The sequence below is a fragment of the Colletotrichum chrysophilum genome (genome assembly GCF_026319265.1).
Source record: "Colletotrichum chrysophilum strain AFK26 chromosome Unknown scaffold_1, whole genome shotgun sequence".
In the NCBI taxonomy this organism is placed as follows: domain Eukaryota; kingdom Fungi; phylum Ascomycota; class Sordariomycetes; order Glomerellales; family Glomerellaceae; genus Colletotrichum; species Colletotrichum chrysophilum.
Genome location: NW_026517288.1, coordinates 569,674 through 620,301, shown reverse-complemented (window position 1 = coordinate 620,301; position 50,628 = coordinate 569,674). Strand labels below are relative to the sequence as shown.

Here is a 50,628-nt window from a genome sequence, read left to right as displayed (position 1 = left end):
GAGATCTGAGGTGGGACGGGCGCTCTCACTGGCCTTTAGGACGTCCAGAGATGACCGGGGTGCCTGGACGCTCTGCCTGGGATTTCGGAATTGGCCCTGGTACTTGCAGCGTTCAACCCATGCTGCGCAGCTGGCCCAGCGATCCAGCTTGGTCTCGGTTAGGAAAAGTGCGTAGATCACACTGCCTGCCGGGTGGGGTGCGACGTGCGAGAAGAGGCGGGTTGAGATATCCCATCGTCGTGCTTGGGAATGAAACATTCCCATCTGCGCGACTGGGCGAGGCTGGTCCACCTCCCCAAAGACCTAATCACCGCAGATGTCGTCCAAGGCCCGTCCATGTCGTCAATTTGATCCGGGGGACCACTCGATACAAGGTCATCCCTTCGTTATCGGGCAATCGACAGCGGCTAACACATCGGACGAGACCTCCGGACCTCCCACTGACTTTGCGCTCACCTTTCAGCAAGCCAGTCGCAGATGGGGAACAGAGAGAACAGAAAGATCTCATATGTCAGATGCCTTGGTGGATGCTCAGACACCGCTCGATACTCTGTCAGGGATACCCTCACCTCCGTGTCTCACGCCCTCTCTCAACAAAAGTACACATCACTTCTCATCCACGGCTTCGTGAAAATGAACATGAGTCGGGCGTTTTGTCCACTCGCGGATGGCCGGCCGCAAGACGGCGACGACGCCTGTGAGCGGTGCTAATGCCCGTGGACGATATCGTGATCATGCCCGACATTCGACTGAAGTAAATGTCGCCCGGACACAGGTTGCGCGGCTTTCGCGGCGACATCAAGCGCAATACCATAAAGCGATTAAGACGTCGATCAGATCTAGTAATGTGGAAGCTCCGACCAGGTCCAGTCCTGTTCCCATTGGGTGCATCTGGCAACCCGGCCAGTTCGAAGCCTCAATTCAGATCCTCGGTGCCACGATCTCACCAAGTAGAGAAGAAAAGAGCCGGTGTGGGTTGCCGCTCCCCTGGGACTCGCAACCTCGAAGCAGCTGACCGCAAGTGGGCGAGGAAATCGCCACAGGACTGGGTGTTTTGACGAGAGCAAGCCTCTGGCGTATCCTTTATGGCTTAGACCTCAAGTCAAGGCACTTGAGTCGAGACTCCCGTGATCTGCCTCAGCCCCTCCCTCCCTGTCCACCGGGACTGCTACCATCGATCTGCGGAGAGGTTGGAAGAAGAAAGGATGGTCTCGTCTGCGAATGACTGAGTGGCCAAGTCAAGCCCTAATGCGCCCCTTGCAGTCGTGGCTAAGGAATGGGCGAGTCTCGGTACGTGCGGATGCACCCAGATCAGGTCAGCCCAGTGCCCACAGAGGCCCGTCTCAAGCCCCTGGACCCTGAGCAAGTCCCAGTCGATGCCCAGCGCGCTGCCTCTTTACCTCAATCAATAGGCGCGTCTTCTCCAGCTTGCTAGCCCAGCTGTCATTCATCGGAACATTTGCTGGGGACGTTCTTGCAAAATGTCAGCTAATATAATGCTGGGCGTCAACAAACGGAGGTTGCCGACTGTCCCAACGGCCGAGAAGGTCTGCCCGGGAGGCAGTGCCGGTATTGCCATGTTTCAAGCAGCCTGAAATAGACGGATGTCATGAGATGCAGGCGCCATGGGAAATGGCTTGTTGAGGTGGTTTGCCCATCTCGATCGGTCGACAACTCCATTCTTCTCATTATCAGATCTGCTCGCCAGCAATCGCATGGGCTCGGGGAAGTTCATTGCGCGAGAGTGTTTCTGGGTGGGTTCAATACTTATCGCCTGAAGCTCAGGCCGGCAAGTGATAAGTGACGACAGACCAGGCCGAGTTGTACTTGCGAAAGTAAGGAGGACCTCGCCAGTGAGGAGCCTTGCAAGTGTCAACTGAAGAAGGGGAGGCTTGGTCTAGGTCAGTAATGACGCGCCTCTTGGCTGTTTACTGAACTTACCAGGTCACGCTGACTCTCTTGCAGTGAGGACAACCACGTTGCCTGCGAAAGCCGAAGGGACCATGTCCTGGTTAGCGGGTCGAGCACCCTGCTTCCCCGGTGCCTAACAAGCCCATTCTGTCACCCTTGCGACGTGACCACGCTTCCCCCAACCAAGTTAGGTAGTCAACTTGGGAAATACATAATGCTTCAAAAAGTTGAGATGTGATGGCAAAGGTTGAAAATTTGCAATGATTCCACAGAGACGCAGAGGCATCCACAGTGATCTTAGAAGCGCACAAAGGGGCCAGCGCGATTGCCGATGAGAGAATGGGCGGTGGCCGTGAGCGATCGGAAAGCGGGCGAAGAGTTGGATCGGGGCCTCTTCAGCTTTGTCGTGTTCGTGGAACCAAGTTGCCGCGCGGCAACCGGGGGAAAATGCCCCATTTCGAGCATTCCCATCGCAATCCAACGTGACGTATTTGGGTATCACAGAGCGTGGCAGGATCCCATGTGATGGTCGTCACTGTGCTGCTGTAAGGTTGCCGGTCGGTCGTCGGTTGGACAGTAGATGTCGGGGTCCGACGGTCGCGACTCAATCGTTGTAAGGCTGAACAAAGGATACGTCCGGATCAGGTGCGCCGTTTCGTTCCAGTTGGGAAAGTTCCAGCTTCTGGTTGTTTTACCTGGGCTGATTTCTGGAATGACCATTGTTCAGTGGCCCCAGATTTACCCGTCAGACAGAACATGGAAGCGCTGCTGGCCCAAAAGGGCCCCGCGATAAAGGCCATTGGAATGAATCCAGGCCCAGTGGAGTGGATGAGGATCCATCATCCATGTGCCTTGGAATGATGAAATAGTTCTGGAGAAGATGGACGATTGTGGTCATGGCCGCGAGTACGAGCTTGAAGTCGAGCGGTTACAAAAGTTACGCCCGTAGGCTCCTCCGGCACTCTTGCGAGACTGCCCCTGTCCTGTACTTGCTGCAGCAGCAGCAGGCAGTAGGTGTGACAGCCGAAAAAAAGATTTTCTTCGGCTGGGAGATGACAGGACTGATTGCAGACATTGACAGCGCATGGAAGCCGGTTTGATAAGCTTTTCGGATGCATGGAATCATTCCATTTGGCAGAACTGGCCAGGCACAGGGCTTCCACGTTTGGCTTTGGCGTCGGCCTTGGTTCATCGTTAGACGTGTGTCGTCGCTGAGGCTGTTGCCACTCGTTTCGGGACGGCTCGTTGTTAGGGCCACGATGCTTTTCTGCCGATGGCATTCTTAGATTGGCAGCGACGCGAACCAGAAGTTTAAACTCTTGGTTGAAGTTTAATTTCTCTGCGGTCCCGTTGGAATCCAAGTAGCAATACCGCTAAACTGAGCCACCATCCGGCGTCCTTGGTTTGAGAGCCTGTGCCGCACCAAGCCCGTAATCGCACCGCGCTCGTAGGACACGAGTGAGGTGGGTTCAGAGAAAAGGGGTTCTTGTTTGTGGATATGGGCTATTCGTAAGAGCTGTTGGTGATTGGTGTGCCCTGGCAAAACCATTGGTAGTGGTAGCCGTCATTTGCCAATTGTGCATCGTGCCCTGGTTTTTGATGGTCACCAATAAGTGAATGAGAGATGACGACGTCCCATTGACATCAATATCATCTCCTCCTCAGGGGTGAAAGCCCTGCTTGAGTTTCCGGCTAGGCAGCAGAAGCGAAGAAAGACTGAAGCAGACATTGAAACATCCTACACCCGACTGCAGAATTAAATTTGCCTTGTCATTGGCGGAAGGCTGTCTCGGCCACTCTGAGCACCAGCTTGGCTTGCAAAAATGGCTGGTCTCCAATTCCTTGTCGTTAATTTAGCTCTTCAGTTAGATGTGCCGTCCGCTAGTTGGACTGAAATGGCGCCTCAGCGGCGACATTTTGACGTGGTGCTGTTCGTCCGTGTACTCCGACCGGGCCGGTGGTGGTATACAACCGCCTAGTGCGGGATGACGCTCCCGCCTTTAGTGTCAACGGATTCCCGCCTCCCGTGGGCTCATTGCCCAGTAACCATCGGGAAGCTGGAAACGACCTGCCTTGGCGAGGGTGAGCTTGGTAGTGGTGGTGGTGACGGCAGTCTTTCAGTATGCGCTCGAATGAAGTCTGTTCAAAGTCCGTCATCCTGATCTCGCCCGCGGGTTGGTTCCAAGTTGTCACCTACGGCGGTCCCTTGCTGGCTGCCACACTGCTTTCCTCCCTCTCGGAGACGGTGCCTGATTCCGTTTGACATGGAGCGGCACCCAATAGCATAAATAAATTCAACCCGGGGGATCGCCCTTCAACCGCAGTTCTGGGACGTGTGCACGGATCACGGGAGTGCACGCCTGCAGCCTGGCTAAACCAGTTCTGGCTGGCGTGCTGTCTGGGCCACTTCAGCTCGTCGTGATGCTTGTTAGCTTGCGCTGTTGACGCGCCTGCCGTGGCCTAGATTGAACAGCGCCCCTTTCCCGACAGCATGGATCGCGATGAACTCGTCCGGGGTCTCGCAGCCACTAAGTTGGAATGTAGCCACGAGCACACTGGATTTAGGGTCGAGGCGTGAGGCAGCCTTCAGTCTGTCATCAAAGGCCTCTGGTTTGATGGAACGCAGCCCCAGCCTGCTGCTTTGACCCCAAACAGAAGGGATGGCTGTCATCTAATCCATCTCCTTGAAAAAAAGCCTGATCGACTTGAAGCCCAACTCCTGGCAGACTGGCCGGGGTTGACTTTTTTCGGGGGACCCGATCGGAATTCGCTGGCCTCCGTACTCTGTAGTCTGTCACTTTCTTCAGGTTGGCGTAGATGACAGACGAGCCATTCAATCCATAGCGTCCTGCAGTGCTGTTCAGTAATCCGTGGATCCCTGGAGTTAGTGGGGAACTAATTCCTCATCAACAAGACGTGAGGTCCGTGGTACCTTGATGCTGAGCATGTCGAAACGTTGCCGACTGGCGGATGGTTACGGATGAGCGTAGGCTGCCAGCATTATGTGCCAAATGTATCCTTCGTAAATTTCGAACTCGACATGCCTTAGGGACTGGATCTCCCTGCTCTTGGTCTGGCACCTTCTCCAGCCCAGGTTGCCGGGTGCCCGGCTGGATGCGGCAGAGGCGACGTCGTTGCTTGTCATAGGCCGAACAAGCGATTAAGGAGCCTGCTAACACCAGTAGGAGTCATTTGGAATCGCGCGCTCCAATCATGTCAGTTGATTCTGTCGCTTTTTTTTACTGTGAAGTGACATAGTGTATTAAAGTGTACTTTTTGGAAACTCTGCTAGTATGCGGGCTACCCTTGTAACTACCCCCCTTCCCTTCTCCCTTCCTTTCTCCCTTCCCTTCCCCATTTACTTTTTTTTAGCTTTAATAGTTAAGGAGGATTATAGTAATTACTATAATTACTTTATTTTTATATTTTTTATATTTATCTAGCTTATTAAACTTATCTTAAACCTCTTCTATTTTTTTATTATATTTAAGCTTTTTATAGAGATTTTTCTAGTCCTATTTATAAGTATTAATACTTTTAATATTACTAAATTTAGAGAAAAAGTATATAGTAATTTAGTAAATAAATATTTAGTAGTAATATTTATTCTTAGATTTATCTAAAAACTTAATATTAAAGTTTATATTATTAATATTATTTTAAAGCTCCTATTTATAATTTTTTATAAGAATAATAAATTTAACGTTCTATTTTATTTTCTAGTTTATTAATTTAGTAATAAATATTTTAATAAGTTTAATTATAATAAGTTAATCTTATTAGGGATAGTTAATAAATAGAGGAAGAATAAACCTATATATAAAGGTATTTAGAGGCTATAAGCTATAGTTAGGTTAAACTAATAAAAGAAGTACCTAAAAAGTAAGTATAATATTATTATACTATTTTTACTTACTTCTTTTAAGTTCTTTTTTTTAGTTTTTAGTAAGTATTTACTAAGTCCTTATTATAAAAGGTTTTATACTTTAGACTTATAAGCTTTTTTATTTATTTAACTTCTATTAGCTAAACTATGTTTAGACCTTTTAAGCTAAATATTTAGTCCTTTATAATTATTCCCCTTTTAAATATAACGTGGTTGATAAGCGAGTCGATCAGACAAGCGAGTCGATCACCTTAGCAAAATTATAGTAGGTTGCAGGCGGAAATCCGCTAAGAAAATGTTTAGATGTACTAACAATTTCTTACCAAATTTTCGCGTGCAGCCTACTATAATTTTGCCAAGGTGATCGACTCGCTTATCAACCACGTTATATTATATTAATATTTAAATTTTTTAGTATAAAATCTTTATTAAGCTTATAGTATTTAGATATTTAATTATTACTAAAAATTAAGTTATTTTAGTTATTTAATATATAACTATTAAGATTATATTATATATGATTTTATTATCTTAATAACTCTTTAGTAAATTAATTAAGAAGTCTAAAGAAATTTATTAAAATAAGTATATTAGTAGTTCTAATATTTATAGTAACCTATATAATTTATATTACAATATATATACTTCTTAATAATATAAATACTTAGTAACATACTACTATATATCCTCTATTAAATATAGTTAGTAAAACTTTTATAAAATTAGTTCTATTATTTTATTTATTTTTATATATTGTAATTTAAATATATTATAGTAGTGTTTTAGGATTTTATAATAAAGAGATCTCTTTTCTAAAATAATTAATCTTCTTTAAACTAAAAGATATTATTCTTATTAAGTTAGTATTTTTAGTATTCTTTGGTATTTTAATAAACTTTAGTTATAAGTTCTCTATAGAAGTAGTTTTTAATTTATAATCTTTTAACTATCTACTTAAGATTTATACTTAATTATAATATATATACTATTTTATGCTAAATAAACTTCTTTATCATAGTATATACAATATATTACTTTAGTATAGTAATTTTAACTTTTTTTAAGTTTTCTAATATGTTACTATCCTCTTATAAAATAGTTAATATAATACTTATATATAATGTTTAATAAATAGAAATACTAATATATATATTTTAATATAGTAAATTATTAATATTTTTATAAAGTAATATTAACTTAAAAATAAGGATTCTTTAATTTTAGAATTGATTTTCTAATAAAGTTCTTAAATATTTTACTAAATAACTTAAATATAAGTTTATATAATAGCTATAATCTTTTTAAATTTAGTAATATATTAGTAATTTATTACTAAAAACTAGCTAATAAGTTTTAGCTTCTTTTTAAAAATAAAAAGTATATTATTTATTTTAGAGTTTTTTATTATATAGTTAAATCTTATAATAATCTATTTATTAGATTAATAACTTCTAATTTATATTAGATTTTAAAGTTAAATATAAATAAATAGTAAACTTACTAAGTAAACATTCTATAAATATTCTATATAAATATAATAAATACTCTTTTTAATACTATATAGTTTATAAATATTAAGGATTTTTTTAAAAAGCTTTTATAGATATTATATTTAGTAATTTAAATCTTTTATAATGATAAGAAGTTTTTATTACTTTATAGCTTAATACTTTTTTATATTTGAAGGCTTTTTTTTAACTAAAAAGCCATTGAATATTAAATAATATTATATCTCTATAAGAATATATTAGATATTACTTAAATAGATATATTAATTTTAACTTCAATCTTTAGTATTAAGTTGTAATATTCTAGTATTAAAGCTTTAATAAATACTCTCTAAAGTCTTTTAAATATAGTTTATATCTCTTTTATCTAAATAAAAACTTCTAACTTTATATTATTTTAGCCTCTCTTAAGTATACTATTTATAGAAATATAATATAAGAATATCTTATAATAAGTTTATAATAGAAATTATAAAAATTATAAAAATTATAAAAATTAAAAAAAACTTAAATATCTTAAAAGGATTTTAATATTAACTATTTAGTAACTATTTAAACTTAATTTAAGTTTATCTTAATATTATTTTAAATAATATAAAACTTAAGGAAATTTATTTCTATTTAATAGAAGTTATAGTTTTTTAGTTTTATAAATAGTTTAATAGCTTTTAAGTAGCATAAAATTATATGTAAGTTTTTTTATGTATTATTTTTTAATATCTAAATAAATTAAGATATTATTTAAGTATATAATATAATGAGTATTTAGAAAGTTAGTAAATATTTAGTAAATAAATATTTAGAAAGTTATTAAAGTATTAATAAGCTTAAATAGTATTATTATGTACTTAAAATACTTGTATTAAGTTTTAAATATAGTTTTTTATCTATTTACTTTATTGATTATAATTCTATAATAAGTTTTACTTAAATTAATTTTTAAAATAAACTTTATATTAATAAGCTTATTTAAAAACTTATTAATTAGTAATAAAAATATTAACTCTTTACTATAATTGCATTTAGTTCTTTATAATCTATATATAGCTATAAATTATTATCTTTTTTAAATATAAATAAGATTAATACTTCTATAAAGCTAGTTAAATAATAGATATATCTAATTACTTTTATTTCCTAAATATACTTAATACAAGTTTATAGTTATTCTATTAATACAAGATATGTTAACTTATATAGAAGTTTCTTATTAAGTTTTACCTTAATATAATATATTACTCTTTTTAGTTTAAAGATCTTTTTTATATTTTCTTTATTAAAAATATTAATAAAAACTTGAAGTTTTTTAAAGATTTTCTTTTTATATTTATTCTCTAATAAGCTTTTATTTAAAATATTAAAAATTTTTTTATTTAAAACTAAAGCTCCTATTGAGTATATTATATAAACTTTTTAGCTATGTTTTATAATTTCTCATATTATTACTTCTAGCTTAATAAGTAAAATATAGTTATATAATTAAGTATAAATATAAGTATTTACATAAAAACTTTCTTTATTTATTAAGTTATTAAATAAAAAGATATTTCTTACTTTTTTAAGATATAAACTAATTATGAATACTTAGTAAATTCTTTATAAATAGTTTTAGTTATTCATCAAGAAAAATATAAGTTAGTAAACTTTATTAATAAGTATAAATCTTTTTTTAGAAGTCTATTAATTTTAAAGTTATAATATCAATAGCTTCTTTTAATAAACGTTCTTTAATAAAGTTTTTTATATAAAGTTAACTATGATATAAATATCTATATTAATTACTAATTTAACTTTATTATATACTTAAAATATTATTACTTAACTTTTAATAATTTAGTTTATGAAAACTAAAGTAATTTCTAATATAATACTTTTTAAAATTACTTCTATATTTATTTATTTCTTAAGTTTTTAGTATGAATTATATAAAAAACTATAATAATATTAATTGTATTCCTTTTTAAGTTTAAGTCTTAATTATTACTTATAAACTATATATAATATTGAATATAATTAAAAGAAATATACTTATATTTCTTATAATTATAATATTAACTTCTTTCAAGATTAAATAGCTTATTATTAAAGTTAAATATTATATAGAAGTTTATCAAATACTTATTTTAAAATAAGGTTTTTAAATAATACTTTTTTAAGTTTATTAATTAAAAAAGTTATAAACTATTTTTATAAAAATAATCTAAAAAGCTTAAATATAGTTATTTATATAACTTAGAATAGTTAATAAGCTTTCTTATATATTTCTTTTTTATAATTTCTTATGATCTCAATATATATAAAGTAATAATATATATATTAACATATTTAATATCTTATTTAAAAAGTTTATTTTTTAAAATTCTAATAAAGCTTTAAAAATATATAAGCTTTTATATTACTTATATTTAGTTTATTAAAAGTTTAGTTCATAAACTCTTAATAAGCTTAATGTATAATAAGCTTTTTATTATTTTTCTAATAATACTATTTTAAAGTATTATAGTAGTTTTATTCTTAAAACTTAAGTATTATATACTACTTTCTTATAAAGATCTTAAAATCTTTCTATATAAAGTTAACTTACTTCTTTAATATATCTATAGGTATTTATTAATAAGTTTATTATTCTATTTATAAAGTATATTTTATTATACTTAAAACTTATTAAATATATTGGCTATTAGAGTAGCTAAAATAATACTTATAAACCTCTTTTATTATAATAAGCTAATCTTCTCTTTATATTGATAGATTTACTAATAAAATAAACTATATTATAGTTTAAAAGCTTTTTATAAACTTTAAGCAATTATTTAGTAAGTACTTAGTTACTTACTATAATAATAATTAGCTTATTTTAGTTAGCTATTATAGTTATAATCTATCATATTAACGCTTAGCTAGTTATTTTATTTAGCTTTTTAGTTTAAGCTAGCTTATTAGCTATAGCTATAAATATTTAGCTTTATAACCTATTTAATCTATAAAGAGGGGTTTTATATTCTTTATTCTCTTATATATACTTATTACTGAGTTAGTAAGTATTTAGTATAAATAGCTTATTTTCTTTAAAGTTTTTAGCTTTACTTAAAATATAGTTTCTTATTTCTCTTTATTAACTTATATTATCCTCTAATTATTTATTAAAGTTCTTTTCTTTATATAAACTTATATAAACTATCTTACTTAGTATTTAATAAGTATTAAGTATAAATTCTTTAGCTTAATTAGTAAGTATTACTTAGGTATATAATATTATTATTATTACTAATCTTTTTAAAGTAGAATAAAAATAAAAGAATTATAAAAGTATTTAAGAGCTATAAGCTATAGTTAAGTTAAACTAATAAAAAAAGTATCTAAAAAGTAAATATAATATTACTATATTACTTTTACTTACTTCTTCTAAGTTCCTTATTTTTAGCTTTTAGTAAGTAATTACTAAGTCCTTACTATAGAGGGTTTTATACCTTAGATTTATAAGCCTTTCTATCTATTTAGCCTCTACTAGTTAAGCTATCCTTAGGCCCTTTAAGCTAGGTATCTAGTCCTTTATACTATATTCTTGCTCTTATATAATCTTATATAGCAAGTTATTTATAGGTTATTAAGGTTATTAATAATATTCTTATAAACCTAGATCAAAGCTTTCTTAGTTATTATAAATAGTATTATAATATATAGTAGGCATCTATTAAAGTATAAACAGAATTTTTATAGTATAGCGTAAACCTCTATAATTGGATGTGGCTGGGCTTAAAGGGTAGAAGATAATTCTGTGGCTTTTTCAGCCACCAACTGGGAGTCGCATTGGCCGTGGCTGAACCCATTCCGGCCGTTCAGTGATTTTTCCGCGCCAAAAGACTGGACGCCTAAGTTGACAACACCGTCTAGAGCGTTCCATTCGTATGCGTTTCGTAAGACGCAGTAACCCTGGTGGGCCAATCCGAGTATCAATTCGTGCGGCGACTGATTATAATATGGCGTACGAGGCTTGCGAGGGTAGTTTCCAGGAAGATGGAGTGTTTGAGATTGAAGACTGGGTATGGAGGTTGTAGTGCAGCAAAAACATGCCCGCCAAGACCGCGGAAGTCTTCCCAAGGTCGACTGGACTGTGACCAATGTGATATGTGACCAAAATGCATGCGAGTGATGATACACGGGCATTTTCAGCAGAGCAGTTCTGCGACGGATAGCGCTCGCTGACTATGCAGGCCAGTGATGGAAACCAGATGGTCCAGTCCATTAGCGTTGCCCGTGATCGATATCTCCCGATATGGAAATGCCGAATAGTAGCGGGTGTCCTGTTAGAAACAACGATCCATAGCTTCGGAACAGTTGTGGGCGACATAATGGGAAGCAAAGCGGACGGCAAGCATGCTCGAACTCGACGTTGAATGAGAGTGCGCAGCTTCGAGTCGGCGAGAAGAGGTATGCGGCTCCGTAACTCAAAAATTTTAAACGTCCACAAGTCCATAACGGTTTAAGCATGGGAAAGTGGTGTTGCTCGTGAATGCCATGTCTTTGCGTTGCTTGCTTTTGCTGTGGTACTGCCAACGGGTGTGGAATCATTCCTGAGGGGTAACCGCGAACCAGTGTGATTAGTATCGCCGATCCCACCCTGAATATATCTGCATAGGCTGCATAACCCGTCATATCTGGTCAAGTCGTTATGTATCGCCTGTAACGAGCTGTTCTCGAGTACTGGTGTGGTGTTGTGAGCTGAGAAAGTCCTACCCAGTTGACGATATGGTTACGTTGCCAACAACCAGACAACTTGGAGCTGTACTTGCTTGACTTGTCGCAGATCAGATTCCTGGTAAAAGAAAATGATCATCGCGGATAGTTGCAGACACAGGAGGCCAGTAAGCGAGCTTGATTTGTCTGCAACTCAATAGCAGTAAGGCCGAAGGGTGGAACGCGCAATGGCGCGGCAGTAGGGTGGCCATCCGGCGATGGGTCTCTGCCATGTAAACGAGACCCCTTGCGTGCACATTAATCCATTCCAGCCATAGTGTCTGAATAATAGCCACGCACAATACATATGCCAAACCGAACCGCGAATGAAGGCGTTGACAATCATACACTGTCACCGTTTGAAACATTGGCGAAGTGCGCCTCGGAATATCGCCGAGGCGAAAATAATATGAAAAGAGGACGATTGGGACGTTGATTTCGCCTGCAGTTGCCCACATTGATGACGGTGGGACGACGTCCCATGGGATTCATTGACCCAATGTCGAGAAAATTTTCGACGATAAACCCGATGCGCGGCGTCAGATTGCATTGTTATCGTCGTGCAGCTATGGGCCGGATCAGACCGCGTATATTTGCAGTTTGTAGGAGACTGTTATTCCCTCTTTGCAACGTAAAGGGCAGCGTCGGGCAACCGAAGCTGCGATTCTTATGGAGGTAAACAACAGAGCCAATCTGAGATCCATGGTCGAACAGAGGCCCCGACAGATCGCAAGGCCAGGTGGAGGAGAGGGGCCACCGGGGACCACCGGAGACGGCACACCCCTGGATTCCGATTACGATGTGAGTTGCGAAAGCGCTGCAGGCTGCACTCTGCCTTCTTTTCCCCCTGCTTTTGCAGCAGCTCGGAGGTTTTGATGCAGAAGGACTTTTCCAAGGTGCCATCAGTCGACTCCGGCCGCCGTTCCCACCCGCCGTGGATCCCGTGTAGCGCAAGGTGAATCCAGCCTTGGACGGCCAACACCGTAACCGTAAGCGATCCATTGGTCCGTCCGGTGAGGAAAAAGAGACTTTGCAGTGCCAACTGGTGGTGGTAAACGTAGGTGCAGCCGGACATCCAAGAGACGGAATGCCATATGAGGTCCCCAACTCTGGCTGCTATATATTCCAAGAACCGCACGGGTCCATTGAGGTTGTTGAAAGGCGAAGAAATGGGCATGGAATCATTCGCTCTCAGTGCCCTTCTCTGCCGAGCTGTTGCCGGGGTTTACGGACGGACGACAGGAAGGGACCCCGGGTAGGTGGCCGGCTCTGTAGTGATGCCAAGTAGGAGGGTGGTATAGTGACAGTTCGGTTGAGGAGGCAGAGGTCGAGACTCCAAAACGGACAGGCAAAAAGGGCATTGTTGCGAGCTGTCAAACACCAATGGCGCCGGGGTGGGTGCGAGGGTGAGGTGACAGTGACAGACGGGTTTGACGGGCACGGTTGACGGGCAGTGGGGAATACGCCACGCAGCCTCGTGGTGGTGACGGGAGTTGGGAAATGAGGCGGGAGGCGGAAGGCGGGCGTGATACGAGGCGCTTAACAGGAGGAGGCAGCGTATACCCCTGGCCTGGCCGGTCGAGGGCTTCCGTTGAAGGCGACTCGAGGTGGACGAAGGTACCGATCGTCAGTCAAGATGGTGCCTTAACTCGGTCCTGAACTGAGGCTTTCGGTTTCGAGGCGGCGAGGCAGTGGCGGAAGGCAGGGCTGGTGAGCCTTAATGGCCAGCCTATGGCGATGATCACCCAGAGAGCGTAGCTCCTTGCACCTGGTTGGCAGCGCCAGGAGGGCCCAATGCCAAATGGTGACAAACACACAAGAAGTGTGTTTGTCGTTTGGCAGGCAAACAGCGGCAGACGCCAGATTGGGAAGTGCGGCTTGTGTATTCTGCGGGTGGTGCAATTTCTTTAGGACGAAAATAAGTGCTGACGGTTTGAGGTTCCGACTTCATCCTTGAACGGGCCAACGAGCAAACGGAAGATTGCCCAAGGGACCTGGGGGACTTGGGGACCAGCCCGAGGAACTGGCACTGCAGCAACGCAGAAAGAGACGACGGGATGTGTCTGGCTGCTGCCGGCTGCTGCTGGTATTGCTTCTGCTGCTGGCGACGCCTGAAATTGAGAACTGGTGGTCAAGGTTGCGAGAGGATTCCCGGGTGTGGCTTTCGACATAGCCATTGCTGCATATTGCACAGGTAGGTAGGTAGGTCGGTATGAAGGTGTGAGGATAGACGTTCGCCAGGCAAGTGCAATGAGAACTGGATGAGATGGGAAGTACCGTAGGTAGGTCCGTCCGTAGGGGACCGTAGGACCTGGAACTGGAGCTGGGCGGGAGCTTGGGGCAGAACTCGACCCGGCACCGGCACCTCAGGGGCGTGCAACGACACCCGCGTGCCTTCCCTTCCTTGCGCAGTGCCTGAGGACGGTACGTATCTAGATTCGACCTCGTCTACCAGGTGGAGTACGTACCCAGAAATCTTCCCATTCCCCACTCACAGCAGCTGCAGGCGGGTATCCACTGCATCTGGGTGCACCTCTGGGCAAGCAGGTACGTACCGCTGCGTCTGCGTCTGCGTCTGCGACTGTCTGCGCCTGCGGTGCCTTGCACCTCGCACCTCGCACTCGACCACTTCCCACCCCATCACCATCACCTTCAACTCCATCGACATTTTACCTGCCACACCCCTCCCCTTCCTCTCTTGGGTGCCAATGGGATTTCCAGTCCCTCCCTGCCGTCAGTCCCGCCCGCCTGCACCAAAAATTAAGAACCCAGCGGTCAGGGAACCCCTTGCCGTGATATCCTGGTCCTCTGCTTCTCCGTCGTCCATGTCTGACTTTGCTAGACATTTTTACTGCGCATACAAGAGACACTCTGGAAACCCATGTTCACGCCTTCAACTTGGCCTTTGGCCAACTGTTGCGTTAGGCTGTTAGACTGCTGCCGAGTCCTCACCTCGGCGCTGCCCTGTCTTCCTCTACGAACCTTACCTCATGGAGACTCCTGCTTGCTATCCGACCAGCATCTTTGCAGCTCATCCTGCTGGCTGACCAACACAGCCTTCTGCTGGATTGCCATGGGCATCAACACCGTCATCGCCATCACCGATCGACCTCACCCGTGACCTAACCTCCGCCCTACGTACGAAGACACGCCTTGTCAACCATATTATCTCCACCCCAGCTCGATTTACTGGCTGTACGATGCCCTCGCGTCCTGTCAGGTACGGGAAACCACCAAGACACCATCACTCTTCATCATCCTAGGCACTATCCAGATGACCATCTCAGTGCCAGACTGCCCTGGCTGGTGCGTGGCGCGCATTTCTCCATCGTCCAAAGCCTCTTGGTATTGCGTGTCTATCAGGATCGATATCTCTCTCTCTCTCTCTATCTCTTCTCACATTGTCTTGACGCCTTTAGAAAGTCCCTCTGCTACCTTCCCCTGCCTCGCCTTGCCGTCCGGCTGCAACATCAGAGCTCCCGGCGATCCTAGCCTGCGACTAAAAGCAATCATGGCACCCCATTTGGGCGAGATCTGGCCTTCACCCAAGTGGGATGTCACTATGGCGCACCTCGAAGAAGAATAAGCAAAGAGGCTTCGAGCCCACGGCAACCAAGCAAAACTCCAGAACCGACCAGAGATGCACAGGGCTCTCTTTATTTGAAAAATCCTGAACATGCTTGTTTCAAACTCTCACCACCCGGCTGCCAATCCTCATCCCCCGCGTCGTAGTGATCGGACGGGTATCGAAATCACGAGAACTCGACTGTCGTCGTCTGTAGACGCTGTTCGAGGTACAAACACGAATACCAGTCCCCTGTTCCCCTGATCCAAGCTTAAGCCAAGTGGCCAGCTCTCTCCAGTACAGCCCATGTTTACAGAATGTCTCATTCCTTTACTTGAGAACCCGAGGTGGCCAGATCGACTGCTTTTCCCCTCAGTTCGATCAGTCCGAGAATCGTCCTTCTACCTAAGCTGGGACGGCGGATTGGTTATTGGGTTTTCGTCCTCAGCTCCTCTGGGAACGCCAGTCGCCGTTCGCCGCCGCCTCCACCATCTATGGACTTGAGCAGTCAGTCTATTAGCCTCTCTCTCTCTCTCAGAGACATGAGTGCATCCCACACTACCTATTGCCTTACACTAGTCGCAGGCATGGACATGACGCCTCTCACACCACTCCCACCCCCAAGACCATGACCTACCCCTCCCCTCCCCTCCCGTCTTTCGCCCACCCTGGACGACAAGGACTTGAGCTCGTCTACGAGTACCTCGACAGGGCCTTGACCCGCCCAGCGCCCATGCAGTCTCCCCCCTACCCCGGCTTTCTGGATGTCCTCCGTCTTGCTAGTTGTAGTGGGGGTCGATTTCCACCAAACCTCCATGTTCTTGTTCTGGCCGTCAACTATTCTTTTTCTCAAGCAGCCCACTCTTTGGGTCCTGCTGGTCTCGCTTTCGATGCATGTATATTTAGTGCTAAGATCTCCGGGAACCCAATCTAGTCGATTGGCTTCGGAATACAATCTGACCCTAGCAGCACATCAACCCATCCCCTCCGGAGCGTGTATACGTCCTTCTGCCTTCCCAGGTCTATAACTACATACATCCTCCTTTCTTTCTCCAGCCCACGAGATCACGAACCTTGATTTCTCGAGTCATCATCTTTCTACTCTATTCACTCCTTCCTTTTGATATATTCCACCGACTCACCCTCCTTGTCTGCTCCTCATCCTTCTCTTGACCCAGACCAGGAATTATTCAACTTGACACCGTCCACCATCACCTCAACCAGCAAATCAGTAAACATCCTGTGCCATATCACCACGCCATAACCGCCTGGCTTCATCCCAATGGCCCTCACGGAATCACCAGCCGCACCCCAGGCTTGGGGCCGTTGGCAGCAGCATCATGCTGCCAACGAATACGCTATGATGGATAATTCGAACTTTGTGCCCTACGATGCGAGGGCGGCAACGACTGCCCCAATGAACGGCGCCATCATGGCCCCTCAGTACATGGTCGGAAACCATTACGGCGTTGCTTCTATGCCTAACATGGGACACCCGTGCCCGACTCAGAACCACTTCGCTTACGCCCAATACGACTCCCCTCCTACCAACATGAACATGCCTTTCCGACTTCCCGCGCAGCAGGAGCGCCAGATGATGCCTATTGCGGCACCTGAGCATGAGGTTCCTCGCGCCAGCTCCTACCCTCAGGAGAGCCCTTCGGCCCAGAACGACCGCCACCGCAGCCCTTCAACCAAGAGCGAGACGAAACTGAGCAACCCGAAGACACCTCACCCCCTCAACACCAAGGACATCAAGTACAACAAGCCCACCAGTGCCGAGACGGTCAACTTCACTACTGCCATTGACACTCTCATGAAGGCGATCCAGAAGAGAAACGACTCGGAAGACATCGTGAAGGGCGTGCCTGAGATCGAGAAGGTTGTCAAGCCTGAGCCCAGATCTCCTCGTCCCCGGCCTGCACCCCAACCCACAGTTCAGGTACGTCTCAGAAAGATCGAATAATTTCAACACTTTCTGACTTTCAACAGGTTGTGACACAGGTCGAGACTCCCACAGAGTCGTCGGATGCGCCGAAGCCCAAGAAGTACATTTGCGACGTGGATGGCTGTGGCAAGAGTTTCTACCAAAGCACTCATCTCGATACCCACAAGCGCGCCCACACCGGAGAAAAGCCTTACGTAGGTGCTCATTGCTCTCTAGCTATCCGCTTCATCCTAATCCATCATAGGCATGCAACTGGCCGCGATGCGGACGCACGTTCTCGCAGCCCGGGAACCTGAAGGTGAGACTCTTTCGTGTACGACCAAACGACACTAACTGACTCCCAAAAGACACACATGCGCCGTCACACTGGCGAGAAGCCCTTCCGCTGCGAGCAGTGCAGCAAGGTTTTCGCTCAGCGCGGCAACCTGCAGACGCACATGGCTACCCACACCAATGCCAAGCCCTTCGTTTGCAAGCTTGACCAGTGCAACAAGATGTTCACACAGAGAGGCAACCTCAAGGTATGCAATCCTTTGGAGATGTCAGGAACAGCTTCTAATCAATGAACAGAACCACCAAAACAAGTATCACGAGAAGACGCTCATGGAGCTGACCGACTGGATCGTTTCCCTCTCTGATATCGATGGCCTCTCTGACGAGGACCGAGAGATGTACTGGTACTTCGCCAACCTTTACAAGAATAGCAATAAGGGTATCAAGGGTCGCGGCAAGGACCGCAGGGTTAGCAACGCCAACCGCGTTTCCAAGTCCCGAACCGCCCCTTCATCTTATCCCGTCAAGCGGGTTCCCGGCCCTACCAGCCTGGCAGCATACAGCTCCAAGCGCCTTCCTCCTCCGGAGCAATACGTGCACCACCACCAGCACGGCTACGACGTTTACGACACCGACATGGACCAGTCCTCGAGCGCCAGCAGCCCCAGGTACGACGGTCTTCCTCCCGCCTACCGCGACCGCATGTACACGCAATCCACCCACGCGATGTACTGAGTCCCGCACTGGCGGGAGCGTCACACGGCAATACGGCTTCTCGAATGAATAAACGGAAATGATTCAACAAGGGAGATACCACGGGAACGGTACGGAGTCAAAAGATGAGAAAAGCAACGAGACAACCTGCCACATTCGGAAAAGAAAAAAGACCACAGGCGCATCTAGGTGACGGGGAAGATTTCCTCAACGGCACACTTCGGAAAAGAAGCGTGATTTTCATTATTGGTAATTCTTGGGATGGGAGGTTGTCTGAATATTTGTTTCCTGTCTATTTCTTTGGCGTCATGTATCTTCACGCTTTCCCTCTTTGCCCTCTCCTCGAGAGCGGCGCACGTCTTACTTTTTCCCTTCGATCATCTACTTTTGCGGTCAAGGTTGTATTTTCATCATCGGAGAGTGTACGAAGGTGCAGAACGTGGCTGTCGAGCGGTTCATCATTCTTTTCTTTCTGACAATCTTTCCACTGAAAACATGGTCTATACCTTTTTCTCTCTCTTTTACAAACGTTATTTATACGGAGTGGACATATTTTTACGGGTCACGACTGTGAAAGGAAAATGGAGGGGATTGCATCACGGGAGTTATTAGACAACCACGGGATCGGGATGAGTGTGATTTGACGGTCAACGGTGTACTGGGAGGGCATTCGCATCAGAGTTACTAGACTCTACAGAGATACCCTTGGGAAAGATGCATGGCGGGCGGACGCCAGGAAACGGGGATCGGACAGCGTGGCAACACGAGGGGGACTCGAGGAGTTGGTTCAAGCGTTGAAATTTTCTGTTTGTTATTTTATATCTTCCCCAGTCATTTCCCGTTTGTTATGCGAACGATTGGACCGATAGGAAGGATCCCGAGATCATGCACCCCTTGCTTGCGGCGGCGGACGCATGACATGTACGTACGAGAATTAAGGATTATTGATACCTACCAACCACATAAAGACATACATGATTACTATTTGAAAAGATGCTTGAACAGACCTTTCTCAAACGGGACAAGAGGATTCGATACTTGGGCTGCAATGCAGGTCTTTACGCTGGCCAGCTACATGTCTCGCCCCAAATCCTGTGTGATGTCGGCTCGCCGGGTAGCTGGGGACAATCCGGAGGCCCCCTCCGCCATCTTCACGCCAACACGACACGTTAGTGACGGTATAGACTTGGCCCTTGGAGAGTCAATGGAGGTGCCTTTCTTGCTCACTTGCTCTCACATCACAGACTAAGCCTTACCGAATCAAAGCCGAAAAACTACGACTACATCGGGAAAAGAGCCCTTGATGCGCTGTGGCAAAGAAGCGGTCTGCGGCTGCACGACACAACACTCCCGCACTTTGGTGTTTTTTTGCGCAGGCAAGAGGAGAAAATCTCCCCCAGAGGCTGGTTGGCATAGGTCGGAGATTGCATGATGATGGCATTGGCTGCTGTGTGGCTGAGGATAGCCGCGCTTCTAACTGGTCCTGGTCCCTGATCCAGACTGGCTGGGGTTGGAAGCGTTGGTGATGGTGGTGAAGGGGAGGGGGGAGTGCACATCGGACTGTGAGTGCGACCAGAGGGGGCCCAGCCAGCCTGGCGGAGAAGGGAGTGCTTTCTGCACATCCTGCGCGGGAGACGAAAAAAAACAAACGAAAACGCAGGGGAGGGGTGCTGGTGGGAGGGGGAGGTGTGCTGCTGCGTGTTGCATGTCCTGCAATGGAAGGCCAGCCTGTTTGTATTGGATGCTGCAGGATGTTGGATGAACCCCCACATACCTAGTCAGGTACATCCGTACATGGCCGGCCATTTTCTTTTCGTTTGCTTTTTTTCCTACCCGCCTCCGGGGGGCATCTTTGGGGTAGTAGCAGTAGGAGATTAGACGCGGGAGTGTGTGTGTGCAAATTAGAACGGTAGGTTGTCTCGGTGTGCCTGAAGAGAAGGGGATTAATGAGAGACATTTTTCTACCCGTCCTCGATGCTACTGTGCTGTGTGCTCTTGGCTCTTCTAATTCCCGAAGGCAATTAATCAAACGAAAGAAAATAATCCCCGTTCCCCACGCACGCACGTAACTAACAACTGCCGCAGGCCATGTGGTGTGCCCTCTGGTTTTTCTGTGTGTGATTTGCACGGGTTTCGCACGAATGCGACGTCACGGAACTGAACCCTGCAGCGTAGGAAGACGAAGGGGAGAGAGCAGGTGGGCGAGGATGGGACATGCTTGAGCGGGAAACTCCACGCGCCTGTTGGAGCCTGATACTAATGCTGCCGGTGCCGCTGATGGCTATTTGTGTTTATCACTCTGTGTCTCACCGAGAGTCACCGCGAAATATTGATCATGAGGACTGGTCTCTTGGGCATCAGCGCCCCGGTCTGGCCCCCCTCTCTAACCCGGAGAGCAATGGTTCCTGGCTTAAGATAGGCACGTATATGCAGCATGCAGACTGTAGCAGGAGGAGCATCGTGTTTTTTTGAGGCCAGAGACTTGTTGGATGAGGGGGATACCAAGGGGAGGGGGCCAGAGGAGGATGGATGACGCGACCGGGCCGCGGTCATTGGTCGCCAGCCTCGGTGTGGAATAGAGCACCGCGGTTGAAGGAGTCTTTGCGCAGGAACATGGTGGCGGGTGTATTGCGGGATGAGCATCCGTTCATCCTAGGCGTTGGGGTTTCGGATTTTGCATTTGGCATTGCCCTCTGGTCCTTGTCGGTGATGCCGACGTTATGGGAACCCCTCTCCACGTGCGTTCTTGACAAGACTGAAAAAGCAAAACGGCAAGGGACTCTGAAAATAAACAGATAACGAGATGCTAGCCTACTCGGGGCACTGTCGAAATACGAAGGGGGAAAAGTGCCTAAATCGAATGCGAATGTGCCCAAGAAAAAATCCGCATCAACCGTCGTCATCGATAGTTGGATCCCGTCCGGTGTTGGTCCGGATATTAGAGAGTGAGAGTCGGGATGGCAGGATAACTTGCCACATGCCAAGTCTGAAACGCGCGGCAGCGGGTTCGGATAAAGATCAATGCTGAGGTAATGTAACGGTTACGGATGCAAGAAATGCAGCGTTAGGCGAAAGAAAAAATATTTCGTCCCAAGTTCCTAAACGTCCATTGTTAAAGGTTGCAAGCGGGAAGGCCCGCGATGGAGATCCTCGGTGTGTGGGGTGTGGTTGCTTTACGTCCCAGATTGAGTTTCGCTAGTGTCAAAAGGCAAAACGGCGACGTTGGAGGTTGATCCAACCTCCGTTCTAGAGAGAACCGTAAACCGTATTCAAAGATTCAATGCTTTGTTCTACTTCATGTGTGATTACTGAGGCCGTATCCATCCTAAATCAAACCCCGTTAGGTTTTGATTTTGTGCAGACAGCGTCTTTGACAACCGATCATGGAGGGTTTGACAAGGGTTAGGGTTAACTGATAACACAGAGGCAAAAGGAGTTGTTGAGTTGTTGTTGAATCTACACCCGGAGAAATGCAACGCTAAAACACATCAGATGATCCATCAGTGAGATATGACTACGTCAAACTGATGCTTTGCAGTAGTGGAGCTCAAGCTACACACCCGGTATCACAACTCACCACTCGAGGTGTTCAACCGATAAGTCTCCAGTAATTGTGTCAGTAATGAGAAGCGATCATGCCCGTTCAGTTCACTCGGAAACATGAACATGCAATGCACGATGACTTACGGCACTGAAAATTCCAACTGCTACTCCGGCGGGGGGTAAATCTAACTCTGTCACTTATTCTAAAGTCAAGTCACATCTTCCAGACACACAGTACAAAGCGATCTGAGAGAACAGACCTTTGATGTTCAGTAACGCAAACTTTAAACTTAAAATCAACTACCTCTCCGTTGTCTGACTTATTTGAGCAGATTACAGGTCTTTCTTTCGCTAAGCCATTTTCAACCTTCCCTCTTCGCAAGGTCATTCTGAGGGCATTCTTTCAGGTCATCTATGATGCTTGGATACTCAACCAAAGTTTGAATGGAGTACTCTGTGCATTTACATGATGATAGAAAATCACGAAGACCACTCACCTGATTCAACTACAGTCATATTGTATTGTTTGAGAAGACCAATAAGTGATTAGACACAAACATGTTTTAGCAGAAGTAATTGGTCTCATTATGCGGGTCGTGACTCGCAACGATCAACTGTCTAGTCGCTCCTCAGAACTCACAACTCACATTCCCTCAACTCCCCGTAACATTAAACTTCTCCGCATACGGATCCCACGCCGAATCCTCATGCCACTCATACTCCATCAAATCCGCAATATACGTCGCATTCTCCCGCCCATACACATCCTGTATAAACGCCAGCGTCGCATCGATCCCCGCGCTGATCCCCGACGACGTCCACACATTCCCGTCGACAACCCACCGCGCCTTCGGGACCCAGGTGGCGTTCGGGCCGTACGCGATCGTACTCGCCCACGAGGCCTTGTTCGTCGTCGCCCGGCGCCCGTCGAGCACCCCCGCGCGCGCGGCGATCGAGGCCCCCGTGCAGATGCTGACGAGGTACCGGAGCCTCGGGTACGTGGCGCGCACGTAGGAGATGGTAGAGTCGAGGTTGGGCGAGCGCGTCCAGAGGCCGCCTGGGATCATGAGCACCTCGATGTCGGTCGGGGCGGTGGCGAAGGTGTGCGTCGGGAGGATTTTGGGGAACTGTGTGTGTTTTGTGGTGGTAAGCAAGCAACGTCTTACGATTTCGCCCAGTCGGGTTTGGGCCTCGGAGGACGAGGTTCCGCTTGAGCGGGGTGAATGATTTCCAGCCAAGAAGGACAGCAAGACTTACGAAACTCGAGTTTTTGGAGTTCATGGCGGCAGACACCGGCTCGACTGTCACCGGGTCCATCGTCTCGGCGATGAGATAGAGGTTGAGCTGGTGAATTCTCGCGAGCATGCCGAGGGCGTCCAGGGGTCCGAAGACGTCTAGCATCTCAAAAGCGCGGGAGATGATCATGCCAAAGTTTCGTGGAAGCGACGTCGGTGGGGGAGATGCAGGGGCGGTCGTCGTTGGACGCGGGATGCCTTTTTCTTGTCAGTTTTGCCGTGAGGAGGGACGGCCTCAATGTGAGGACTTACATGCTTGCACTGAGCTTCCATCTTGAGCCAGCGTCATTGTTGCGAGACATGTCAGCAACAAGCTCGAAAAAGAAGCATGCAGACGCATCTTGAAGCACACTCGAGTCCGTGGATATCAGAGTTGACGCAATATGTCTGGCAGAACATATGGGAGCAGCGGACTTCTTATCCCGATACTTCCCACGCGTCGAGACCCAGAGCTATCCTTGCTGCCATTGTTCAATGTAGGACGAGTGACATCCCTTACATGCGCAAGTAAACGGCTCAATGAATCCTTCGAGCGACAACAATATGTTTTGCGGGGTGGAAACGGATGCTGTGTTACATCCGATTGGAGAATATTCGACGACAGTGGACTTGAGTTGGTTCCGTGCGTTTTCGTTGTTTGCTGTGGAAATTGAAAATCTTGGCGCGCCCATATGAGCAAGTTTTCCATCGTAAGAACCCGATTGCCGTTTTAGGAAATGGAACTTGCTCAACCGAACCATCGGGATCTAGGCGCATGTACAGTGACATCCCCAGCGACAACGGTCAGACTGGGAAAGGACAGGGAAGATAGGTGAGCAGAAAAGTTCTAGTAGAATTATCTAATTGGCCATTAAGATTTAAAGAGTGTCTAGAAACGCCTGATATGTTGTCCTCCCATAATCCAACGCTACGCTTGTTGATGCAGTCAGAAAAGCATGTAAGCAGTTTAAGCAAACGTCTCCACAAAGCGATGATAAAAGAAAGCTCCAATCCAACCGAGAATGGGAAGCGCCGCCAGCCTTCGGGTCCAGTCGAAGCTTTTTTGGCCATTGACAGGCTTCAATGACATTCTTCGCGTGATGCCAAAAGGCTTTTCGGGAGCGGCGACCAATGCTTCCTTCTTTTCTTCCTTCTCGGCCACTGCCGTCTTGCTTGTCGGGCGCAAGACGAAAGATGCACCGCTGACATTGGAGATACCTCCAGTCATTGCACCCATCTCCATGGCCTTTTTTGGAATGCTGGCCTTGGTAACAAGGAGATAAGGGCTACCCTCAATCTCTACCACACAGTTGTGCCAGGGAGTAGGAATGTGAAGAAGATCACGAGAGGTCATTGGAAACCCGTCGGGCGACAGACCCTCCACAACTCTGACAACTGCAGGGTCGAAGAGCTGAATGCCAAATTTGGGTCCAGCATTGTTGTGACTAAGGAAAGGTTAGTTGCAAGAATAGCGTTGTAAAATGAAGAATACCTACGCATGAATAGAAAGGCGAACATAGTTGGGGAAAAGAAGTTCCACGAGATTGGAATATGCCTGATTGCGCTGCAATTAAGCGTTAGCTTGTGTCCATGTTGGGGGACCACCGTAGAGCAGCCTGTGATTGGACGAGTCTCAGCTTACCATAATCATTTCGAACGCCACCTTTGTAGACAGTTTCTTTTGTTGCGTCCGGGTCATCTTCTGAGTGAAGGGATGAAGCTCAAGGTCTTCCAACATGAAGCGGGAGAATCCACGATATAGCGCCAGGATGGCTGCATTCTGGGACTTGATCTTGGCTCGCACTGCTGATTCCTGAGGCTGGCAGCCAGCCATCAAGATCTGTCGCGAAAGCTCTGCTTCGACTGTGTGGCCAGTTTGAACATGGTGAGCAATTGAAGGAATTCCAATCTTGGCAGCAAGCTCCGAGAGCTTGGTTTGAGGCTTGGTTTCGTTCAACTCAAAGAGATCAACAAGCGACTTGAAACCAACGCGGCTGGTGTTTCCTCGACGAAGACCGACGGCGTGGTTCATTTCCTTCAGCTGCTCGCCATACGTGTCGACATCGGCATCATCAACGCCAACTGACAATTGTTAGACTAGGTCGATATCGAGACAGAATAGGGAGCTTACTGCAATCGCTGAAGACGTGACCGTCACTGATAATCCACAGCTTGGCACCGGGCTGATAAACGCTCTCAATCTCCTCAACAAAGCTATGAAGACGCTCCAAGGCCAGCTGCTCTCCTCTGTCGGGAGCCTTACCGAGGACTTTGTTGGTGTTTGAGGATTTGCAAGGAAAGGCAGGGAGGCAGAGCTCGATGGGGGCCCGCTGCGAGGTGAAGTGCTGAACACGGTCTGAGAAGTAGGCGCGTCCGGTAGCCTCCCACTGGTCATCTTTGCCTTGATACCTCAAGAAACTGTCAAAGAGGTCGACGATCTTTTCTGTGATGGGTGTGGAATCATTCTGAGGCGAGATGATGAGCTCTGGGTCGCGAATAGCAAAGTCAGCTTGGTCGAGGAGTAGTTGAGCAAAGAACTCCTCGAACTGTGTGCTGAGTGTGGATTGCTGGGATGAGCTGTCGATGATGATCCCGGACGTGTTGTTGAACTTGGCGTTGTGCATCTCATACAACCTCAGGCCCTCAAAAGTGCCACTGAGATCTGCAGACCCAAATTGTGCCTCGCCTGTTGCCGCCCGGCTCGGAAGGTAGTGCTCGATCGCGGCCCATTGCTCCTGTACCCTAGCCTTTTGCGGCCCGCTGCAGTACAGCAGCTGTCCCTGTCCATCGTGAACGAAGGCGGTCTGCAAGCGGTGAAAGATTGAATTTCCATCATTTGAGAACTCCATTGTGGTAAGGCAACGAGGGCAGATGGATCGTCTGAAGGTATTATAGAGTGATGAATTAGGTATTAAGGTTTGATGAGTGGGCGGTGAGTGATGTGGATATGAGACGAGGGAAGCTGGAGATATCGGACTGTTATAGTCTTGAAGATGATAGCGAGGATTCGGCCACGCTGGATGCCTTCTTTTCTGTTTGTGTGTTTTGATAGGACGGAACGCGGCCCGGGTGGCACGATGTCGGTGGTGTTTCCCTCCGCTCCAGGACTTTTGATCGGGCTGTGAAATCAAGATGATGTTAGAGAGGGTGTGCCGCAGGCTAACATCAGCAGAATGGATTCAAAAATATCTTGCAAAGGTCGAAGGAACCGATGATGCCCGAAGAAATGGGCTTCTTCAGCAGAGAAGTGCAGCTCGAAGCCTCAAAGTCAGTCCACACGCAGGAAAATATGGGATGACCGAGCGATCTGAGTCGAGGCTTTGCCAAACTTGGAAAGCGAGCGAGGAGGCTTGCCGCCTGCGTAGTACATGCACGGCAGCAGGGCTCGGTCTTGGGAGGCGGGACTAACATGGTGCTTGCAGAATTGGGCCCCAGCAATCGAGAGTAGAAGGAGCATTTCGCCATGGAAGGGCCCTCATCGACCACCGCAGACACCGGTGGTAGGCAGGTGCAGCGCCAGGGTCACACAACTCCATCGCACTGGTACAGGTACAGGTACAGGTACAGGCTTGGGCTGTACAGGCAGCATCGTGACCGGCCCCCAAACGCTCGCCCTGGTGAGAAGTCATCGCACTTGCAACGACAGCGAGGCGGGTGGAAATGCTGCGATTGGCTCGTTGGTGTGGGCAGGCTCGGCGTGGTCGACATTCCAGGACCAAAGACGGGGACAGGGACTGTTCCAGCAGTTCTTGGCAAACCTACGAATAGAACAAAGTTCTTCCTCTGTGAAGCGTGTAAGATTCCATCGTCAAGCATTGATAATTGCGCCATTAAGATCAACTGCAAGCAAAGCCCCCACTACCTTAGATGCAGGCATATTTACCCTTGCGCTAAGCTGACAAGCGCCTAGACCAGCTGGTCGCGAGCCCGCCCTCGGTACGAAGTTTCTCTTCTGGACAAGCCTGTCAAGAGTCTTGACTGGGATGCTCCGTCGGTGGTCCGGCCCTGCCAACAGAGCCATCCAAGCGCTTTTTCTCCCACAGCCCTTCTTGACCGAGCGTGCAGGCAAAGGCAAGTAAGCACTTTCTTATTTCGAATTTACGAGATTCAGCAGCCCGCCGCAGCACTTGCACCAACAAATGGCGCGGTTTACTTGGCGCGTTGCTGCGTCCGACTGAACTGCGACCAGCAGAGTTACATAGCCCGTCCTGTTGTGCGAGTTGTCGTATCTGTACATCTGGGCAACTCTGATTGGCCGATACCCGCTTAATCGGATCCTAGGAAGGATCCAGTTCCCCAACCACATATCAAGATGCCTGTCGATTAATTTAGAAGCTTAATCCTAGTCCCCGTCGTCTGTGGGGTTCGGACGAGCCTCTAGTCAGTTTAGTCAAGGTACCGCTACTCAACAGCACTGACACTGTCACAGAATTATTTCCGCGAGAAAGGAAGCTCTCTGGGGAACACGAAGCCTAAATTATTCTACTCATTTAAACAAATCTATGCTGAAACCGACCGTTGCAAATCGACCATTATCGCGTTTACTGATTCACGCTTTTTCCGTCGTCTCTCGCTCTCTCCGTAAACACGAGCTTCAGAGCTCTGGGGTACAATGGTCCTGCCTGCAATTACTCGTCAGCGATCCCCATGTAAACTTGCTCAACCGCATGCGTAGATAAGCGGAACCCAAATCACCAACCGCATGGGGGCGGGGATCGGGCCCGAGCAATCAAGCGATCGAGGAGGAGGAACTGGACTTACGGGTGTCATTCTTTCCACCCACATCGGGTCCAAACACCAGCGGAACTCGCGGATAAGTTGCACAAGAGTCATCCGCATCTCGAGCATGGCAAACTTTTCGCCAAGACATGCGCGTTTCCCGCCATGGAACGAGATGAATTCGCCCCTCGCCCGTCGCCGACGGTAATTCTGGTGGATCTCTTCCGAGGCCGTTCCCCACCGCGCAGGACTGAACTTCTCGCAATCCGGCCCCCATGCCACGGGGTCGCAGTTTGTTGACCGACAGTGGTAGCCAAGATATATTCCTGTTTTGTGGTCAGATTTTCTGCTCCAGGCTGCCGAGGAGAACTTGGATGCATACCCTCAGGAACAACCAACTCGCTGCCTAGCAGGCATGAAGCTGCGGCTCTGCGGTTGATGAGCTGACCGATTGGTGGAAAAAGGCGAAGGCATTCGTAAATGACTGAGGTGAGGTAAGGCATGTCTTCTTGGCTCAGATCTGATAATGGAGTCGCATCCTTGGAAAGGATTTCGCGTAGCAGCGCCTCTTGCGCCTCCTGCAATGCCGGTCAGTAATCTGAGTCAGATCGCGTGCTTTTGGGGGCGAGATGCGGCGCCCACTAGGACAATACTGACAGGGTGTTTGGCCAACACGTAGAGTGTTGAAGTCATCAACAGCTGAGGATTCTCTTGACCAGCCACGAACGTCACCGTCAAGTTATCGAGAAGCTGTTTCTCGTTCCACATGCCAGACTCCCATGCACGTAGCATTCGGCTGCCTAGACCGTCCCCTGTCGGTTTCTGGTGGGCCAGAGAACCTTTGAGCTCGTTCTTGAACTTGGCAACAACCTGACGGGCCTTGGCGCGACTGGGAAACAGCCATTGGAGATTCGGATGATCCAGAATCGGAAAGTTCATGAAAACAGGCTTGAAGATTTCTCTCTTCACCGCCGTCTGGAGGAGATTGATGGGTGCATCTGGGGAATCAAGGGCCTACATGGAAGACTGCGGTCAGCGATATCCCTGCAACATCAGACTTTGAACTAGAGCCAATCAAACCTACACCGAGATTGGTCTGCAAGATGGCTTCCGAGCAATTCGCGACCGAGTAGCGCTGGAGGAGATCCTGCACAGCGAAGCCCCCACGGCCGGCCCGCTTTTGGGAATCGCGAAGGAGATGGCACAGGCTGACTGCGTTCTTGGCGATGATGCCTACTTCGAAATTTCGTTGCAAAGCGGGCTTGATGACTGATTGGTAATTCTTCCACGTCTCTCCATGGGCAGAAATGATGTTGTCGCCTGATTGTAGTGAGCATACGTGTGCGCGACGGCGTGGCCTGGGGGAATGCTTACCCAAAAAGTCTGCAAGCACGCTGTGAGGAATTTTCTTCTGGTTGCCGCTCTTTTGATACAAATCTTCGTTCTTGAAGATCTCAGTCAGATAAGACGGACGATGAACCAGAATGTTCCACTGAGCGCCAAAGAAGAGCTTGACCGCGCCGTGAGTCCGTAGCGGCTTGTCGATGTATGTCCGAAATATGTCGGACTGGTCGACATCTTTGAAAAATGGGATAAGTGCAACCCAAAAAGGGATGGCGGGAATATTCTGGGGGTATTTTGGAGGTAGGAGAAAGAAGTAGTAGAAGCCTCCGAGGACCACAGCCCCGAGGAACAGCAATTCCGCAAGAAAAAAGAGCATGATGTCTGGCTTGACGTCTGTAGTTCGTAAGTCAGCAGTCGGAAACGCGAAGCTAATAAGTTTATAAGTCGGGTCCGAACGGAAACCCTGGGGAACAAAAGAAAGGAGTAGAGATGATAAACTCACGGACTTAGATGAGACCGTCGTCGCCGAAACGAGTGCCTATCTTTTCTTCTTCTCAGCCCTACCAACCAAGAACAACTCAGCAGCAGCCTACGCTTAGGGCTGACGTTTGGGTGAGCAAAGGCCCAGAATCAGAAATGAACACAGACGAGTGGCTTTGCTGTCTCCCCAAAATAGGCTGCAGATGGTTGGCTGGTGTTTTGGGCGTGCTTGCGAGCACAGTTGTACATCAGAGACGCCGTGTAAGTTGGAAGGCTCAACGCACATAAGTCTCCCAGGGGCTGTGCGACGGTCTGCAGGACAGCAGGCAGGCGACCGATAGGCCTCTTGGCGAATTGCAGCGGCAACAGCAAGGGCCTGGTCGCCGTCGGGCACTTTTCGCCTGGAATGAGGCTTCCATGGACTTTCCCAAGGAGGTTTGGCTTAAGGTAGGTTGTGGTTGGGATGATGGAAAGCACAGGCACAGGCACAGGCACTGACTGACACAGGCACGGGCGTTGGTGCGGTGTTGCAGATACGGCCTGCAATGTACCGGTACTTTGGGCGGAGCCTCTCCACGCACCTGCACACTGCCGCACTCCTTCGGCGGCTGATTGGCAGTGGGAAGGATTTCGTCCAGGGTTTGTGGTTGCATCTGACGATCTGCGCGCACCATGCCAATTACAAGTTCTTGGGCCGGCGAGAGCGATCTCCTTCATATGAAGTCAATTCACCGCTGTAAATACCCCCGCTGGGGAACATGATCATCCAGCATCACTTCATTTCACCCTCTTTCTACATCGCTTTTCAGACTTGGCGGAACTTTAGGATTTCTTCTTGATTTAGCCATCATCTTTTCCCACTTATTGATTCTCTGATTGTTGTTGTTGTTCCTTCCCCTCCGAACGCACAACATGGCAGACCCCAGCCCAACAAGTTCTGGGACCACAACCCCCATCAAGCCATCTCCTGCCTCGCAAGACTTACCCACTGCTGATCTTGCACCATTACCACTTTCTCAACCACAACCACAACCTCAAGCTCAAGCCGCAGCAGACCCTGAGAAGAAGGCTGGTGCACCTCCGGCGTACACGGCCTTTTCCCCATGGCGCAAACGCTTCATCTTGACCGTGGTCACCATCGCAGGTTGCTTTGGTCCCCTCGCAGGCAACATCTATCTGCCAGCGTTGCCTGTGTTGGAGAATGAATTCAATGCCAGCGCAACAGCCATCAACGTGTCCGTGTCAGTCTTCATGCTGACATTTGCCATCGGTGTAAGTGCTCCAACCTTTCATGACATACCTCAGTAGGCTAACCAGATCAGCCCCTCTTCTGGTCGAGTTTTGCCGACTGGAAGGGTCGCAGGTCATTGTACATCATCTCCGTCGCCATCTACATTGTTGCCAATATTTTGCTTGCTGTAGTGCCGGCGAATTATGGAGCTTTGGTGTTCTTGCGCATTGTCCAGGCTTTTGGATCCGCCGCTGTGGTGTCGATGGGTGCTGGAACAGTTGCAGATGTTAGTACCTCATTTACACTTTCGTTCTATCCTCATGATTCTGACTAATTGCGTAGGTCACTGAGCCAAAGAAACGTGCGACAGCAATGTCCATATTTCTGATCGGCCCTCAATTGGGTCCCGTTTTGGGTCCTGTGCTTGGAGGTGCCCTCAATACCGCCTCTTGGCGCTGGATCTTTGGCTTCCTCGGTGAGTACAGCCAAGCTTGACTGCGGGCAAACGTAAACTAATAATGTTGTTCACAGCAATCTCGGGCTTTGTCCTCTGGCTTGTCATTATTTTCTCACTCCCCGAGACTCTCAGGGCGAGGGTGGGAAACGGAAAGCTGTATACCGATTCCCGTGTTATCTTCTTTCCTCCGAGATTGTCCTCGCCTCTGGCTCCTGAGTCAGAGAGGGGCCCCGCACCGCCCAAGCCAACTCTTCTCGGATACTGGAAGCTATTCTCCTACCCTCCCATTGGCATTGTCACATTCAACACAGCCATGCTGTACTCGACATATTTCGCCATTGCCGTGCAGCTCCCCACCGAGCTTTCAGACCGTTACAACTGGTCCACCGCTGGCGTCGGCGCAGGTTTCCTGGCTGTCGGTGTCGCCATGATTATTGGCTCTATGATCGGTGGTCGCGTGTCAGACTGGAGACGTGCGCGTGCCGTCAAGGCATCCCCGGACAATCACGTCGACCCCGAAAACAGATTGTCAGATCAGATCTGGGGCGTCCTGATCTGTGCCGGTGGATGTTTGATGTACGGCTGGCTTGTCGACAAGTCAATCCATCCTGCCGCTGTCCTTGTCGCAACATTCCTGAGTAAGTACCCCCTCGAACGCTCTCAGAGTTTGCTCGATGATCTCGGGGCTGACACTGTGCGACTACAGCTGGCTTCGGCATGAACTGGGTGTTTGTGGCCACAACAGCCTTTTTGACCGAGTGTGTCCAACAACAGGCTGCCGGTGCCTTCGCTCTCGGAAACATGCTCCGCAATCCCGGTGCTGCTATTGCAGCCCTCGTGATCCCATCTCTTGTTTCAAAGATGGGCAACGGATGGTGTTTCACTGGTCTGGCGCTTCTTGACCTTGTGCTTGTCGGTTCAGCAGTAATTGGTGAGTCTTGTTGCAACGACGAAGTATCCTACACAAATTGCTGACAAACTGTAGTTCTGCGGATAAAGTCTCCAGGATGGAGAGCAGCACGAAAGGCCAGGATGGCTGCTATGGCAGCAGCAAAGCAGGGCGGTCCTAAATAATATTTAATAACGATTTACGACGGAAATTTATGAAATGGATGAACAGCACAGCACAGATAGACTTGGGATTTTGAGGTACTAGTCATTCAGACTCAATTTGTAGTATTTAATACAACACCAGAGCTTCTCCATAAGTCAATTGATACTTGCTTATTAACTATTTTAGCAAGTAAACGTTTTATTTAAGTCTTGAACTCATGGGGCATTCTATTTGGTACAGTTTCGCTCAAAATTAACTAATAGTGACTTTCTCCACAAACGTGTTCATGATGTTGCCTAATATCGCTTGCAAAGTAGTTGCTTCTTTTAAAATAAAGTAGAGAAGGAGTTCACTCAAGCGACGTCATAGCGCCAGCCAATTCAGCAGTTTAAATGCGTGTTAATTCCTCTCAAAGCCTGTTTTGTAACTAAGGTAGACGGATTGTAGAACTAATCTTAGTTCGAAAGAAAAAGAGAGGAATGAAAATTCCATTTATATCATTTTAGTTCGTAATATGCAGCTGTTGTGAAGTCAGCGATCATTTGGAAGCCGCGAAGTTACGTGAAATACAGCTAAGAACTTTTGAAATTGCAATCCTCGCAACGTAATGGTCCGTGGAAAGATCACACTAAAGCGAAGGATGTACATATAACAGAGATCTCTTATTAGAACGGCAAGAGGAATTTAAAATATGTTTTACAGAAAGATCTGCTCTATGATTTTAGGTTTATATATATGTATTTTTTTTTTTTTTTTGAATCATTGTACGTATGGACAGAGTTGAGAGTAACTCTTCGGGGGTATGACTGCGGCATGATGTAGTACTGGAACATAATGGTTCTGAGTGAATTACGCATGTCTTTTTTGTGTCGGTGCTTTTCTGTACATTTCACGTGTGGGCATACTTGCAAATGGACGAGCTAAGAGCAACTGGCCGACTTTGGGCTCGAGTCCCTGAGGTTCTGACAATCAGCAATATTGCGAGGTCAGAACTACGCCGCATACTTATCTTTGAAGACTTTTGCGCATGTTCAAATGCAGTCGAAAAACGTAAGCCATCAGACAATCGTCAAAGTAGTTCTTAATGTCAAGATGACTCGTAAGACGGCTGCTAGTTATGTGGAACTTAGAAAGTCATTGAATTTCCAACCCAGCCGTAAGCTTCTCGAGAGATTTTCAAACAATCATGCCATCACATGAAGTCTTTGGGATGAAGTTTATCAATTACTAGACTTACACTCACCTCCAAACTGGTCACAAACCTCCCGAAATCACCAGACCCAAAATACCTGACTGCTCACGTTCCAAGTCTCAGACAAACGACCCGACGTTACACACACGACATAACCGCCTACGCACCCCGGCCGCCCAGACTTCCACCTCCCAAAGAACCACCGAGAAGCGCGCCGGTGGACAGCAGGAAGGTCAGCAGACCGACGCCAGACCGAAACCCAACCAACCAACCAAACCCAACACCCAGCCTGCCGTCGATACCATCCAAGATTACGACCCTGCGAGAAGACATACCGAACATGAAGCAAGCTAGTCTCAGTTGAACGCACGAAAACACGGTTTCTGAATCCGTCCCCATCTGTCTCCCAGTCCCACATTTTCTCCCATCGCACGACATTAGCCACCCCCGGGCCCCCGGAACGCTTCGCTCTTGTCTTCACCAGACCTGCAAGACACACTCACGCGAGAGAGGGGAACAGAAAAAAGCAAAGAAAGGAGGCCCTGCAGCCTCGACAAAATGCCCATATCGAGCAATCCTTACGAGAAATGTCCTGCCATGTATGTGGGGGTCACACAGATACGTGCGTATCGCAACCCAAATGTGGTCTTCTAGAACGTCTTCCCGCGTCTCTTTCGTTCGTTCGTTCCTCCCACGGGCGGGGTGGCGGCGGTGCAGGTGATGGTGGTGGTAATCACTGGCATCGCGGCTCGCTGACTGGGCGAAGCCGCAGATGGGACCCCCCCTTGCCGTATTTGCTTTTTCCTGCAGCCCCGGCGGAAGGACGGAAGATGCGCGGTGCAGGATAACAGCGCAAAAAAGGTGCATGTCCAATCTGCGCAATTCACCAATGGGCGCCTGCAAGCCTCTTTCTCGTTCAATCGGTTCGCGTATGCAAGCCATCGATCACCCGTCACGGTTACGTCCTCCCACATCTTTCTCCTTCTTCACCGCCTCGACTCCCGGATATTTGGGGTGGCAGCCTTTTGCCCGCCTCAACAGACGCATCCCCAGGTGAGAGGGCTTAGACTAAAAGGCTTGGTTGACGAAACGGAAAGGCTGCACTTTGCAGTATGCGAGAAGAGGCGCTGCAGGGCGCTTCATTTCCTGTTACGGTTTACGTACGTCTACTGAGATGCATATGTACAAGACGTGTCGGACGCTGATCCGAGATCCCACTTCCCATCCATCTCTCGGCCGCAAGGTGAACCCATTGGCTGCGAACTGCTGTCGACCGCCCTGCAGAGCACCCAAAACTTGGTTTTCAACAGAAGGGCTTGCCAGCGTGGACACTCTAGCAAGGGGAAGCGCTTTGGTTAGGGCAACGGGCATGCGACTTTGACAGGCTTCCCGGATGTCCATCCCGCGCCGCGCCGCGCATCGCAATCCGGCGATGCATGGTAGCAGCCCTGCGAAAGAGTTCTTTGTTGTCTGGGATGACGATCAGGGAAGACCGGGGCGACCGGGAAGACGAGGGGAGGGAAGCAAGGGGAACACGAGGGGTGAAGAGCTGCCGCCACGATGCGGCCACGAGACAGCAGGGCATGGCGGCAAGCAAGGTGGTTGCGGTTGCGCACTTGCAGGCCCGCGGGGGACCAGGGTGATTAGCTTCCGGGGACGTTTCATCGCAACAGCGGCGGCGACGACATGACGGGATAGTAAGGCGTGGGACGTGGTGTATTTGTAAAGGAGGAGCGAGACCAACGGCGGAAGCATGACTTGCGTCTCCCCGTTGCCAAGTTGCCGGGGGAGAGTCGGGGCCAGCCGGGGGACTGGGGACGCCGGGATGGCGGTTACGGCCGCAGACTAACGTATGCGGTCCCCCCATGGAATGGCGATGCGGCTGCAAGAAGGGAGAAAGACGGGGGAGGGCGTCTGGGTTTCAACGTCGTTCTATCGTCCGTGCCGTGCGGCCGGGGATGCATCTTGCTACTTCCCAGTTCCCAGTCGTCAACCCCAGTCCGCAGCACTCAGGGACCCAGACGTACGGCCGTTGCGATTGCAGGGCCCCCTCACATCGAGCTCTGAAGGACTTCATTGGCCCGATCATCGCTCACGCCCCCTCCTGCTCTAACCTCCGTGAAGTGTCGAGACGAACAGGATATTGTCACCGCTCCGAACTTCATACGCCTCCTCTCCCTCGAGCTCCCAATCTGCGTCATTGATGAGAGCCAGGATGCCCGGCCGACTAGAAAAAGACCGCGTTAGCGTTGCACCCGATTCGCATGAGGCATGAGATATGGGGTTTGGTGATATTCGGGAAGGAGTGGCGATGCGTCTGCGCATCTTGCATGGCTCCCCCCTGGCGTTGGGGTGTGAATATGAAGTTCAGAGACAGCGATGAGGTTGAAGATGATGTGCGAGAACGCAGGAGATGCTGAAGGATGGAGACCCGGGGATGTGATGAGACTCTGGGACGTACAGATGACCATCGAGGACGAAAAGCTCCTTCCTGGTGTCCTTCATGGTGTTCTCGCATAGATAGTCAATCAGAAAGGCAATGTTTGCGGGCTTGCCGTCCTTGTTCACCGCCGGAATGGAGAGCGAGTGACGCCTCTCGTCGGAGAAGAGCATCTCCAGGCCGCCGCTGCAGGGAGCTTGTCAGTGATGCATTTGTACCTGAGCAACATGCACGCGCGATTCCAGATGAGGTCCGTATCCGAGTCATCCTCGTGGCAAGGTCTCAGGCAAAAACGTTCACGAGGAAGAAACGGTTTCTGGAAGAGCACAGCGTTATGGAAGGACGGGCATGAGAGAGGGACGCACGAGAACTCCACGACCAGGCTGATCTTCTTCTCCTCCCCCGCATCTGCAGCGTTGGTCGCCATTTCTTCTTCCTCGGGCTTTGGTAATATGTGACGGTCAAAAATGCCGGCACGCAGGCGACGTCGGAGAATAGATGAGGAAAATGAGATGTAATCACAATAGAGTTTGTTTGTCCTTCAGGCACGGACGATGTACGAAGGATGAACTGGGTGCAGTTGTTGGTTTGGTAGGGGTTTTTTCAGACGGGGGCCGAACAGGAGCAGGCACAGGGCAGTCCAGCGGCAGTAGACCTCGACTGCTGCTCGGCGTCAGTGGAGCCAACGGTGCGGCGGCGGCGCCACCACCCACCGGGCGGCTGCCACCCCTCACTCACTTGGGCACACTAACAGCTCTGGGTAGGCCGCTGTAGCGTAGCGCGCTGTAAGCTCAGGGCGCCGCCGTAACCCCCCCGCCCCCACCACGAAAATTTCAACTTCACCTCTTGACTCTCGCTCGTGAGCCAATCACAACGTCGTATTTGGTCAACCCAAAGACTCACTCGCCTGCCCTGCGCAACAACGCTGCGGGACAGACAAGATGACTACTATTCAACCATCCATCGAGTACCTGTCTACGGGAGCGAATAGACAGACTGCTGCCGCTGACTGGAGTCCATGCGGCCTGCTCGCCTTCGGTGCTGACTCCAATATAGCCCTGTGGGCGCCTTCTGTACGCTGTATCGTCCCTCTGTCTGAGAGCCTCTTGACTGATAAAGAAGTAGTCTGAAAATGCAGAGGGTATCACGACCCTTCTGAGTGGGCATAAAGAGGTTGTGAAAGCAGTCAAGTTCCTTCCTCAAGCACAAGGCGAGGACCGCAGGCTCATTATCAGTGGTTCCGATGACCAAACACTGAAGATCTGGGCTCTGGACCCCAAGAACAACCAAGGAGAATGCATTCAAACGATACAAGAGCACACTGCGCCTGTAAACTGCATAGCAATCTTGAAGTCCAGAAGCACGCCTAAGAAAGTTTTCCTGGCTTCAGGGGCTGCTGATGCAACCATAAAGATCTGGGAGTTTACCTCAGGCCAACTACAGCTCCGCCAGACCATCAAGTCCGCGCCGAGATATTTCCCGTTATGCCTGGCGCTGACGGCCTTGGATGAAGCTGAGGACGTCTTTGTTCTGGCAGCTGCCGGGACCAAGACCTTCATCCAGATTTTCATGGCTACCGGCGGCGAAGACACCATCAACTTCCAACTCCAGGCGACTCTGTCCGGCCACGAGGGCTGGATGCGGTCTTTGGATTTCACATGGGAAACCTCTGAACCAAACAGCGATATTCTGCTAGCCTCAGCAAGCCAGGACAAGTACGTCAGGCTCTGGCGCCTCCATCAGGGCAAAGAACTTCCCTCCCTCGCAGTGGAGGGTTCGGACCCTTCCAGTGGTGCCTACCTCCCTGGCAGGTCACCATCCAACAAAGCCCACCGCCTACAATCCGGCGGCAAAGATTTCTCCATTACTTTCGAAGCTCTTCTTCTTGGTCACGAAGACTGGATCTACAGCGCAAGATGGTTCACCCGCGACTCCAAGCTCCAACTCCTCTCTGTCTCCGCAGACAACTCCCTCGCCATGTGGGAGGCCGATGCCACCTCCGGCATCTGGGTCAGCATGGTTCGTCTTGGTGAGATCAGCAGAGAGAAGGGTGCGACGACGGCGACAGGCAGCATTGGCGGCTTCTGGACGGGTCTTTGGGGTCCGGATGGTAAGTCTGTTGTCTGCCTCGGCCGCACGGGCAGCTGGAGACGTTGGGTGTACTGCGAAGAGCGTGATGAGTGGCAGCCCGCAGTCGCCATCACCGGCCATACGAAGAACATCACGGGCATCGCTTGGTCGCGGGATGGAGACTACCTCATGTCCACAAGCTCCGACCAGACGACCCGCCTCCATGCGCGGTGGAAGAGGGATGCCGCTGCCGGGCGTTCATGGCACGAGATGTCCCGGCCGCAGATTCACGGCTACGACCTCAACTGCATCGACACTCTCGGCGGCTCCCAATTCGTGTCCGGCGCGGATGAGAAGCTCATGCGTGTTTTCAGTGAGCCCCGCGCCGTGGCACAGATGCTGCAGACTCTTGGTGGTATCCAGACGGTGACGGAATCGATGCCCGACGGTGCGAACATGCCTGTCTTGGGCCTCTCCAACAAGGCCATTGATGCGGTCGACGACGACGTGGAGGTTGAGGCTGACAGCCATTACGACCGCGACGCCATCGACCCTGCCACGATCGTCCGCAAGTCGATGCTCGACATCGACCACCCGCCCTTTGAGGAGTCGCTCTCTCGCCACACTCTCTGGCCCGAGACGGAGAAGCTGTACGGCCACGGCTACGAGATTTCGTGTCTCGCGGCCAGCCACGATGGCAAGCTGATTGCTAGTGCCTGCAAAGCGAGTTCGCTCAACCACGCCGTCATCCGCATCTTTGAGACGGAGCGCTGGACAGAAGTCAAGCCGCCGCTGGCTGCGCATACTTTGACAGCCACTAGGCTTCGTTTCTCCCCTGACGACCGCTTTCTTCTTAGTGTCGGACGTGACAGGCAATGGGCTGTCTTCCAACCGGACGAGCAAGAATCTTCCAAGTACGAGCTCCTCCAGACAAATCCGAAAGGCCATACCCGTATGATTCTTGACGCCGCCTGGGCTCCATCCACAGATGCTAGAGTGTTTGTCACGGCAGGACGTGATAAGAAGGCCAATGTTTGGGCTAGCAAAACCCAAGATGGTGGCAAGACGGAGTTTACGCTCGCATCGAGCATCGCATTCGACGGCCCCGTCACGGCTGTCGACTTCCTCGGCAGACTAGGCCCCGGAGGTGAACTGATCCTTGCGGTTGGCACAGAGTCAGGGAAGATTTCCATCTATACCTTGGCCCCTGAGAGCTTCCAATCGACTGCAACACTCCAACTGGCACCGCAGTAAGTTTCCCCTATGAATGCCCAACATCACCCACCTAATTCTGTTTAGATTTTGCCTTCCCAAACCAGTCGCCCAGCTCTCATGGCGCCCGTCAAAAAGTCCAGATGCCAGACACGAACTGGCCATCGCGGGCGAAGATAGCTCCCTGAGGATATACAGCTTCACCAGCCTTAGCGCACCAAGCCCAACAAACGAATGAATCCAACTCCCTTGCAAGGGTAGGCTTTTCCATTGAGATCTATATATGAGGGTATGATTAAACATGCGTCGCCGCATGTACGAGTTTTATATTAGTGTCGTCCAACTGGTCCGCATAACCAAAACCAAAAACGCCTACACGTATCACGCATGCCACGGCTAGCCCCACGCCAACACGCCCTTCGAGCTCTTCATCAGACGTTCAGCACTGCCGCTAATATTACTCTGCTTCCCCTCTTTCTCATCCATCACTTCGTCATTCCCGTAGTCGACATCATGCCATGATTGCTCGTGGGGGCAAGGAACAAAAAGCCTGATTACAGCTCCTTGACAATCTCAACCGTCTCCTTGGCGAGCGCAGCCGCCGCCGTCGTAGTCGACTCGGACATCAAACTCTCGACCGCGGCCTTGGTGACCTCCACCGCGGCGACGACCGCATCGATCGGGTCGCCGTGCATGTAGAACCACGCGCGGTTCAGGATGAAGGCGATGTGCTGGGGGAGGTACAAGATGGTCGCGATGATGGTCAGACTGCTGAGGAGGAAGAGGAAGGTGTCTGTTTGTCGCGCGCGAAGCTTTGGTTAGCCAACCCGGATAGTTCGGTATGAAATGACACCATGGATCTTGGGGGCAAAAAGGGGGTAGAACGCCGAAGCACGGGTTAGACTATAGAAACGTACAGAAAATGAACTTCTCAAGAGGCGTGAAGATGTACACGCTGAAGGTGACCTCAATCTGGTACTGCTTCAGGTGCAGCCACTTGCTGAAGGACTGGAGGGCCGACATGGTGATCTCGTCAAAGGTTTCGTTTCGTGTCTTGCGCTCGGATGGTTGGTTTTCGACAGTGGCGTCGTATAGAACTCAAATGCGTGTGCGCCGAATGTTCCTCGAAGAAAACAAGTCACCCAAGTCTAGAAGAACAGAAACCCGTCTCGACGCCGTGGGACCGAGCAAAGTGGTGTTGAGTCGTGAATTGCGTGCGGTAGGTGGTTTAGGAGGTTCAGCGGAACATCGGTCGCGGCGGGAGGCAGGTCACCAAATCTTATCAGTAAATTGGCCTTGGACCGGGCCCACGCGACAAACACTCAGCGCACCGACCGACCGATCCGCATCAGAAAAAAAAAAGACAGCCTCACTCACACTGGAACCCACACCGCCAGCGAACCAAAAGCGGGGACCACTCTACAGAAGGCCGATCCGCCACTCTTTCGAAATGAATAACACACCACCCTGATTGGCCAACTGCCCTTCGGGTGCACCATTACGCGGAAGCAGCCGGCCGGCAGCTGGCACGTCGAAGCTCTCATCATCGGAGCCAAGCCTAGTATCGCTCGCCTCGCGCAACGACGCTTCTCGAAACCCCATCCCAACCCACAGACAATGGCCCGGCGCAGACGATGCCTCCCGCTCTACCTCTGACCCGTCTCCTCGCCTCCGTGTTCTCCACAGCGCGCAATGCCAGCTCGAGCGTCTTCATGCGCGGCGGGAGCTGGGGCGGGAGAAGCTTCCCTGCCGCGAGGGCCGCTCTCGTCGCACGCTTCAGCGCATCCCCCGCCGCGGCGCTGAAGAAGCACGAGATGCCACCCCGGCCCAAGCCCCCTCCAGACTCGGATATCGAGGAGTCCTACCTCAAGGGAAGCGGGCCGGGCGGACAGAAAATTGTACGTCTGATAATGAAAAGCAAAACTTCCTTGTGAACCCATGATTCGGGCGGTTCAAGGGTGCACGAGACATAACTGACGAACGCACCCCATACAGAACAAGACAAGCTCGGCCGTACAACTCAAACACATACCCACCGGCATCGTCGTCAAGTCCCAGGCCACTCGATCCAGGTCCCAGAACCGCAAAATTGCCCGCGAGCTTCTGGCGCAGAAGCTCGACGACCTTCAGAATGGAGACCAGAGCCGGTCAGCAATTGTGGGTGAGATGAAACGTAAAAAGGCGGCTAGTGCGGCGAAGAAGAGCAAGAGGAAGTATCGCAAGCTGGAGGAAGACAAGGCGGAAACAGAAGAGACTGACAGCGGAGATGCCGAACCGGAGGCTGAAGCGGTAGAGCCGCCAATTGAAGAACGGACGAACGCTCCAAGCATGGATGTCAAACCATAGAATTCACAAATGCGAAAATGTAAATGACAATTCAATGGCACATGCCACAGGCACCACAAGTGCTTTATTTGAAATCCCGTAATGACTCGTCTAGTCGTAGGATGTGTTTGTCTCCGTCATCCCTACCCTTCGATTGCTTCCCACATCCACCCAACAGCCTGGTTGCCACCGGTAATCTGTAGGTTAGAGCCAATATCAAATTGCAACCCAGCACATCTATTCTCCAGTGCAATATGTATCACGTGGGTCAAAGCACACCGATCATTGGGAACCAAAAGGGAACTGTAAGCAAAGTGTATTGTATGATCGACCTCAGGTGTAAACGTGTCCGCCCCTATACGCGCCCACGCGCACCCTGCAACAAAACAAGGACCAGATCTTTCGGGAGAAGGGTCGACCCAAACTTCTTGACCATGTCACCAACTTTTCGCCAATATGAGACCGTACTGCGATACATGCAACGCCGGGGAGACCTTGCACCGCTCGTGACCTCTTTGGGATCGATGTGCTTTCGGAAGGGTGAGGAATTGATTTGGGAAGTAATTCGCTAGTGATGATTAGCATGTACCTTGCGATTCTCGACAGTTTGTTATGTACCTTAGAAGCACTTGCGGTGGACAATGGAGGGACCGCTCTCGTCGTACTCCTGCTTGGAGATCCACATCTGCTGGAAGGTAGAAAGGGAAGCCAGAATGGAACCACCGATCCAGACGGAGTACTTGCGCTCGGGGGGAGCGATGATCTTGACCTTCATGGAAGAAGGAGCAAGAGAAGTGATCTCCTTCTGCATGCGGTCGGAGAGACCAGGGTACATGGTGGTACCACCAGACTGAGACTTCGTTAGCTTGCGACTTCAGGGACTGATGTTTTGTGGCACCTACCATGACAATGTTGCCGTACAGGTCCTTACGGACGTCGACATCGGACTTCATGATGGAGTTGAAGACGGTAACGTGAATACCACCAGACTCGAGACCAAGGACGGAAGGAGCGAACAGAGCCTCAGGAGCACGGAAACGCTCGTTGCCAATGGTGATGACCTGACCGTCAGGAAGCTCGTAGGACTTCTCCAAGCTGGAGCTCTGGGAAGCGGTCTGGAGCTCTTGCTCGAAGTCAAGGGCGACGTAGCAGAGCTTCTCCTTGATGTCACGAACGATTTCACGCTCGGCAGTGGTGGAGAAAGAGTAACCGCGCTCAGCGAGAATCTTCATGAGGTAGTCGGTCAAGTCACGACCAGCCATGTCGACACGGGCAATGGCCTGGGGAAGAGCGAAACCCTCGTAGATGGGGACAACGTGGGTGACACCGTCACCGGAGTCGAGGACGATACCGGTGGTACGACCGGAGGCGTACAGAGACAGGACGGCCTGGATAGAGACGTAGAACGCGGGAGCGTTGAAGGTCTCGAAAACGATCTGGGTCATCTTCTCTCTGTTGGACTTGGGGTTGATGGGGGCCTCAGTCAAGAGGACGGGGTGCTCCTCGGGGGCGACACGGAGCTCGTTGTAGAAGGTGTGGTGCCAAATCTTCTCCATGTCGTCCCAGTTGGTGACGACACCGTGCTCGATGGGGTAGCGGAGCGTCAGGATACCACGCTTCGACTGTGCCTCATCACCGACGTACGAGTCCTTCTGGCCCATACCAATCATGATACTGATTCACATGTTAGATCGCGGCGCGGAGGGCGGAAATTACCGCAGCGAGGGCGAGAAGCAGACATACCCATGGTGGCGAGGGCGACCGACGATGGAGGCTACGTGGTGGTTAGCATCAACAGCACACGCCGATTGATGACCGCAAATCTGAGTACCCCCTGAAGAGGCGGGTTGCGGTCTGCGGATGGGGGGACTTACGGAAGACAGCTCTGGGCGCATCGTCACCGGCGAAACCGGCCTTGCACATACCCGAACTAGGCTCTAGTTAGATTCAAATTCATCGGTATGGATATGAAATCGATGGATGGAGAGCCAATGGGTTTATCGGGAGAGCTGACGTTGGCCAGATCCCAACGAAACCCATGAGGCGGAATGGTCGGTGAGACGGCGGGGACAGCTTACCCATTGTCGATAACGAGGGCAGCAACCTCCTCTGTGATGCGGAAACAAGTCAGCGATTATGTCCTGGAAGCAGACGCAGGACGAGGGATGCCGAGCATCGCGACGAGAGCCGGCGGCGAAGGCATCGATCGTTTCGGAGGGCCATTGAGTTGGCAAAGGAGATGGCGTCACGTACCTTCCATTGTGAATTATGTGGTCGTTAAGACGGGGGAAATAGAGTAGAAGATAGTAGCAAGGAAAGCTCACTCGATTCCGGAATCGTGCGAGCGAGATGGAACTGACAAAGTCCTGAGCGGATGGCAGAGAACTTGGGGAGAGCACGTCGATGGGTGGTGAGGTCGAAAGTGGGAAAGGTTACGGGAAGATGAGAGGTAGTCGATTTTGGGTGGAGGAGGGGGGAAGAAGGAGAAGAGTGGGAATGGCCAGCACAGTGTGAGTGGTGTGCGGTGAGAGCGAAGGCCTGGGACGTGGAAGCGGTAGCGGTGCGCGGAGCGGTGCTGCTGAGGCCTCGTTGGCTGGCGGTCGTGCGCTGGCGTGGATGTCAGAAGGAGACCTACTAACCCGACTTGTGGGAGAGCGAATGGGGGGCTGCTGGGCAAGCAAAGGTGGATTTCTGGGTAGAGGCAGGCAGGCGGGAAGCAGGTACAGCACACCTCAGCAATGATGAGCAAAAGGCGACACTGTACAAGTGGCAGAAAGTGGCAGTTCCCTCGGGGGACTGGGTTGCCGCTTTAAGGGCTAAATGAGGCCCGTGCTTGCTGCTCTCGCTGCTCAGTGCTTGGATTGGGCAAGTAGTGTGGTGGGGTACGGGAGCGAAGGCAGGCGGTGGCAGGAGCAATTCGCCGCTGGATGGGGACAGTTAAGTTGCGATGGTACCTTTCAATTTGGTGAGACCAGCCGCAATGTCCGAGGTATCTGGTCTGTTGTGTCCTTTTCGTCCGGCCTGGGCCGCTGGAGGGATTGGGATTGCTGGTGGCTGGGGGGAGGAGGAAGAAGACGTGCTGCAAGCTGCTGCAGGGCGAGACGAAGTCGGTGATATTCGAGGTCGAGACTTGGCCTGGAATTTGCTGTCGTATTGCACCTCTTTTTGACCGCGCAGAACCCTTCACTTTTCTATCCGCACAGTTCTCTTTATTCGGGCTGCCCGTGATCACGCTTCTACCTATCCGAGATGGTCTTTGCTGTCAAACAGCCATCATAGCCCTTCGTCTTATCCAGGTAGCGACTTAGACGCCCAGGCAGCGCATTTATGCCGCTGGCGGCAAGGAGCATTCGTCACCCTCGCCATCCGTACCTGGCAGGCAGCTTGAAACCGACGGTGAGAGAGGGACAAGAGACAGACACACACGCACGCTCACCTCCATGGCCACAACCACCACCACGGGCCAATCGAGACCGCCCAAGCCACGACCCATCTACAGTGCCGTTGCCTCCCGGCGACTGTGGCGTGTCTAATATCTTCAAGGGCCTCCCCACACCGGCCGCCTTCACGCACGCTACCGCCTGATAAAAAATGCAAGGTTCACCCAGGCCTGAGCATGGGAGCATGGGAACAGCTTGGCCAAGGCCATCTCGCCAGCGCGAGGCCTGCCAGGGAGCCGTGGAAAGGTCGCGGCACAGCATCGCGGATCCGTGACCGTCCCGTCTACTTGCTCGCTCGCTCTTTCACTGTGGAACGGGGGCCGCTCTTGTTCCTGTTCCCCGATGCCCACGTGAGACTCAACAAGATTCCCGCCCGCCGCCGCCGCGGCTTGGTTCATGCTCGACGACGGCCGCAGCGGGCGGATGTGCGCCAGCGGCCAGCAAACCACATGTGAACGAAAAGCATCCTTCCGTCTCCCGGTGCCCGAGTCGTACGTCATCTCTCCCGTCAGCAAGAAGAGAGTTTGGGCGATGGCGCCAAGCAGGCATCTCCCATCTTCTATTTTGGTCTCATGAACAGTTGCTTCTCCTTTCCTCTGCGTGGATTGATGGATGCCCGGCGCAAAGACGGTAAGAAGCACATCGCAATCTAGGTACCTACATAGGCGCCGACACCGACACCGACGGCCCTGCCATCTGCAAGGGCCGTACTCTCAGGGGTGTCAACGCGGCTCTCACGGTCCAAATTGAAGACCCGCGTATGGGAAACTTTTGCGGGAACGACGGCTGGGGTCAAAGGTAGCCGGCTGCAAGCCAGTGGCCTGGCAACCAGCCTCGCATCCCCCTATCGCATTCTGATTGATGTCCAGCTCGCTCTCGCCTTTGAGGCGAATGTGCAGCTATCCAGCGCTGCGTTTCGAGCCTCGTGTGGGATCCCCTACAAGAAACGGTGCGAGGAACACAATACGTTTCCAGTGTGGCTGAGCTTCGGGCTGCCGGGCGGTGTCTCCGTTGATCGGGCACTTAGTCCAGAGCGCAACCTGTCATCTTCGTTCTGTGTACGGGGGAACGCATAAACAGTATGTTGCCGCTACTTGAGCATTGCACACCAGAGCAAGCGAGAACCAAAGAATTGAGTCTGGCCGAGATGCAAGGCTGAAGGAGTCAAGTCTGACGTTAGAAACGCAATTGGATGCAACGTAACCAACAGAGTTGCTTCTCGCTGCGAACTCGAGTGACTTCATCGCTCACTGCTCAGCTGTCAGCAAGCCGCACGCCGCTAGCTCAGGGAAGCTCCCTTATCTCTTAAAGCGGCAATGAGGGGCACCACATTCTCAATGGTGGGGCAGGGAACTTTTTTTGGTTCTTCACCAACCACCGTAGAGCATCAGCAACTCATCACTCATCCCTCAACGGCACGGAAATGGGGACTCCAGAGTTACGATACACCCTCAATTATGACTGGCAGGCGGGAAATGCCAACTCAGCATGCTTAATGATCCGATCTTGGGCAGGAAGTGTTGGCAATGGGTCGGAACGCTGCGGTCAACGTGTGTTTTCTGCCCAAGTTTCAACCGCCAATCTGCATAAACGTGCACTGAGCTGGCCCTGATCAGGGCTCTCACGTGAGATCTGCGCTAATCCTTTTTGAGATAAGAAACCTTCTTGAAGGTTCCAGAAAAGGGCAACAGTCAGTGCAGCCAGTCAGAGCAGTGACCAGGGCCCTGAGTTATGGAGAACTTTTTGAGGTGTTGATGAGATTCTCAGTGAAAGTCGATGAACGTTCTTGAATCTTATGTGATTCAACGACATCAACTCATATACCCCTACGAGAACCATTTCAACTCGACAACTCACAAGAACTTATTACGAAGCATCTGACGCATTTGTTAAAACCAAAACATTCACAAGCACAAGCAGCCTACCACAACTTGCATCATGGACAGAAACCTGAACGAGCTCCTCAAATGGAGTATCGAGAACCAAGAGACCGGCGGCCAAAACGGTGAAACAGGCCAAAACGAGCAGGCTGCCCGTGCACCCTCCAGCAACCTCAACCCCGAGGCTATCGCGGCCCTCTTCGGCGGCGGCCCCAGCGACGCTGACCTCATGAAGGCCTCCATGGAGGCTATCACTTCGACCGACCCAGAGATGACTCTCGACAACAAGCTTGTCGCCTTTGACAACTTTGAGCAGCTCATCGAGAACCTCGACAACGCCAACAACATGGCCAACCTCGCTCTGTGGTCCCCTCTTCTCAGCTGCCTCACCCACGACGAGCACGACATGCGCCGCATGGCCGCCTGGTGCATTGGCACCGCCGTTCAGAACAACGAGCCCAGTCAGGAGCGCCTGCTCGCCATGGGCGATGCTGGTATCCCCACTCTTGTGTCGATAGCTACCAAGGACGGCGAGAAGGAGGCCGTGAGGAGGAAGGCACTCTACGCCCTCAGCTCCGCTGTGAGGAATTACCAGCCCGCCATGGACCTTTTCACGGACGAGCTGGCCAAGAAGGGCCTTCACTCTTCTGGAAAGATTGAAGCCGTCAACATGGATGAGATTGACAAGGTCATGGACGGGCTTAGAGCCAAGATTACGGCATAGAGAGATGACATTAGAGAATTCGGTATGGGCTTACATGGACGGCGTTTGGGGCGGTACGACTTAGGGGATTCTGACGTACGGGACGACCAAAAAAATGGGAACATGGGCTTAGATGATCACTACTTCGTAAATGAGATTCACGATTGCGAAATGGAAGTAATTTCATCCAGATGACGCTTCGTTAACGTGTTTGTGAGTGACCTTTTTGTTGGTACAGTTCGTTTACAAGATTTCTAGTAATTTGGTATTGTACATTTTTGTTTTATTTGGACACACCCTTGCACAACCGCCGCTCAATCCCTGAACTTTCCATGGAACGGAAGACCAAGGGCCTGGAGCAGCAGCCTAGCCTGTCGGTTTGACGTGGCAGTCGTTTGGATGTGAATATGGCAGCCTGGAATGAGCTTCAAGGTGTCGTCAGCAAAAGAGGAGGTTATACATTATAGGCAGCTGAATTAACTCACCCTGGCGGGGTACATGTCATAGTTGATTTGGAGCTCGGGGAACCACGCAAGGTCATCAGGCTTCAGACCGAGGGAGAGGTTGCCGTTGGCGTCACCAGTGGTGGCCTCGACACCGGGCCAGTCCTTGATCTTGGGCAGGACAAGGTTGATGAGCTTGTCGAGGAACTCGAGGGCCTGGTTTCCGTAAATGGTGGTCTTGACACCGGCCTTGTCGCCCTTGCGGATCTTCCACTGGACGACGTTGGTTGTGACCTCAGTGATCTCGGGGCAGGAGCCGCTGATGGACTGGATAACGGACCGCGCGACGTTGAGCGTGCCGTGGGGCATCTTGCTACCGGGCATGAAGGCATGCAGCGAGACGGCCTTGATCTGGGGGATATTGTGCCAGGTGACGTTCTTCTCGAGAAGGTCCAGCTTGCTTCCTCCTCTGGGACCGCGGCGGGGACGGTTGATGTTGTACGGCGAGGAGTCGTCCCACTCACGTAGTCGCTCGCGCTCCGGACGGTCTGGGGTTCCCGGGGGCTTGTGGAGGTAGGTCATTGTCAACAGGTCGGAGGCGACGGTGGACTCGTAGGTCTGGCGCAGACGGGGGAGGTTGAAGGGACCGGGAACGAAGTCTCGTGCCGTGGGGTCGGTAGAGGGTGGTGATTGAACGGGGTGCAGCGGGCCGCGGTCGTACTTTGGGGGGTGGAATTGGTATCTGTTCATGGCATGTCAGTACTCTACTTGTGCGCTGATCTTTCGGAAACAGGGACATGCCTCTTTCCGGGAAGCTGCTGTGGCCTCTCGGAGATGCGCTTCGCCGTATCGTATGCCTTCACGGCGGCCTCGTCTGGTCCTGGGACACCTATGGACGAAGCGGGCTCAAGGTCAGCCAGCTCGGGAGCCGCCTTTGAAGCGCTGGTGGCGGCGCATCGCTGGGCGACGAGAGGCGTCAATTGCCATGGCGAGCGCTGCCTGTAAATGGCCCGACCTAAGCGGGAGCTTTCCCGTAGTGTGGCCATGGTCTGTCGTGTGTACTGTCGCAAGCCTCACCACGTCTACGAGGGCATGTCGCGATGCTGGAAATTTCAATCTCGAAATGTTCAAGACAGGTCCGTGCCACATGTGGCTGGAGTGCTTAGTGCGGGACGACCCCGGATAAGATGTGGCTTGATCTTCTCGGTCTTATCTTATCGCACTTGGACGGTGAGGCATCCCTGCTTCGCCAGCACTAACACCGAACGCACCGAAGGAGACTTTGTTACATCACCGGACGGGAGGGCCAGCAGCACCCGACTCTAGTGGGCTTCCGGGCGCGGCGGACATTCGGGCCTTCAGTCCTCGTGGGAGAGGGTGTACAGTCGTCATCTGCAATCAGGCCGCCGCCCGTCGTCCATCGTCTTTCCTTTCAGCGCCCATCGGATTCTAGCGAGGCGCCGAAGATCCTTTCTGCAGGAGCGGATGTTTGTCGCTCACGCCGTCCCTGGATTACGTAGCAGCGATCATTCGGCCCCTCAGCTGAATTGACAGTCACCAGTCTCATGGGTCATCAAGCGCTGTAGAGTTGGGAAGCGATGTGTTTGGCTTTCTCGTACCGAGCTGACAAGGTGGGCAGAGGATGCAGAGCAAGCTCTCAAGACGCGCATACGCACGATCAGCAAAAGGGAAAAGACGGGACGAAGGGATAGGGAAGGTGAGCATTGTACATCTCGATGATGGGAGGCGGCGCGCTACCATGCAGGTTGCCTGATTGTACACCCTAGATGGACACGAATGCGAACGTATGCGGTTTACGCGGAGCGCATCTCTCGTCGGGTTCGAGTTTAGTGTCACATCCAACGTCTAACCGACCGACCACGGGGGGCTTGTGAGTGACATATTGCGCCACGGAACTTTAGGCCACGGGCAACCCGTTGAATGACAAGTCTGGCGCGTTGTACACGTTGAGCTTCGTAGCCGTGGTGGCATACCCTGGCACTGGGTAGTAGATTAGAGTTGCGGATTACAGTTGAGCCTCCTGGGGCTTGCTGCTGGGCTGAGTGAGGGGAGAGGTGATGCAGGCGAGCTATTCTATTTTGGCAATTCGTCTGTTCTTTCAACCAGGCTGGACTAAGTCTGTTCTCTGCAAATCAAGAACACAGACGGGGTTATGGGTTATGGGGGCTGTTGAAACTAGAAGCATGGGCCACAGAGCCATGAGGTCGGATCTGCGCAAGTAAAGGACGCGCCAAGACGTGTGCCAGAAGGTATCATTG

At 49.7% G+C, this 50,628-nt stretch overlaps 12 protein-coding genes across 12 annotated transcripts; 5 read left to right on the top strand and 7 right to left on the bottom strand.

Moving 5' to 3' along the window:
- Positions 1–16,889: 16,889 nt before the first annotated feature.
- COL26b_000165 (uncharacterized protein) lies at positions 16,890–18,563 on the top strand (the record flags this gene model as incomplete). Its single annotated transcript, XM_053173135.1, has 5 exons — positions 16,890–17,549; positions 17,600–17,749; positions 17,800–17,853; positions 17,903–18,076; positions 18,126–18,563. The coding sequence occupies 5 exons, from the start codon at positions 16,890–16,892 to the stop codon at positions 18,561–18,563; spliced, it is 1,476 nt and encodes a 491-aa protein (XP_053042841.1).
- Positions 18,564–22,738: 4,175 nt separating this feature from the next.
- On the bottom strand, positions 22,739–23,669 carry COL26b_000164 (uncharacterized protein; the record flags this gene model as incomplete). Its single annotated transcript, XM_053173134.1, has 3 exons — positions 22,739–23,212; positions 23,343–23,578; positions 23,633–23,669. 3 exons carry the CDS (start codon positions 23,667–23,669, stop codon positions 22,739–22,741), a joined length of 747 nt encoding a protein of 248 aa, XP_053042840.1.
- A 657-nt stretch (positions 23,670–24,326) lies between these two features.
- On the bottom strand, positions 24,327–26,208 carry COL26b_000163 (uncharacterized protein; the record flags this gene model as incomplete). Its single annotated transcript, XM_053173133.1, has 4 exons — positions 24,327–24,804; positions 24,856–24,923; positions 25,002–25,441; positions 25,491–26,208. The coding sequence occupies 4 exons, from the start codon at positions 26,206–26,208 to the stop codon at positions 24,327–24,329; spliced, it is 1,704 nt and encodes a 567-aa protein (XP_053042839.1).
- A 2,473-nt stretch (positions 26,209–28,681) lies between these two features.
- Positions 28,682–29,798, bottom strand: COL26b_000162 (uncharacterized protein; the record flags this gene model as incomplete). Its single annotated transcript, XM_053173132.1, has 3 exons — positions 28,682–29,092; positions 29,163–29,398; positions 29,453–29,798. 3 exons carry the CDS (start codon positions 29,796–29,798, stop codon positions 28,682–28,684), a joined length of 993 nt encoding a protein of 330 aa, XP_053042838.1.
- A 1,016-nt stretch (positions 29,799–30,814) lies between these two features.
- COL26b_000161 (uncharacterized protein) lies at positions 30,815–32,664 on the top strand (the record flags this gene model as incomplete). The annotated part of the gene is made up of 6 exons (XM_053173131.1): positions 30,815–31,174; positions 31,225–31,419; positions 31,476–31,608; positions 31,665–32,228; positions 32,297–32,521; positions 32,576–32,664. The coding sequence occupies 6 exons, from the start codon at positions 30,815–30,817 to the stop codon at positions 32,662–32,664; spliced, it is 1,566 nt and encodes a 521-aa protein (XP_053042837.1).
- A 3,281-nt stretch (positions 32,665–35,945) lies between these two features.
- URM1 (Ubiquitin- modifier 1) lies at positions 35,946–36,703 on the bottom strand (the record flags this gene model as incomplete). The annotated part of the gene is made up of 3 exons (XM_053173130.1): positions 35,946–36,063; positions 36,298–36,462; positions 36,642–36,703. The coding sequence occupies 3 exons, from the start codon at positions 36,701–36,703 to the stop codon at positions 35,946–35,948; spliced, it is 345 nt and encodes a 114-aa protein (XP_053042836.1).
- A 514-nt stretch (positions 36,704–37,217) lies between these two features.
- Positions 37,218–39,600, top strand: COL26b_000159 (uncharacterized protein; the record flags this gene model as incomplete). Its single annotated transcript, XM_053173129.1, has 2 exons — positions 37,218–37,349; positions 37,402–39,600. 2 exons carry the CDS (start codon positions 37,218–37,220, stop codon positions 39,598–39,600), a joined length of 2,331 nt encoding a protein of 776 aa, XP_053042835.1.
- Positions 39,601–40,112: 512 nt separating this feature from the next.
- Positions 40,113–40,581, bottom strand: COL26b_000158 (uncharacterized protein; the record flags this gene model as incomplete). The annotated part of the gene is made up of 2 exons (XM_053173128.1): positions 40,113–40,351; positions 40,476–40,581. 2 exons carry the CDS (start codon positions 40,579–40,581, stop codon positions 40,113–40,115), a joined length of 345 nt encoding a protein of 114 aa, XP_053042834.1.
- A 611-nt stretch (positions 40,582–41,192) lies between these two features.
- Positions 41,193–41,904, top strand: COL26b_000157 (uncharacterized protein; the record flags this gene model as incomplete). The annotated part of the gene is made up of 2 exons (XM_053173127.1): positions 41,193–41,456; positions 41,554–41,904. 2 exons carry the CDS (start codon positions 41,193–41,195, stop codon positions 41,902–41,904), a joined length of 615 nt encoding a protein of 204 aa, XP_053042833.1.
- A 598-nt stretch (positions 41,905–42,502) lies between these two features.
- COL26b_000156 (actin) lies at positions 42,503–44,143 on the bottom strand (the record flags this gene model as incomplete). Its single annotated transcript, XM_053173126.1, has 6 exons — positions 42,503–42,733; positions 42,786–43,557; positions 43,627–43,657; positions 43,758–43,813; positions 43,962–43,992; positions 44,137–44,143. The coding sequence occupies 6 exons, from the start codon at positions 44,141–44,143 to the stop codon at positions 42,503–42,505; spliced, it is 1,128 nt and encodes a 375-aa protein (XP_053042832.1).
- A 3,118-nt stretch (positions 44,144–47,261) lies between these two features.
- On the top strand, positions 47,262–47,927 carry FES1 (hsp70 nucleotide exchange factor fes1; the record flags this gene model as incomplete). The annotated part of the gene is made up of 1 exon (XM_053173125.1): positions 47,262–47,927. One exon carries the CDS (start codon positions 47,262–47,264, stop codon positions 47,925–47,927), a length of 666 nt encoding a protein of 221 aa, XP_053042831.1.
- Positions 47,928–48,220: 293 nt separating this feature from the next.
- Positions 48,221–49,395, bottom strand: COL26b_000154 (uncharacterized protein; the record flags this gene model as incomplete). Its single annotated transcript, XM_053173124.1, has 3 exons — positions 48,221–48,331; positions 48,392–49,091; positions 49,118–49,395. The coding sequence occupies 3 exons, from the start codon at positions 49,393–49,395 to the stop codon at positions 48,221–48,223; spliced, it is 1,089 nt and encodes a 362-aa protein (XP_053042830.1).
- Positions 49,396–50,628: the final 1,233 nt, after the last annotated feature.